This window comes from Paramisgurnus dabryanus, chromosome 13 (genome assembly GCF_030506205.2).
Source record: "Paramisgurnus dabryanus chromosome 13, PD_genome_1.1, whole genome shotgun sequence".
NCBI classification, from domain to species: Eukaryota; Metazoa; Chordata; class Actinopteri; order Cypriniformes; family Cobitidae; genus Paramisgurnus; species Paramisgurnus dabryanus.
The window spans coordinates 14,626,355-14,698,443 of record NC_133349.1 but is presented as its reverse complement, the minus strand read 5'-3'; the positions used below and the strand labels follow the sequence as shown (position 1 = coordinate 14,698,443).

The window sequence follows — 72,089 nt, the reverse complement described above, 5'->3', positions numbered from 1 at the left end:
ACAACACACACAACCTTCAGGCGGATGGGCTACAACAGCAGAAGACCATCTCCACTACAAATAGGAAAAAGAGGCTACAATTTGCACGAGCCCACCAAATTAAATATGGACAATATTAAATATTGGACAATTGAAGACTGGAAAAAGGTTGCCTGGTCTGATGAGTCTCGATTTCTGTTGAGACATTCAGACGGTAGAGTCAGAATTGGCGTACACAAAATGGGAACATGGATCCATCATGCCTTCTTACCACTGTGAAGGCTGGTGGTGTAATGGTGTGGGGGATGTTTTCTTGGCACACTTTAGGCCCCTTTGTGCCAATTGGGCATCGATTAAATGCCACGGCCTACCTGAGCATTGTTTCTGACCATGTCCATCTCTTTATGACCACCATGAACCCATCCTCTGATGTCTACTTCCAGCAGGACAATGCACCATGTCACAAAGCTCGAATCATTTCAAATTGGTTTGTTTGAACATGACAATGAGTTCACTGTACTAAAATAGCCCCCACAGTCACCAGGTCTCAACCCAATAGATCATCTTTGGGATGTGGTGGAATGGGAGCTTAATGCCCTGGATGTGCAACCCACAAATCTCCATCAACTGCAAGATGCTATCCTATCAATATGGGCCAACATTTCTAAAGAATCTTGCTTGAAAGCACCTTGTTGAATCAATGCCACGTAGTATTAAGGCAGTTCTGAAGGCGAAAGAGGGTCCAACACAGTATTAGTATGGTGTTCCTAATAATCCTTTAGGTGAGTGTATATTAAACATCAAGTATATCTAGGTATCGTGCCTGGTAATGACACTACATAACCTTTCTAACTTAATCATAATAAGAGCCAGGTAGTTCCTGTGCCTTAGTGGTAGAGCATTGCATTGGCAGTGCAAAAGATTGTGGGTTCGATCTTAGGGAATGCACATAATGATAAAATGCATACCTTGTAAAGTCACTTCGGATAAAGGTGCCTGCCACATACCATACGTAAATGTAATAATAAAAACCTACTGTATAATAACTTCAGGGAGAATGCTAAAAACACAACAGCACTGCTTTAAAGAATCTCTACATTTCTTGCACATCAATCGTTTCCCTCCACGGTTCTCTCTAGCTTAGAGAGAGAGAGAGAGAGAGAGATAAAAACAAAAGCAAAAATCTCATTATCCTCTAAGTGGGTGATGGAGACTATAAGTGCAGTGAGCTAGACATCAGATGGAGAAGAATGCGGCAGCTGAGCTCTCCTCCACAGATAACCCCACTCAGAGATTGATAGCAGGACAGACTTGATGCTTTATTGGTGTGGACTGGCTTCGTGATGTTTATCTCGAGGGAGAAAATCATCACGTCAGGGTTAACACAAAATGAACACTTTATGGGCAGTAAAGACAAACCCTGAGTTCAGCTGCAGGTGTGAGGGAGCTCTGCATGTCCATGTGTGGGGATTACAGGCAAAGACTCCTAAGACCTTGGTGTTAGACACTGCGGGTTTGATGGTGACAGATCTGAAATCAATCCTTGCCCTAAGCAACTCTGTCACAATGGCCACCTTGTGTTTTCACTTAACTTGTTGAGCTCTAGGACACAACAAGCAGCTAGAACTAATCTATATGAGAATGACTTTCACATAATATGATGCCCAACATGCACAGATACTCATGTGTATATAAAATGTAGTCTGAGTTAATTACAGTATGCATCTTCTATGAATAAGAGTCTAGTGCTCCTTGTCATGACGAATTGACATCAGAATTTGTCATAAATCTGTCATAAACATGACATAGCAAAATAATGATCAAACTGAACAGTCTGCGTGTCTATGAGTCTTCTTATTCACCTCAAATAAGGTGCGATGGCAACAGTAATGTTGTTCACCACCAGCTGTTCATTCACCCAGAATAAATGCAAAAAGGTTAAAAAAGTTCATTTTTTTTAAAGGTTCAACAGGCAGCACAAAGAAAAAAATCAGCTGTAGTTACAGTCTTCGGCAAAGGTCAAAATAATGAAAACCACTGTTAATAAATGAGGCAATTAGACAGGATTACATCACAAAGCACATAAAACATGCAAGACCTCTGGAGGAACTAGACCCACCCGAACCATACTTATGCAAATCAGTATCACACAGATTTCTGTCACAGTGCGGCAAAACACGTTTATGTACATGTGAGGCCGTTCTGAACTAGGAAAAAAGCTTGTAATTTTGCGGGTACAAAGTGTGCCCCACTTTCTGACTGTGAGATTGTTGTGCTGTGGCAAGTCACTGCCCTCGCTGTCATAAACATTTAAGATTTGGACTAGGATAGCATGTGGAGTTTATCACTCTGTGATTCGCTTGATAAATGATCGGCTTGATTAAAGGAGGACTATGATGAACAAACAGCAGCGCTGTTTACGTGCACACTGCGAATCTGGATGGTGAAATCAGTCAAGATAATGAACAGAAAAACATTGGACTGATAATTAAATGCTGTGACAAACTCAACGCAGCCACATTTTTGCCTCGCACTTATTTAATACACTCGGTGTCTTTCTGTATCTCCCAGTCAGGGTATTGTCAGTGAAACCTTTATCAGAACGAAATAGATTTTGAAGCAGATTAAATATGAATTAGTTTCGGCAATTAATCGCAATTATAAACATCTGTGTACATCTTATGAACCCATTTAACCTTGATAAGGTTTTAAAAAGTGTGTTATAATTAGATGCGCTGCGTGTTATTACGCAGTGTAAAAGTTTGCCCTTATCAGCAGAGCGAATGATTAAATGAGTTTTTGAAAGATCATACCTTCTGTCTTTCAGGCCGTGCCTATCAAACAGCTACCAGTATGCCTGCGCACACCTTTATTCCAGATGGTTCAGATGAAGCACACAGAGCTGTTCGTTCCATTCGCTGTGCACAATTCAATAAAGAGAGATAATTTTGGAGCTTTGACAGATGTTAAGTAATTATTACAAATGGACATTCGGAATGAATTTCATAACACGATGATGCCTTCTCAAATACAAAACAACATCTTATCCAAAGACTCGAAAGCCCCCATAAAGTTTTCTTTCTTGTGTTTCCAATGGAAACCATTGGTTTGGGTTTATCGGAGGTATCAAAGGGCTTGGTCCTTTTATTAAAACACCTGACAGGCTTTAGTTTTTGCTACTTGCTTAGAAGAATCAGAAAAATCAGAGCAGTGCAAAATGAGTCATCAATATGGCCTATTTCGCAGGAAGACAAAGACTCATTGTGTATATCTAAAGTGAATGGTGATTATTTAAGAGTACATTATCATATAGATACCCAAAAGTTCAAACACATTCCCTAAAAGCCAGTCAGCAGTCATCTTTAAAGTGCCAAAGTGCCTTGGGGTAGCTATTTTTCAATCATGCAAATATTGCTCCTATCTGTTTGAATTGGGAAGACCAAAATCTCAAAAACGTTTTTTTAATGGTATATTTCAAAATAGAAATAAACGTTGACACAAATGAAATCAAAAGCTTTGGTTGTAGATTAAATCACGGGAACTATATTTTTGATTGGCACTTGGAAGGCGGGACTTTCTTCCATTTCTTTCATTCCCATTCAATCCCATTGTAATACAAGTAGCCAAAACTACTTACAAATCTCAGCATTTTATTAAAACTTTCACTTTTACACTGACTGATGCAGATAAAATTCAGACTTGTTTGTCATGGACTGCACTATACTTCCAGATGAAAACAATCCTGGCTATCCTTCCCAAGAGGGATACGGTAAAGAAAAGAAGATCAAAAGCTGGTTAAAGTCAATGAGACGTCACCATAGGTGGTTGCAAGCCTCCTGTGTCATCTCAGCTTCTAAATAGAGTTACATTAACGGCACCGATTAACATAAGTGTCAGAAGAACTCTGCAAAAGAGCACCCTAATGATTTTTAAATGGATCCGTGGAGAGAGCAGAAGCTCTGGTGATAAAGATCAGCTGGAGGGCATGAAGACTTTTACTTTGAAGATCTATTACCAAAACATTAAGTAAATAAAGGACAGGTGATATGAAGAATATACACTCGAAAAATGCTGGGTCGTTTCAACCCATAGTTGGGTCAAATATGGAAAAACCCAACAACACAACAGAAGAAGAACCAAGAAAATTATGTAAATTGTATACTTGAAGATGTCTAAGGTAACTTTGTATACTCATTTGAATTCTTCTCACAGCATAAAAATTGACAATGAAAAGAAAATGTATTGGGGCTGTGATAATAAGGATGCTACAGAAAGGAAAATAGGTTCTTACCATCACTTGGTTGTGCCCTCTTATTATGTGGCCTGAGTATGTCATTGTAAACTCCTCTTTGCCTCAATGGCTTCAGTGAATATACAGTCCACAAGTAGTGACTGTAATTTTAACGCACTTCAATGGGTGCCTGCTGTCTTTCTTCTTATTCTCAATTCACCACAAAAAGACTGACTGTGAAGAACCACTTTACTTCCAGAAACTACTTTACCAACCCGTCTCAATGCAAACATTACACTTCACAATCTTATTTTGTTTTTCTAACAGGTGGAAAAGTTCAAATGGCAGGTGGATGGCTTTAAAAAAGGAATTTCTTAAAATCTTTTAAAAATATTCTAATTTGCACATACATGTATCAGCAAAGGCTGAGATAAGTCTAAAGTCAGATATATGTTTTTAAATTTATTCAATGTGAAATCAGTTTCAATTTAAGCAACTTCCACCAAGTGTTAAATGGATCACTAACAGTAAACACAACTTTTATTTTCTTCCTGGAAAAGCAGTATGTCAAGTGAACACGATGCCAGATTTCTCAGTATTCATGATACAGCAGGAAAACAATCCCTGGATGCCATTGCGCTTCTGCTGAGATTCTGATGTGAGCAACCAGTTGACACTTTACTATCCCATAAGGCCATGAGAGATAAGACTTTCTAAAGAAAAAGAAATGGTAGAGAACTGTGAGCAGATGACTCTTTTCAAGTCTTAATGCTACGGTTACCACGAAAGCTGGTTAAACTGTACTCAAGCAAATTATGTTCAAAGTCAAACAAGACACACACTCTTAGAAAGGATGTGTAAATTTTTTACACATCTTTGTGCATCAATCAGGAAATTATGTACCTACAGTATAGTCACATAAATTTGTGAGTCTTTTGCGTGACAAACGGTTTTCTGCCTTTTTGCGTGAACATGTCACGCATTTCTGTTTACGTGTCACTGTCACGTATTTGTTACCCAACTGTTTTGTCCAATTTTCAAACCATTGTCGCCTGACATTAGGGTTAGAGTTGGGTTTGGGTAAGGATGTCATTTTATGTAAAAATCTAACCTAAACCAAAGCGAAAATGGTAAGAAAATAGGACAAAACAGGTGAGTAACAAATACGCGACAGTGACACGTAAACAGAAATGTGTGACATGTTCACACAGAAAGGCGGAAAACCGTGTCAATGTCACGCAAAAGACTCACAATTTACTTGACTATAGGTACATAATTTTGTGATACTGGGTTGTGTGCATAAAGCTTTTAACACATTATGTGTAATTTGTGTGTCATTTTGGATTCAACACTAATGTGTTTTTTTAACACATTCATTCTAAGAGTGCATATCACAGATGAACAACATCAAGGTGGATGTACTGTAGTATGTCTACAGAGTCTTTATGCTACGGTTGTCAGGACTCTGCCTTGAAGTCTTGTTATATTTGTATTTTGTCATGGTGGCAGAGTTCTGGCAGTCCCTGGCCTTGTGTGGAGGTTCATGCCTTGTTTTTGTGTTTGGCATGTGCCCCCGGTGTCTTGTCCTGTGACCCCGCCCCCCTCGTTCTCCTGCTTATTAGTAATCAATTGTTTTCTCCCATCACCTGTTCCCGCTCGTTATCTTGTTTGCTTTCTTCTATTTAATGTCAGTGTATCTTTAGTTCTGTGCAGGATCATTGTGTTGTGACATCGTGTACGTTCGAGTCTTGCTATCGAGTCAAGTCATCTAGTCAAGTCTTAGTGTTATCTGTCAGTTCCATGTCTTCATGTTGTGTACCCCCTCGTGGGTTTTTGTTTTTGTAAAAAATAAAGAGTTTTCTGTTTTTCCCCGACACCGTCTGCATTTGGGTTCATCTGTCCTGCTAATCCTCACAACAGTCTTTAATAAAATAGTTTAAATATCCTATATAACATATAAAAGTCCTGTAAAAAATATATCATATCAACATATTATTTTATATAACATTAGCTTAACAAATTAACTTGAAATTAAACTTAAAATTAGGGATGCACCGATAGGATTTTTTGGACCGTTACCGATACCGATTTAAACAGACAACTTCTGGCCGATACCGATATTAAACACTTGTATACAATACTAAACAGTTGGTCTATTAGCTAGTTTATTTCTGCATCAAATTATTTTTACTAAACATGGATTGGATCTAATTCAACTGACCAACATAATAAGAGAGGCACAAATTAAGCTAAAACAAATGTAATAAGACAGCATGACAACCTTCAAAGGTGGTTTTTGCTATTCAGCATTTATTTTATAAAAAACATATACTCATTTTTTTTTTTTTACATATAATGGATTTCTTTAAACAATCGGTATCTGCCTTTCTCATGCTATTGCCGATATGCCAATGGTTTCAAATTCATCAAAAATCGGCCAATAAATATCGGCGGGCGATACATCGGTGCATCACTACTAAAAATAGTAGGTTGAATTGACTTGCATAACCAAGTTGCTTAAATTTTAGGCTGCATTATTCTGTTACAGTGCTGTAGTCAATCATTTTATCACTTAAAACTCATCTTTGAGGATCAAACCAGGATATGTAAAAGTTTTCACAGTAATTTCTTCATGTTTTAAAACAGCTTGAATGTAACTCTACACCCTTGCCTCATTTAGTATTCACAGATCTATGAATATGCCTTGCAACTACTCAACCGCACAGCTATGACTATATATGTGAATTAGTTTCCGCTTTAGATCACCTTGGACCATAGATATATACCGTAGATGCTACATTCGTTTCACTAAAACAAAGTTTCAGACACACAACTGCTCAGTTCAGTTTAACACAATGCATACATTAGTTTTTTTTTTAGCACTGATGTTAACAGGTTACAGCACTCACCCTGCATGTGTGAGCATCACAAAAGTAGAGCTAAAGCAGCTCTAATGCAAACGTTTCAGCACCGAGTCTATCCAGCATCCATACAGAATATCTATGGGTCTACCAAGTATAATAATCCACTCGTTCAACTGTGTTGATTTAATTGGTTACATGTTTATGATATAGGAAACCAAGGCGATTTAAAAGCACAAAACACCAATTTTAATTTAATTTACTTTAAATACTTAAAATTTCCACAAGGCTTGTCTTAAAGCATATTAAAAACATGACATAGATATATAAACAACACCACAGATAGACTTTAAAGTCCATAAATTCAGATGCAGCCAATACCAGCAGCATAGAATCATAAGTCACCTTGCTTAGTTTTGCATTGACTACAGGTGGCTTGATCGGTAAGGTAGAAAGTAATCATCAGGATTCCAGTCACACTGATGCATCTGCAGATATCTTAAAAAACTGAGCAGCACTGAACATTTTAATGCAATGTACATCCGGTCTGCGCCACAGCGGGGTGACAGGGTCGCAGCGTGCAGATTTCACTTGATTATGCAAAGCTTAGTGAGGTGATATGGATTAAGACTAGATTACTTAAGCCTGGATATCTCAAGGAGGCTGGGGATAGGGCATTTTAGTAAGCAAAGCTGAAAAGCAGATTTGATTGTGTATTTGATAGTATGGCAGATATGATGATACTGTTAATTACTCTGCTCTGGAACAAAATAAATATATGATACACGGCCAAGATATTCTCAATTTCTGATTTTAACACTTTTTTCTGTTTTAAATCCATAGAAGGACAGAAATGTATATTTTTATCCAATGACTTTAAGCAGGGAAAAATCAGTTTGTATGAGCCAGATCAACATTAATTTATCTTTATAACCCATTTACTTCTTTTATGTCCTGTACAGTGAATACATTCATGTAAAGATGATCTAGCATGGTGAAGTGCTTTAATGCGCACTCTTTCTCAATGTTTTACAATGTTGAACAGGATTGAAGTTTTATCTTGTCTTCTATACAGCAGTGTCATCCAGTGACTTCTTTTTTTGAGGCCGTACGATGCGAAGTTTGTCACAAGATGTATGTGGTTCATAATTTCAAAATATGAGTTCTGCGTTCTCGAGTGATCTTATGTGCATCACGTGTCTTGTCAAAATAAGTTCCTGCTGCAGACGCGTCTAAAGGGTTTATGATAAAAGAGACGCTCACGTTTGCCAGATACTCGCATAATCTCATGCACTGTAAAAAAATTCCGTAGAAATTGCAGCTGGGTTGCCGGTAATTTACCGTAGATTTAAATGTATGTTTTTTACTGGCAATATTTTGTTCAAAGTTAAATTAACATTAAACATTTACAAGTCTTTGTCTTTACAGAGTAAAACAAAAAAAAGCATCAAGCAAAACATTCTGGGAAACAAAATCTGAAGCAAAAAACAGAAAAAGGTTGATGATGATTTCTGGTTCCCAAAATGCTTTGCATGAGGCTGTTATTGTATAGTTTTATTCTGTAAAGATAAAGACTTGTTAATATTAAAAATTTATTTAACTTTGAACAAACTCTTGCCAGTAAATAACATAAATGTAAATCTACGGTAAATTACCGGCAACCCAGCTGCAATAACATTGTAATTTCTACGGATTTTTTTTACAGTGTGGGTAATCAGAGTTTACTGTTAAGGGAGTGTCTTGCGTGTATTTTCTGAACATGAGCGTCTCTTTTATCATAAACGGTTTTGACGCATGTACAGCAGGCACTTATTTTGACAAAACACATGATGCACATGGTTCACATGACGCAACGAACACATATTTTGAAAACACGAGCAACACACGACACTCCGAACACATATTTTGAATTTGCGCCCCTCGGAAGAGCAGTCACAAGCCGCCACTGCTATACAGAACCTTTACATTTATTTATGCCCTTAGCAGACAATGTACTTAGTGTCAGGCTGTCTGACCTACTGCCTGTATACTGTACAGTATAACCTAAATATGTCACATTATATTGTGCAAAGTAGAATACTGCATTGACAACAGGCATGCTTTACAAGATCAGTTTCAAAAGCCTTGTCTTTCCCACAACAGCACAGTTATCTATCTACAAATTCGGTTTGCGGGATGAAATATTCAAGGTGTGAGTCAATTACAGCGTACTGTTATTTCCTAATGTGATTGCTGAGAGTTGTTGCGATTGTATTATATTCAAATTTAATATGTTTTTGACCCAGTTTGCAACTTGCTATTGTTAGCCTGTTTATTTTTATTTTGTACGATTCTATGTACTGTATACATTGTTATTCATTATGGCAGTAAAAAGCAACCTTATGTCTGTTGTCAACTACACATATTTAAGCACAAAAAGGCCTGACTGCATAAACATTTACAATTAACGTAAGTGTACAGTATATGCTCAAACGGAACATTTTAATTGAAGTAAAATACTGGCTCAATTTCAGTAAAGTACTAATACGAGCAATCCATAACAATATGCAGCCCAAACAAAAGAGGCTTTTATTGTCTATATTTGGAAGCTGTTTTGGGGCTTTGTGCATTTAAGCACATTTACGTTTTGGCTGAGCTTAAAATAGTTGGGAATAATATTCTTGTATATATGCAGACCATGACGCATTGCAGCATTAAAATTTGGTTGTTTAACATTTTAATAAGTTATATAAATGTATAATAGTTCACCAGACTGGAGGTTTCTTTAATTAGTTAGCAGCGGGTTATGCATTTACAGTACATTCTTACAGATGATATATTTTACAGTAGTTGAGTAATTATTTTATGCACATGTGTTTAAGAGATGCTTTTCCTTGACTCACAGCCCTAATTAAAAAAGTGAAGGAGCTGGACATATCTAGGAAATTCAATAAGCTTTAGGTTTGCTGTTTTGAATGTCTTTGTTGTGATTGTGGCCCAGTGGCTTCAGTGCGTTTATTGGATAAAAAGTGATTTCTGAGACTCAGCCAGAGAGGGTTATTTCCACAGCGTAGCCCAACAAGTTCTAGGTCACCATCTGGAGTGTACCTACAGCCCTTCATCCAGCCAAGGAGATTGCTCTTTATCTGCCTGTCTCTTTTCTCCCCATCGGCTCTCCTTCCATCCTCCATTCCTTTTTTTGCCCGCCTTACGGTTGCTTGACAACCTGCCAGGATAAAGGAGATGTGTAATGGGGGAAGAAAGGAGGAGAAGATGAGAGAAGAGCCGAATCTCACCCACGTCTCCCCGGACCAACCTGCTCCTTGAGGAGAGTCCAATATCATCACACCGTTTCGGTTGCGGGATTGATTTCAGCCGTTGGTCAGAAGCCCAAAACTTCCCATGGGAGGGGATTTTCATCTGATTTAATAAAGAGGAAAAGAATGCCAAAATCATAAAATAATGGATTGCCTTCAGCAGAACTCATCTAATATTATCCACTGGTTCTATTTTCTGTAACAGGAGTAATTTTAAGCAAAGGCATCAAGCTGAACCATAAACCAGTTGGAAAATAAAAAAGGGGGGGGAATTGTACTTTACAAAACCACAAAGCTATTGCAGAAAGGCCGTTAAAAATAGCAATTTCTAAAATCCATTGCGCAAAATATGTCTCCAAGTGCACTATTTACCAGCCCAACTATTCCTCTGGGAGTTTTTATTAAAGATAAACACCTCTGCTCCATAACCGCACATAAACCCACACTTGCATTCTCACAGTATTTAAAAATACAGACTATATTGCAGATAAAAGTTAAACATTTCTCTCGTAGGCTGTGAGTGTGTGTACAGGTAGGTGTGTTAGGGTTGTTTGCGTCAGAGAGGAGGGAAGACGTCTGCTTTCCTTGATACAGGCTACTTGCTGCTGTTGACTGATTTTTGCCCTGCTTATCTCCTTCTACATGGGCTAGAGGTTTTAAGAGACTTTCAATATATACAGTATGCCCTGCTTTCCAAATGTAACTTTGTTTATTAAAATGGAAGAAATGGAAATTTAGAAAAACAGATGTCGCAAATGATATCAGACACCAGATTTGCTCTCTACCCACTATTGTGTCTCACCCTCCCCCCCAAAATATTATGCAGACGGGACTCATGAATATGCATGATTATTTTGGGATGCATAAATTCATAATGTTTGAGTTTTTTTTTCCACAAATAATTCAGCACTTGCAACTCTTTGAAATTCAAAGCGTTCACAGCGTGCTCATGCAATTGATTCGGAATAAAAAATCTTTTAGGGTAACAAAAATAACGTAGTGATAAAAACAGATAAAAATAATTCAAGAACTAGGAGCCGGTGCTGGTACTCATCATTTTACAGTTCTGTAATTTTATATTTATTGTGAACCCTGTAGGAAGGATGCTGACTCTGCCACTTCTCACAATAATAACCTTGTCCCTTATCTTTTCATTTAGTCAGTTTTTTTGCCACCGCACCTCATTATTTCCTCTCCCCTCTGCTTACACTTCCCTGAAAAGCTCCCAAATAACCCTGAAGTGCCTATTCACCATCTTAATGTTGTGCTTGTGCAACAAAGGAGAGTGGGGCAAAGGAAGGTGGGAGTATGAGAAGGGGGGCTTATATATGCTCGGCGACAAAAGAGCCTGGCAGGTTTGAAACCAGTCTGGACCACCACGGACAAAAAAAGCAGGCGGCTTTACGAACACATCATTTCGCTTCTAACGTGCCGTTATGGCCAATACAAACAAAACCAAAGCATATGATTGCACTGAATCACTCTGGCTGAGAATTGGTGGAAAACATTAAAGTTTGTGGGCAATAACAGGGACAATTATGCGCACCATACGGAAATATATTTCGGTGAATTATCTATTTAATAAGCTAACGGTACAAAACAAACAGAGGTCTGACATGGTCTGATAAGAGCTCAGTCCGCAGCTAGGCCTGATTGGAGTGCATCCTAAAACACACGCACACCTTACCCAGGCATAAATGGTGCATGCATTCATTGCTATACACTACATGCAATGACAAATTTTGTGGTTTATATTAATACACAGGTGGCCATCCAAAACAAGCATGCCACACTAGAAGCCAGACAAAAGACATGGTCCAAATCTATGTATGTGTGTCTGTGTGTGTGAAAGAGGAAGCACATGCCAGGGGAGCAAAAGCAAGTGATCTAACAATGCAACTGAATAATAAACATGCATGCAAACAAACAAAGGAGGTGTCTACTGTATAAGACGAGCGTCTTATCAGTCAATTCAATACTGATTTTGCAAAGAGCTGATAGGACAGAGCATCAAGGATTCGGTGCTCATTATCAGTGGCTTTGCGTGTATGTGTGTGTGTGTGTGTCTGTAGAGGCTAATATATTCTGGCAGCCATGTGCTAAGCTGTGTGTGTACCCTAATGTATTCATACAGCCATGCGGAGGGTTGGAGCACTTAGCATGCGCTACAGGTTTCCTTTGTCCCTTGAGACAGTGATGAACGAGTCGTTCTCTCACATAAAGACCTGGGAGTTACACCCAACAAGCACAAACGCAAACACTTGCGCGCACACACTCTGCAAGTGAAGTGACACACTCCAATGAGCTATAATTAAAATAGCCCTGAAATAAACATATTCAAGTGACAAACAGACTAGGACGTTTCCTGTAGATGCATGCGAGGAAGAGAAGCAAACATAGGACTACGTGCTACATGCGGTTTCTCACACATATGTATGATAATGTGTAAGGCCTACAAGATAAGCTGCACCTGTATAATGTACAGTAAATAAATTATCATTCAATATTACAACATACAAAACACATGTATGGGGTAATGTAGTTACAGAGAGGCTAAATAAGGGAAACAAATACGGCTTTTAGCATAAGCGAATGAGTCAATAATGTTAAAATCTGTATTTTGAGACAGATGAAACATTATAAATGTGTATCACGCACCTGTTGGCAGAACCTACATTACCTTAAATAATAGAAGACATTAAAGAATCTTTAGACTTCGATGTAAAAGTCTTGCTTGCCAAATTGAGTTTAAGGCTCATCCCATATATTAATGCCATTTAAAGTGTGCTATTTCAAGCCTTAATCAAATTCAAACTTTAATTTAACTTTGCAATCTATCTCTCTATGTGATGAAAAATGTGGAAATGTGTGTTTTTATAATTAGTCTCTGTTGTGGACATTATTTTAGAGCCCTGGGATGTTTTAGCGCCTGAGGCGCAGCATCACACACTTAGGTCTGTTAATAAGCTGTCCACAAGCACAACATCTGGACCATTCTGCTTTCTCTAACAGTCTGTCTCCCTTTTCTCAACAGTAAAACTTTGATATCTCACTTTCTCTGTGAAAATACAGCACACAGTGTACTTGTAATGACATCAAAATGAGTTTTGATAAAATTCTAAATCTTCTAGGTGAGTCAGCCATTTCTTTAACTACCCATGTCAGTGCACTGAAACAATGCATTGTGGGAATGTCTAGGGAGCCACCGCGCACTGAATCATATACACAAAAATGCTGCAATGTTACTCCAGTCCTTTGAGTCTTTTGAAATGGAAGACGAATGGCACAACATTTCCAACATATTTAACAACAAGTGAGTATGTTATGAAATTATTAATATTTTTTACTAGCATACTTTACAGGCGCACTATACTTTACGACAGCAATGACAAAGATAGGCATCAAGCAAACTACTGTAGAGCAGAAAGATAACAGGAATACAAGGTCTTAAAAACCAGTGTTGCTGATAAATACTGTACATCTATGGACATGATTTATGTAAAATCTCATATTCATGTCACAGGTAATTAAATCATCAGTATCTCAGTGATAAGTATTGAGGACCTTGCTAGTGCCTGAATTTACATGCATGATAATGATTCACATTACAGAGAGTAAAAAAACACACAGTCCCAATGTGAATATTGAATCGAAGAAGGCCTTTGCTAGAGCTCAGCATAGAAAAGGAGCAGAGAAAATGAGCAGTTCGAAAAAAGCGAGAGAAAGATAAGGTTAAAGATGCCCACAGTCAGGTCACCTTTGTTTGTAGGATCAGTGATTCATCTATGATGGCACGTCTCAGTCACAGACCACAGCGAGTATCCATGAACAATGGCTCAGTTGAGGGGTGAGCTGAAAAGCAAACCATGTAACACAGTAAATACATCAAATACAACAAAACTGTAGTTCTTCTTTTTGGTTTTAGCCATTTTTTAAATAGCTTTGGTATGATTTACCATATATTTACCAAAGTGTTTTGTGTAATGAGCTTTTTTGAATATTTTTGATCATTTCAAAATGATACATTTTTACATACACTAAACAAGTGTAATATGAGTTTAAGTGTGATACGTGTAATCCATCATGCATCATGTTCAGGAACTCATCATGAGCTTCAGTGTAAGATAAATGTAATTGGACATTACATACATGCACTATAATAAAGTGTTAAATATTTTACTGCTGCAAATGTGTCTTCACGCCTACTTGAACATTTGGTGAACAAGTGTACACATGGGCTAGTGTGGCGATTTGGAATAGCTTTGCCTTTATGCTTAAGTTACACTAGCCTTTTTCACACAGTAATTTCGGTAAATTACAATGAATTAACCAGAATTAATTTACCAATAAATAAAAAAATGTGCTGTTCACACACGCAGTGACGTTTTGTCTTTTTTACCAGAAAGATATCATTCATACATCAGTATCAAAATACCGGTAAACTCAGCGAGAAAGCGGAAGTTACCTGTGGCGCGCGGACCTCGGTGTTGTATTTGTAAACAATGACGGGTTATGACTTCATATCCACGGTCCGTATTTTGTTGTTTTTACATCTGTGGCAAACGCTGACTGTCGCGAAGTTTCTCTTCGTGACCAAACAACATTGCATTAGGCGACGTCAAACGAAACCTGTGTCTTAAACAGTAGCCTACTGTTTGCACATTAGGCTTCACGGAGGATGTACTAAGGACGTCGGCAATTCGGCAAATAGATGGTAAGCGGTTTTAAACAACTTTGTGAAGAAATGTGGACGTTCGTTCACTTCTGATGGGCTCGACTGCAGTGTGAGTGGCAACGTGCGGGCGTAAACGCGCCATCTGTATCAAAACGTTATGATTGGCCCGAAGCTGTCAGCGCGGTCTGACGTCATCGGTTCTAAAAGCTACTAATCTTGTTCACACATAGCGCTTATCGGTAAATTACTGTTAATCTTACAACCTCTATTACTGGTATATTGGCAGTACTGATTTAGCAGTTTTAGCACCATTAGACTATCCTCATCAAAACCTCATTGCACTGCAAAAAATTATTTTCAAGAAAACATTTTCTTAGTTTTTTTGTCTTGTTTTCAGTAAAAAGATCTAAAAATTCTTAAATTAAGATGCTTTTTCTCGATTAGCAAAACGACCCAAGAAAATATGTCTAGTTTTTAGACCAAAATTATCAACTTTAAATGATTTTCTGCATAAAACAAGCAAAAAAAAAAAAAAAATCTGCCAATGGGGTAAGCAAATTTTTCTTGACATTTTCTTGAATTTAGTGTTTAAGAAAAATGTTCAAGATTTTTTGCTTACCCCATTGGCAGATTTTTTACGTGTTTTACCACAAATTCACTTAAATTTGATATTTTTGGTTTAAAAACATAGACTAGTTTTCTTGGGTCGTTTTGCTCATCAAGAAAAAGCATCTTAATTTAAATTTTTTTATATATTTTTACTGATAACAAGACAAAAATACTAAGACCTTTTTTTCTTGGAAATGATTTTTTGCAGTGTGGGTTTACTGCACTATAGTCTATATGATCTGAGGTGACATAACCATAAAGTATTTGTGTGTTCCGCAATCTTCTCTCCCTCCTTTCTCCTTAGGGCATCCTAGACTCATTTTATCCTAAAGCATTCCAGGCAATTATTCCAATTCACTTCAGAGCAAAGTTCCTAAGCATATGCACAGATCACTGAGGGATAATTTCACCAGGTGTTTTCTCCCTTTAGCTTCCTCTGGGCCTGCTACACCATTTAGAGGGGAAAAGAGAAACAGAATGTGAAATTTCTTCGTCCTGCTCGTGTCAGACTCTATCGTTTGTCTCTCTGGGACAGCAGATGCTCACTCGGTAATTATTTTCAGTGTGGAAGCTGGCGGCTGACAGAATAGATGTGCATCACTCTAAATTGGCTGGGAGTGACCCCTGGCCATCCAGTAGCATGCAGGTCCAGCGGAGGTGGAGGGGAAGCAAAGGAAGACAGAGGTTCTGGCGTACTAACAAGCAGCCAACTCAGGACACGGAAGGCCGCGAGCATCAGTCTGACCTGCACCCTGCAACTTTATTTCTCTTTGTATATGCTTTTTTTCAGACTCTTATGCTTTCGCGATTGTTCTGTCATCTTCTGTCTAACAAGCAGTCAAATGTGTATGTGGAATCATTGGCGAGACACGGCATCCCTCAGAAGTCCGACCAACATCCTAATGAGGATGCATTAGATAACTTGTAACAGTGTTACACTGACCCGGCCACACGCGATCACACTGAGAGGAATTCAATAAGAATGTAGGCTAGTCCATGTGACAGCGCTGTTAATTTCCACATGCTGTCTCTGTCGCTTTGAAAGGAATTATACAAACAGCAACAAGTTGCATCCCATAATCAGCCTAATTTAGATATGAGGCATGTTTGCGCTAAATAGAATAACAACTTAATTTAAATAATGTACTGTATGGTTAGGGTGGCCATTCGTGCCAGTTCCGCCGGACACGTCCCGAACATGTTTTCGGGTTCGTTCTCCGGAAGTCGCGTTGGTCGACCGCATACGTCATCAAGGTTTAATATTTCGGGTTTACTTTCAGAAAAGCAACCGTTACATTTCAAGGTAAGAATGAAACTACAATTATTGTATGTCTTAAAAGAAATAAATCTTAATTTTCTAATGTATTTTAACTGAAATGTGAGAACCTCGATGACGTATGTGGTCGAGCAACGCGACTTCCGGAGGACGAACCCGAAAACATGTCCGGGACGTGTCCGGCGGAACTGGCACGAATGGCCACCCTATGTATGGTACATTTTGCACCTACTGTATGCTCTTAAAAATAAAGCTGCTAAATGATTCTTACAGAAATGCCATACGCTTCTAAAAATAAAGGTTTTAAAGGGGTGCTTTGCTATTGTAGAACAATTTTTTGGTTCCTTGAGAAACCTTTTAGGTCAAAGGTTCTTAAAAGAATGATTTCTTTATCTTTAGTCTGTACACTGTAAAACCGTTATCCTTTACAAAAAAAACTTTATATGAACAATAAAGCCAGACAAATATCAGTATATCAGCCAGTTTTTGTATACAGTAAAAATGTATGAAAAATAACTCAATTTTTTTTTTTTATTAAGCAAAGTGTCCTGCATGTTAATCCAACACCAAATTTAAACAAATTATTTTAAAACATTAATAAAAACTACCAGAACACAAAAAAATAGCAGATTGTATCTGTCCCTGCTCTCTATCTCTATACTTTACCTTTAAATATAAAGCAAACAATTCTTTATACATCTTTAATTTTTGCATTTTTGTATGGGTCCATATCACATCTTTGCTTTAAATATTTTTTACCATTGAAAAAGTCATTATATTAGATAAAGGCACATTTTAGTCATGTCCCCAGAATTTCACTCAGTCCATGTTCCCCCCTCTGGAAATGTAGGAATATCCCGCAAGTCACATTTTCAATAGGAAGTGACATCATTTAGATCTTCTGAAGGTCATATGAAGATCAAAATTCTCTTTTCTCATTTTCTTTTCTGTATATTTTATGATATTGATGCTATGACTGTGAATGTGAACCTTAAAGGTGCTCTAAGCGAATTGACGCGTTTTAGACCATAAAACATTTTTTGTTACATACAGCAAACATCTCCTCACTATCTGCTTGCTGCCTGTCCGCTGATCAAACTGTAAAAAAAGCGATCTCTGTAGACAGCCCAGGCTTCACAAACGGCAATAACAAAACAGTGGCCAAACCTACAAACAGAAACCATAACAAAGTATTCCAGCCAATAAACGACAAGAAGGATTTGGGGGTGGGGGTTGGGCGCGTTCATGAAAGCACGGAAGGGAGGGGGAGGAGTTAGCTACGCTCCGTCTGTTTGAAAACAATTCAAACGTCAACAATAACTAACATCTCGCAGATTCGCTTAGAACGCCTTTAATGTACAGTCCTGTTACCTATATTATTTCTTTGATGTTATCAGATTGTTTTAAAATAAAACATTTTGGTAAATTACTAGAATTTTTTTTTTGCTAGCACATATTTACTGCAGCCATATTTAATGTATTTGCTAAATCTATGCTAAAAACTCAGTCCTGTTACTTTCAGTCCTGTTATCAAAATGAAGAAACCATTAAAAAAATAAATAAACTAGTTACCTGTTAAACGTGTATATTAAATTTAGTGTTAAAAAAGAAAAATATCAACTTGATATGAGTTATAACATGCAAATGACCCTTTTGGTTCTCCAAAGAAACTTTCATTCAAAGATTCTTAAAGGTGCAGTGTGTAAATTTTAGTGCATTTAGTGGTGGGGTTGCAAACTGCAACCAACGTTTCAGTCCACCGTTCACCGAAATGCATAGAGAAGCTACGGTAGCCGCCACCGGACAACACTGTCATCGTTAGAGACAACTTAGTAAAAAAGTTTGTCCGTTAAGGGCTTCTGTAGAAACATGGCGGCACAAAATGGTGACTTCCATGTAAGGGAACCCCCAGTGTATGTAGATAAAAACGTCTCATTTTAAGGTAATTATGAAAGGTCTTTATACACCACTGATAATATAGTTATGTATTTTATATTGCATTTCTGTCAAGAGATCCTTCTAAAAGTTACACACTGCACCTTTAAGAGAACCATTTCATTCTTACTTTTACAAGGTCTGTACACTGTCAGAAAAAAAATTGTCCCAAGCTTTCACCGGGGCAACACCCTTTAAAAAGGGTCCTTATACTGTATGTACCATATAGGTACAGATATTTATACATTTGGTACGAGTATTTACATTTGAGGTAATAATATGCACTCTTTGATACCAATATTCAAGCATCAAAAATGGTGAGGCATGAAAAAGATGTGAGGAATGTATTCTTAACCAGGTAGAGAGAGGATCCTTGGTGATCAGAGTCATTTTTTGCACTTACAGTATGAACTGCTTCCCTCTGGCAGAAGATAGGGAACTACTTTCAGACGCTGCATAATATCATTGCACATGCTGAACCAATTTTTAAGAGTGTAGTGTAAATAAAAGCGACATGCTTTTAAACTGAAATTATATAAGTAATGCCAGTTAATTTCCCACATTTTATTTTTCATAAGAATCTTTTAGGTCTCCCTGTCCCTCAAATCTCTCTGACCTCAGCTGCAATAGCATGCAAATCCTTAATCTCTCCCTAAACGTCACTCTGAATGCCTCCGTGATTCAGTATGTCCTCCCAAAGTGTGTCTTACAGCACTGCGTGATCCCGGTTCAGACTTAAAAAGAACATTGTGACATCACAACTGCATACAGTTATCACCTCCAAGTCCTAGAAGTCTCTAAACTCAACACGGATTTCTGAAGCATTATGAGTCATTTTAACATGTCTGAAGTTCAGACATCAGATGATCTTGACATCATTAGCATAATATTAGACAACGGTGCGGAGCTGTGATGAGTTTAACCATCAGAGAATTGAATTCATTAATTGACAGTTATTAACACGCAAAGGTATAGCTTGTCCTCTAACAAAACGACACTTTAAATTGATTCTGAGTGCCTCGACCAGACATTTAATTTGGAGAGGCAGAGTAATTCTCTCAACGTCCTCTTGACAAAATAATTCTCCTCTCTCCCTGAAGGACGTTTGTCCTCTTCAACCACTGAAAACCATTTAAGAGTCCTTCTGATGAAATGGATCAAATGCTGTATAATTAGTTTAAAGAACTCTGGTTAATTATGACTCTATTAAATTTCATATTATTAACCAAAGAATGCCCAGTAAAGACGAATTAGATTTATTAAAATGCCTCGACTAGATCAAGTCATTAGAAAATAAAGCACTAAGCGCACTTTTTAGGGGGGTTATCGCTTTAGCAAAATAATAAGCACCATGTATTGTTATTGATTCTTTTTTGGCAAGGTCCCACTCAGAAGCAATGGCCAATGCAGCAATACATAAAGAATACGTTCCACAAGGCCACAATCTATTTTGCCTGGTCCACTGAAATATAATACCCTCAAAAGTCTGGAAAGATTTTTTCCCATTGCATCACAGGGTATGAATTGATGGGCACTATCACATGTGAGCCAAGCAATCGAGTCTTAGATTAGATCCATATGTTCTCAGAGAGCCAGGTCAACTACAGATACGCACTCTGTCTCTCTCGTCTCCACTGACACGGGGGAATGAATGAGTGTAATTTCAGAGAAAGGGTGAGGGATAGAGAGAGAGAGAGCGAAGGATGGATAGAGAGAGAGTGTGAACAGGAGAGATAGAAACTTTCCGTTCAGTAATGTACATCATTACGGTGCAGGAATCCGAGCGTTTATATGGAACAACAAATCTGAGAAAATAATACAGAAACCTAAACAGAGCTGATAAAATCAATACGAGTGAATAAACAGCATGTACGGTATATAGAAAGACTACTTATGAGTTATCAGATTATTCTTATTTATATATAAGACTCTGAACTATATATATATATATATAAATGATATTGTTAAATATTGTATACTGTGCGGCTTAAAGCAGCGTTATTCAGGTATAAACTGTGAGGATACAGGACAGCGTGAGCTGATTATATCAGCTGAACAGCAGAACTTGGCTGCTCTCGCAGATTTAAATGAAGCCTTGAGGAGCTTTTTGATGTTTCAGCTTGTTTTTAATGCAGAAGGCCCTGTCATAAAATTGCTATCGTGATGAAAGGAACTGAATTAACTTCAGAAGAGAGTTATTCACCACCTCACGCTCTTAAACCTGAATATTTGTCAGTTTGGCAGGGACGTCGGAGGACATTTAAAATGATGGAGCCTTGTCCACCTCTCTTACTGTCTTTCTCTCCATCACGCGCACACTCGCTTTTTACCCCATTTTTAAATTTGAGAGGTGAGCACAATGAAACATTAGCAAACGGCAAACAAATGAGGCCTAATCTTGTGCTATACGGCGGAAAGGGTGGAGACTGAGAGTCAATAGACGTGAGCTGAAAGGCAAGATCTGCATGATTAGGGAGAAGAACGGCCAAGCGCAGCCAACAGAGAAAATTACCCTCAGGTGCGCCACGTGTCCATAGTCTCGTGTAGTACCACCTCTAATCTTTCAAACGCCTTCATTAGGATTAAAACGCCTTTCTGTTTGCCTGCAAATTTAATGTGAATTTGAAAATAAGAATCTAATCAAGGTAACGCTGGCCTTTTGGTCCCATATAATTATCGCTGGATGAGCAATCTCATTCACTTTAGTTTGGTCATTCATGTTGTTAGTCAGCTTCAAATGCTAATATTTTTAAGCGTCAAGGGGCTTTTTTAATATACATTGTGGCGCCCCCTTGTGGTGAGCTGTAGAACAAAGACAATAGCATATTGGCCTTACAAATAGTACAGTGGAGGTCCCACAGAAGTTAATAGTTTGGTATGGTGCTGAATAATTGGCTTAAGCCATGGTATTTACATTGTGTGGTATTTCAGAGAATATCATGGTAGATGTCTAACACAACAATGCTTTTTTGCAGCGGTTCTCAAACTGGGGGCCGCGAGATGGTGCCAGGGGGCCCAGTTTTATGACATTTTATAAAATATATTTGTTTTTCATAAATTCTGTGTAATTAAACCTAAAAAAAATAAGGCTACTTACCAACAGCACTACTTTGTATAATTTTTGTATAATTAAAATGTTATGTTTTAGAACAAAATTATCATACATTTTCTTTAGGGGGGCCGCAAAGGAATGCACTGTACACAAGGGGGAACGCATGCTGAAAAAATTTGAAACCCCACTGACTTAAAGAAGTAGTTCACCCAAAAGCTGTGAGTATTTACTCATGCCGTTTGATCCCCCTGATGTCTTTCTGTGTTTTCCAGAACCCAAATACAGATTTTAAAAGTGTTTCTGGGTTTTCTGATTACAATGGGAGTGGATGGTGACCACCTTTCCAAGCTTCGAAAGGACCCACAGGTGTTAAACAAATAACTCCTCTCAACACATGCTGTATATTTGCAGTGGCCTGAAGGCAAACAAACAATTTGGTTAAAACCAAACTATAATTTATTATCTGATCAAAGTCTTGACATGTGTTGTTTAGGCAGTTTTAGGATGTTATTATACTTTTCAATTTGTAACAACAGGACACTTAAAATATATGAGGGTTTTGGGTCCTTTGAAGCTTGAAGGGTTTTCTGGTTACAGATAAAGACCACCTCAGTCACCATTCACTTCCATAGTAACCAGAAAACCAAATACACTTATTGAAAAATCTCACAGAAAGACACTGGGGGTCCAAGTGACATGAGGGTGAGTAAACAATGACAGCGTTTTTGTTTTTGGGTGAATTATCCCTTTAAAGGCGGGGTGCATGATCTCTTTGAAATAACCTAAACCTAAACAAACACGCCCCTACCCCAACAGAATCTGGACCTTCTTTTGATAGACCCACACCACACATATGCAACCCAGGCAACAATGTCGATTAGTAGACACGCCCCTTACTGCTGATTGGCTACAAGTGTGTTTTGGTATTCGGCCCGACTCCCTTTTCCAAAGTTTTTTTTTTTATCGTGCACCCCGCCTTTAATCTTTTGAGTGCTGTCTGAACCTTCCTATAGTATTTAATATTTACACTACTGCCTTTAAACATTACAGTACATTACAATCACAATCTTAATATGAATAAAAACGGCAACATGAAATAAAAAGAATGGAAGTTCTGTAAAAATGAGTACTTGAGGTTCCCTCATACAGATCGTATGCTTGTATCTTTTTACACTGTGTTATGCCAACTATTGTTTAACTGCACCTGTTAAAAATAGCCAGTAAACCTGTTGAACTGAACATTTGTGTGAAAATGCCAGGTTGGAGAGATGTAATTTCTCCATATCTCATCCGCGCACATTGCAAATGCAGTTATGTAACTAACTGCATTTCCATGATGGCCAAACGTCAAGCTGATGAATTCTAACCATAACCACAGATTCTTCTCCTCACTGCATACATATCACACACAGCTTCACGTCGAATCTTCACAGCAGCATCTTTGGAGTGATTGCTTTATCCTCAATGTCATTATGTAAAGAGGGTCAATAGAGATTGAAAATTACCCAAATCACCATATGACCTCATTGGCCATTCTCTGAAATCCAACAGCACCTTGAGTCTCAAACAAACCCACAGAAGAGTCACGCTGAAGGAATGGCATTGACATGCAAGGAAGATGTTAAAGAAGGACAATTGGCTTGGACTATGGCACTTAACATTCATTCCTGACGCTTACAGCATCACTAAGGGGAACAAAGGGATTAAAGGTGAGATCACAGTGTAAACCTGCCTTTATATTCCTGGTAAGATACTTGTATCATATCTGATTAGAATGTTTCATTGGATGCTTATTAGATTAAACTTGTAGCCCTTGAAATTAGACTTCCGACTATTTAGTCCAGAACTTAAAGGGGACATATCATGAAAAATCCATGTTAAAGTGCTATATTTGGGTCCCCAGTGCTTGTATCAACCTAGAAAATGTGAAAAAGATCAACCCATCAACTAAGTTTTGATAAACTAATCTCTGCAAGCATGTGAAAAAATAGCTAATTGAAATTTGGCTCCCCTTGTGAAGTCAGAAGGGGATAATACAGCCCCTTAATCTGCACTATCCAACCACGACACTGCCATTTAATGCAGAGTTCAGCTCATTTGCATTAAAAGGACCCAAAAATGGCACATTTTTGCTCACACGTACAAAGTGGCAATTTTAACATGTTATAATAAATTATATAGTATTTTGAGCTAAAACTTCACATACGTACTCTGTGGACACCAAAAATTTATTTGACATCTTAAAAAGGTCTTGTGAAATGTCCCCTTTAAAAGTTATTAGCCATTGAAGTCTAGTTTTTTGTCAATGTAGTAGTAGTATTTTATTTATATAGCACTATATTACACGGGATGTAATTTTATTATTCAGAAGCAATATAATTTTTAATCAGACAGCTGCAAAACAGACAAAACTTGTTAAGGTAGATGACTTTGTTATTGTAAAAAGCGTGTTATTCTCATTATATAGTGTTCATGGCTAAATCAATTTAAATCAAATCAATCAACGTGATGGTTCCATATGCCATATTATAATAACTTTAATGATTCAGTCGTACATACTCTCAAGATCATCTGATCCTGATGAGATTGTCTGATGATACAAAACAGTTCAGGCTAAAAGAAAACAGCAGACATATTCAAATATCAACAAATCAATGGGAAGATGTAAATGTAACAGCATGCTCGGCAGCAGACCTGTGAAACATGCTGTGGCAGTTTGGTTGCTCAGAAATCCATCCAAGACGCAAAAACAATATCAGTCAGCCTGACTGTGTGCCAGAAATTAATTCCAATGTCATTACAGCTTTGGCTGAATGAAATAAGCACCTCTAAATGCTAAACTTTGGATAAAGCATTCAGATTACATCAAAGTTTTGCGTTCACAGTAAGCACTTTTCAATTGACTTGTGCTTATACATATTCAACACATCGAGGTAGAAAGGAATTGAGCTTCTTCCTCATAGTGCCAAACTGGAACAGAGCATTCATAGATATAAGTTATACTTAGACTTATTTTTATACCAACTTATCTTTTAGATACTGATTAAGTACTGAAATGAGCTAAGGGAATTCATGAATGCCAAAATTCAGCCAATCAGAATAAAGCATTCAACAATATTATTTGTACGTTTGTGTGTTTATTTAGGGGTTGTTCACCCCAAAATAAAAAATTCTGTCATCATTTAGTCAACCTTATGTTGTTCTAAACATTTATAAGTTTCTTCTGTTGAACAATAAGTAAGGTATTTTAATAATTGATGGTATCAGTTGACGGTACCCATTGACTTCCATAGTAAGAAAAACAATGAAAGTAGTATGAAAGTCAATGGGTACCGTCAACTGTGTGCTTACAGTACCATCTTTGATTTTTTGGCACCATTTTGATCTTCCTTTCCCATCCTTTCCCACGCGGGTGTGCATTATTTTCAAATAATTCAAAGGACCGGAGTCAGTTAGTCCTTTTATACCATGGTTACCACAAACTTTGCTCTATTTTTAAGACATTTGACAGGTCAGATGTGTGGTTTACAGGAAAATATTATAACACGAATGGAACATTTCTCAGCCAATCAGAATAAAGCATTCAACAGACCCGTGGTATAATATTAGAGTCATTTAGTGCTGAAGGTTTATGGTCTAGGTGGTCAATATGACTTAAATGTCTGCATCTCTATAACATCTTTATAGGATTCAAATCTAAACCTTTGAAATCTGCTCTGAGCAAAAAAAGATTTTAGGTTTAAGTATATTGATCTATACTATATACATTTTTTAAACTTCAGGTTTTGGTATGCACACTTAAGGAATGGCCAAGCAAGCTTATGGTATCATCAATTCTATAAATGTACATGGTTAAAAACAGAATATTCTGCAAATGTACCATTTAATGGGCCAGCAGGTATAAAGTTACATAGCCAAATGTATTTGATCACCCAAATTCCATGCTTACATGTGCTTGTTGAATATTTAATTTCATAAACGACATTAACAGGAAGTTGATCCTGTTATAACTGCTATAACATGTTTTACTCAACTACTAGGCTTTCTACTAGAAAGTGTCTGGTTTAAAGGTGCTGTGTGTAGATTTAAGCAGCATCTAGAGGTGAGAACGTGAATTGCAACCAACAGCTCCGTCCACAGCTCACCTCACCCTTTTAAAATGCAATGAGAAGCTACGATAGTCATCACATGACAAACACATCATCGTCTGAGACAACGCGAGCCCTCTTTAGAGCAGTTTGTGCATTTACGGCTACTGTAAAAACATGTAAGGAGACCCGCGATGTATGTATATGAAAATGGCTCATTCTAAGGTAATAAAAACAAAACGGTTTATTATATAAGGTCTTTATACGCAACATAGTTGTGTGCATTATATTGCACTTATGCCAAGAGATCCTCCTAAAATGTACACACTGCACCTTTAAATCTTGACTAAACAACTGTTTAGTTAAAGAAACTGCAAAAAAAGTCAGGACATTCTGTACGTGTCTGATTATACTGTAGGTAAAACAGCAAACTCTTTAATTAGAATGGGTGTGTCCATATGTGACCAAGTCTGTAAAATCCCAGCTAAAGTTACATTTTTAAATTGAGCCTACCTGTTACAAAGAACATTCAGTAAAAACATAACCTTGATATCTTTAACAGTGACTTTCACAGGCATGGTCATATATATTAGCTATGTAGTGTACAACAATGCATCAAAACACATGTGCTTAAAAGTGCTGTAAGGTCAATATATGTATTCTACTTTTTATTTTTCTCTTTTCTTACAGAACTAGTGCACAGTCTTTGGTCCATATTTAAAACCGTTAAAGGTCTATTATAGAACAACAATTCAAGGCGGTCTCCTTAATCAAAGCAACTTAAAATGAAAGACTAATCTGATGAGCAGAAATGACATCAGTGAAAATGACCCATGGCCTCAGCGGCTTTAACCCGCACAAGAGGATCTGGATCCTGCAGCAATATCACCAAACCTAAAAGAGAGATAGAGAGACACACAGAGATATGCAGTGAGAGAGAGAAGAGGGATACATAATAAGACAAAAAAAGAGCCAGCTTAATTAGCCTATTAATAAAATAAAACTGACTGTTTTGGGAAATGTAAGTTAGCTAAAATTGATAAAACATAAAACACAGACGACAACTTCACCAATACATTTTACAATGCCCTTTGCCAGAAAAATCTCTATTAAAATGGTGGAACAAAGTAATTGATGAAACAGCAAATTTTGCACAACAACAAGGATGTTATTTCTAAGATATCGCTACATTACAAATTTTACTGTTGGACTGTGGTACCCACCTTTAGTCACTGATCCCATATTCATGTGAGAAAAGTGTTCATCCGGAAGGTTCCCGAGCAAAAAACCTACAAATCCACAAAATACTGTTAAAAACGTTTAAGTTAAACAGTAAACAATATGGTTTCAAAAATACTTTTTTTTTCAAAATAATGCTCATTTTCCAACTCCCCGAAAGTTAAACATTTGATTTTTACAGTTTTTGAATCCATTTAGCCGATTTCCAGGTCTGGCGGTACCACTTTTAGCATATCTTAGCATAATCCATTGAATTAGACCATTAGCATTGTGCTAAAAAAAAATAACCAAAGAGTTTCAATATTTTTCCTATTTAAAACTTGACTCTTCTGTAGTTACATCGTGTACTAAGACCAACGGAAAAGTAGAAGTTATGCTTTTCTAGGCATATATGGTTAGGACTATACTCTTATTCTGGCGTAATAATCAAGGACTTGGCTTTTGTAACATGGCTGCAGTAGGCGTAGTGATATTATGCACTGCCCGAAAATAGTCCCCTTGGTTACTTTCAATAGCAGGGGACTATTTTCAGGCGCTACATAATAGCATTGCACCTGCTGCAGCCATGTTACGGCCGAAAAGTTTTAAATAGGAAAAATACTCTTTGGTTATTTTTTAGCGCAATGCTAATGGTCTAATCAGATTCAATGGATTATGCTAAGCTATGCTAAAAATGGTACCACCAGACCCGGAGATCAGCTGAATGGATTCCAAAATGGTAAAAATCAAATGTTTAACTCTAGGGGAGCTGGAAAATGAGTATATATTTTATTTTAAAGTGGAGTGTCCCTTTAACTCTTTCACCGCCAGCATTTTTCATGATTTTCACAAAAGTTTAATGCCTTCCAGAAAATGCTCCTTTTAAAATATATAAACATAAAATATATGAAAATAAAAAAAACAGACCCTCTGCTTTCAAAAAAAAAAATCTGTTTCATCTTACCTTCATGTGTTCTGTTTTTATCACCTCTCAAATATGTGTAGGTTTCATCAAAAACACCAAATTTTGAGCAAAAAGCTGAGATAATTCCATTTTTGTGAAGGACTTTTGATAGAGATCAGATGCAGAGCGATCTTTAAAACATACACGGACATACAGCTGTTTGCCCTAGGGCAATACTTCCGGTTTTTATAAGTTGCGGAAGATCGCCACCTGGTAGCGGTATTGCAGATTGACAAGATATCTCGTCAATGGCGGGGAAAGAGTTAACTAACTGAGCTTTTTTGACTAAAAAATTCACAAATAATCACAATATTTAAACTTAGAATAACGCTATTATTACCAATAAACATGGCAGCACTTGCTCTTATCTCAGACCAGTTACTTTTGAAAAACTGAATCACTGTGATGTGGTAGAAGTTCAGCATGCCTGGAAAATCCTGGATCTTTAGAAAAAAAAACATATTATGCTTATTTAAAAATGAGTTTAATAAAACTGATCCATATATTACAACACCATATGCATGTGTAAGATAATAATCTCTTCTATAATAAGAGATCAAGATGTACCGTGCAGTTATTAATATAAAGCTTTGGCTCTTGCCATACCAGGTATTTAGTGAGGTCATTAATGAACTCTCCATAATGCAGACCCTTGTCCTCATGAAGATGATTCAGGAACATGGTGGAGATCTGCTCCGATCCTACAACCGGAGCACACACGCGCATGGCATACTTGCATGCCTGATGGAAAAAGAGAGGCATACACTAACACATATTTGGTATGGAAACACAAACACACTTCATCTTTTGATCTAAACAGTAAATATTGCACAAGATTTGAATAAAATGTAATGGGAACACTGTAACAAAATAAGAGGATTATTAAAAAACAAACCAAACAACAGACCCGTAAGAGCGTTATGCTTATTGCATCATTTTTGCAACTAGAAACCAATTTGAAGAATGGCAGTACAATGTTTCCAATATTTACAGCCAGGATACAAAATTAACACTTGATATTTACAAGCACATAAGTAGGAGTATAAGTCACTTGCCGGTTACAGTAATTTTATTAAGAAATGCAACATGCAAGCAATCCCTTTTAAAATGTATGTAGCCTAAAAACTCACCTTCACCACCTGAGGGTTCGGATCACTGAGGTGCAACAGCAAGCTGACCAGAACATTGTGGATCTGGTCCCTAAAAACAGGCTCACCCAAGCCAAACTTGGAGAGGTTCCCCAGGAGCATGATGGAAGCACATCGGATCTCATTGTTCTCCTGACAGAACACAGATAAGTACATTTACATTCTCATCATCTTAACACAACTTAACTATTCAGCGTCTTCACACTCACATTCTCCAGAAAGGGTTTGATCTTCATGAATATGTAAACCACAAGCAGGTGGACATTCTTCTGGTCCAGGTAAAGCAGTATCTTAGACATGCCTGACATGGCTTCCAGTGTGATTTGTTTTCCTGGATCATCGTTTTCCTCCATACCTGAACTCATGGCTGCTAGAAGCTCCTTCGCATATTTATTCACCTGACCGAGAACAAACAGAAGCAACGAAATTAGTGCATAACAACGTATAATTACATAACAGACTGCTTTTGTTTGTAATGACGTGAATCTTCATACGCCTTTAAATAGAAGACATAAATGCAAGAGCAGAAGTAGTACAGAAAGTTATGGAGAACAACATTGGGAAACTTTTGAGAGCTGTTGCTAGGTAAGATATGTACGGACGTCAGGGTGAAATGGTTCTGTACATCAGAAAAATTAATGACAGACTCTAGAAAAAAACAATCGGATGGACTCTACAGTCAAGTTATGCTTGTTTTAAAATCTCAAAAATGCAAGAGTCTCTGTACCTTTTCAGGTGAACCCACAGCAATGTTCCCCAGGCCCCGGATCGCCAGCATACGGACGGTACTGCAAGAGTCGGTTATTCTCTCCATCATGTTGTTCATTAACATGTCCAAAATCATCAGTTCGGTCGCAACATGGTGATTCAGCAGCTTGAAGAAATCAACAAATAAATTCACACTGACAGTTTGTCTTTACAATATTTCACACAGCATTGTTAAGATCCCTTTTCTATATATTGCAACAAATATCAAAACTTTACAGAAACTGTCAATAAGTTTTGCTTATTCCTTTTGTTATATTTGGTGTAAAAACAACACTATGTTTTTTAGGATATGACAATATTTTGCCAAAATAAAACTGCTTGAAAATCTGGAAACTGAGGGTGCCAAAACAAATCAATAGCAACAATACACTCACCTTAAGGATTATTAGGAACACCATACTAATACTGTGTTGGACCCCCTTTCGCCTTCAGAACTGTCTTAATTTTATATGGCATTGAATCAACAAGGTGCTAAAAGCATTTTTTTTAAATGTTGGCCCATATTGATAGGATAGCATCTTGCAGTTGATGGAGATTTGTGGGATGAACATCCAGGGCACGAAGCTCCCGTTCCACCACATCCCAAAGATGCTCCATTGGGTTGAGATCTGGTGACTGTGGGGGCTATTTTAGTACAGTGAACATGTTGTCATGTTCAAGATACCAATTTGAAATGATTCCCAGCTTTGTGACATGATGCATTATCCTGCTGGAAGTAGACATCAGAGGATGGGTACATGGTGGTCATAAAGGGATGGACATGGTCAGAAACAATGCTCAGGTAGGCCATGGCATTTAAATGATGCCTAATTGGCACTAAGGGGCTTAAAGTGTGCCAAGAAAACATCCCCCACACCATTACTCCACCACCACCAGCCTGCACAGTGGTAACAAGGCATGATGGATCCATGTTCTCATTCTGTTTACGCCAAATTCTGACTCAACCATCTGAATGTCTCAACAGAAATCGAGACTCATCAGACCAGGCGACATTTATCCAGTCTTTAACTGTCCAATTTTGGTGAGCTTGTGCAAATTGTAGCCTCTTTTTCCTATTTGTAGTGGAAATGAGTGGTACCCGGTAGGGTCCGCCTCAAGGTTGTGGATGTTGTGGCTTCACAAATGCTTTACTGCATACTCGGTTGTAATGAGTGGTTATTTCAGTCAAAGTTGCTCTTCTATCAGCTTGAATCAGTCGGCCTATTCTCCTCTGACCTCTAGCATCAACAAGGCATTTTCTCCCACAGGACTGCCACATACTGGATGTTTTTCCCTTTTCACACCACTCTTTGTAAACCCTAGAAATGGTTGTGCGTGAAAATCCCAGTAACGGAGCAGATTGTGAAATATACTGACATTCAGTTTGGAGTTCAGGAGATTGTCTTGCCAAGGAACTGCCCCTAAATGCATTGAAGCAACTGCCATGATTGGTTGATTAGATAATTGCATTAATGAGAAATTGAACAGGTGTTCCTAATAATCCTTTAGGTGAGTGTATATTACTAACGATAAATACATTTTTTATAAATTATTATGGTAGGACATTTACAAATTATGTTCATGATCTTTACAAACTATCCTTATGATTTTTGGCATAAAAAAATGAAAATTTTGACACATGCATTTGGCTATTGCTACAAATATACCCATGCTACTTAAAGGCGGGGGCATGACTTTTGAAAAACACTTTTGGAAAAGGGAGTCTGAGCGAGTACCAAAACATACTTGTAGGCAATCACCAGTAAGGGACGTGTCTACTAACCAACATCGTTGGGTTGTGTATGTTTATGTGTGGTGCGGGTCTATCAAAAGAGGATACAAATTTTATTGGCCTAGGGGTGTGTTTGTTTAGGTGATTTCAAATGTCAACATTGGTTTTCAGAGCTCATGCACCACGCCTTTAAGACACATTTGTGGTCCAGGGTCACATACTGTATAATGTTTTGTCAGATAAACAATTATCCACCATAACTTACTGTTTTAACTGTGACTAAAAGTTTATTGTGATACCTCAGAGAAGAAGGCTGTGACTGTGATCCTCTGACATTCATAGATATTATTGAGAGATGGACAAATACTCTCCACAATGGCTGGAAGACGAGGACCAGCATGCTTTGCCATTGCTCTGATACAAAGAAAAAAGCACCTTTATTTTTCAAATACACTTTAAATTGCATTGCAAAGATTAAAGGGGAAATTTGATGAAAATCTGACATTTTTTCCATGTTTAAGTGCTATAATTGGGTCCCCAGTGCTTTTATCAACGTAGAAAATGTGAAAAAGATCAACCCAGTAACTTAGTTTTGGAAAATCATTCTCTGCAAGCATGTGAAAAAATAGCTAACATGTACTCTGGGAACACCAAATATTTATTTGACAGCTTAAAAAAAGTCTTGTGAACTGTCCCTTTAAATAGTTATCTGTAAAACGAAGCATAATAAGCTGTTATTTCTTCCTAAAATAGATACACAATATTTTGTGCTTTAAAGTGTTTTAACAAAACATTTACTGAGTCTTAATGAAGTAATTTTACAATAAATTTCCACACAATTGAGTGGAAAATATTTACTCAATATTATATTTAATTTCATTACTGATTTAAAAAAATATTGGCCAATTTGTATGTCAAATCTTAATTATACAGTAGGTATCAACGAAACACCCCAAAACCTATCTACTCCAAACATATTGTAATTAAAAACACCTTGTGTGTCTTCAAGGACAACTCTACCTTCAAACACATCTCACGTCACACTGTTTTCTCCGTCTCCCTTCATAACCGTGACTACAGAAGATAATGAGAGATGTTTGGTTTGTCTGAGTGGAGTTATGCGAGGACAGGTGGGTGTACCTGGAGAGTAGCGTGACACCTGTCGTGTGCTGCTGTGGGTCCTTCAGTTTGTCCCAAGCTCCCTCCTGATCTAATAGTTTCATGACAGCGTCCAGCTGAGCCCGAGCCAACAGGATCCGCAGAGCCTCTACCGCCACTCTGAACACCACAGAGAAGAAAACACAGATGTCCTATTAGCTCCGTTCCAAAACCTGAGCGTCTCCCTGACTACATGCACGGTTATGTCCTAATTCAGCAACATAACCAGAATAAATTGATTTGAAAATGTCTTCATAGACAACAACTCAACAGTGCACAAGAGAGTGATTAAACAGGACTTGGGGCAAAAAATGTCATTGATCATTAAAATCTGCCCCCATAGCAACCAATACTTCATTTTTATCCGTCATCTAACATTTTATATAACCTGAAATCAGCTTGTGTGAGCTTACAACGTGAGCTGTGATGGACAGAAAACTGTATAATCTAAAATGTGTCTTGCCAATTATGTAAAATGTATTCTGGGGGGGGTCTCATGCATTATTTACAGCTACTTTTGTATTCTAGATAAATAGACAACACACTGTTTTGTTAAATGATTAGAAAAAATGTGCTCACATAAAAAATGACTCTAAAAAAATCAATTCCAGTTGGCAAATATTGACTGTTAGAAGGGTTTATGTTCAGATTGGAAAATGTATAATAGAAAATCTATTTGTAAGCAGATTTCAGCTTCAACGCTTTTTGTCTTTGCTGCATAAATAATTTGTACACGATTCATCTTTTAATCAAACCAATTGCAAACATGCAATCGTAATCAAACCGCATGGTTATGGTGCTCACCCACAGACGTCAAAGCTGGCCATGTTGATTTTGCTGGGGGTTTTACGGTCTGAGATGATGCTGTTACTGTTGAGGTCTTTGGGCAGCTGAACTCCCACGCTTGAGCCCAGACGCACCAGCAGCGTGCTGAAGAGTTGTGGAAAGAGAGAGGCCACCGCATCTGCTGACTGACCATTCAACATCATCTCACGCAGGCCACACGTCATCTGGACAACATCGTAATATACACAGATGGAGAACAGGTACATTTGTGTGCAAAAATAGCAAATATAAAATTGTGTGCAAGTCACCACCAGCTTTGTTGCTTTAAAATTAGTTTAATATATATATTTCCTACGTTTTTATAAGATCCAAACCGAAAATATATACACAAAATGTAAAAAAAAACTATTTCTAGAACAAAACAGCTTCATCAGGCAAAAGTCAGTATTTCGTGTGAGCAGTCTTTGCACTAAGCACATCTCAAAGTCATAAGAATAGAAAGAAGAGTTTGATTTAATTTAGGTTAAAGAGTAACTAAACCCTAAACCAACTTTTTTTAGTTAATGATCTGTAAGAATGGGGCTTTATAAGTACAATATATGGTCTAAAAAAGTCTGAGTGCTGCCCTCTTCAGGTTGAACGCTGGCTACTGCAGTTGAATTTTCCTGTTGGATGTTGCGGTACTGCGTGATGTAAGTGAGTCGACCCTATGTAAGCAGGTTCAAGCTTACCACGCCCTTGTCACGATCTCACCACACCCTTGGTACGAGCTCAGTTCGTCCCCTCCATCTCGGTTGGAGTCTGCCCACTTTTCTTGCATTTTTCAAATATTGCCAGTGGGTGGAGTCAGGCTCTGACCAGGGGTTTAGTTACTCTTTAAGACCAAACTTAAGTTAAAAAATGATATTTAGTTATAAAATGAACTATATTTGCCGAATTTTCGTCACCCGACATGCTTGTGATCAAGCAGTGACAGACAACGCACGTGCAGATAACTGTCATAGGTCGCACATGCGCGCACAGGAGAATGTAGTAATGCATTGCATTTTGTCGCAATGCGGATGTGTCGAATGTCTGTGTACACGTACGTGTCAAATAAACTATACATTGCAAGGCTGTGCGTTTGACCGTGCCCATACGTTCCGCATACACGTAAAAAAAAAAGACTATAGAGGGTATGCAATGACGTCACTTTTCCATGTGACCCCGCCGGAGCTGTTGAGTGGCAAAATGTTCAACAAAATGGCTGGTTTTCATAGCAGCTGCTGCAAAAACACCAGTAAAACTGACTATTATCAGCTTAAATTGAATGTAGTTGGCCTAAACAGTGACCATAACAACTTGCCAAACAACCAGTTGTCTGTGGACATTGGCATATGGGCAGACATAGCTTTTCCTGACATATGACATAACACTTTTAAACCATCCCACCTTTGTAAAACACAAGGCTCATCATAATGGGTGTTTTTTTAATGAAGGCTCACTGACAAAACTTTGCAATTACACAGAATAAAAGTATTCATTGCGTATTTTTATAAGATTTTTTATCCCAAAATTTTACATACCTGACATATGGCTACTGCTACTGATTTACTTCTCCCCTTTGAGTGTTTTTTGCAGTCTGAAAAAAGGCACAGTTGATCACACAACTACCTTCCCATTTTAGATGCGTTTTTCACGCTATGCTAAGACTTTTTGCCACTCAGTGGGCTTAACCGCAGTCACTTTCGCCAAAGGTGACATCACGTGCACATCCTCTATACTCTGGGCTTAAAGGGCCCCTAACCTACGTGTTTTCAACAATATTAAAATAGTCTCTGGTATCCCCAGAATGTATCTGTAAAGTTTCAGCTCAAAATACACCGGAGATCTTTCATTATATGATGTTGAATATGCCCATTTGTGGATGCAATGAAAAACGCGCTGTTTTTGTGTGTGTCTCTTTAAATGCAAAGAAAGCTTCTGTTCCCCTCCCCATATGCAAAGCTTACACATGTGCTTTGGACTACATCAAAACATGTGTCTCTGGCAGAAGGTTGAACTACGTGCTCATAAGGCAGAGTCTGTGAGCGGTTATGGTTGCGGGGGTAATCAATGTGACATCCCATTGATAGGGGATCCCCAACAGCCTGTTGCGGTTTAAAGGAGAATACACAAAGAAGAATAGATGGATTTGGCAACTCATTTTTTGATAGACACACATTTAAAAGGGACTTTAAGGGGAAGCTACAGTAAATACTTAATACTTTATTCGGTTTTCAATACTGCATACAAATTTACTGTTATTTTTGGTTGTATTCTAATAAAGAGACTGAGAAATGATTATATATGGTCACTATATCATTGCAAAAAACAATAAATCTAATGGATCAGACTTTAGCACAAGACATAGTACTTTTACTTTCATTACGATTGAAATAACACATTAAAATCCAATATCCAAAGATGCAACCGTAACTGGTGTTGTATTTACTTGCCAAAGTCAAGGTTTATTTTTATCTGGAGTCTGGTGAGTGTTAATTTTGGACCCCAGGTTTACCACAGTGATTTCACTTATCATGACGCAATAAAGCATCCAGTGATAAATCACATCTCCAACATGCTAATGAGCTTTTGTTCTTACCAGCTGTGACAGTCAACAGTGTCAAGATATTGTGGCATACACTTGCGGTCTATTTTTGGTGCACTGATATAGGGCGCCTTGCCTACAGTTAAATCTCATTGGTCCTTAATTATAAACATCAATTATGTTCTAACTCATTTTTTGACACAATCTTGTCACTCGACAGCCAAACCTAATGTGTTTTTACACCCCTCTCCCCACCCCAAGTTAAGTTGTTTTATTAAACCACGACTAACACAGCTGCATTCAGACTCACAGCTAGCGGCTGGCTGGTGGCAACTTTGGTCAAGCCCGGCCTCAGCATGGACTCCTTCTTATCTACGTAGGGTACCATGACGTTCAGCTTCTCAATAATCATTTCCATGATTTGCAGGGCCAAAGTGCTGTCTGCTCCAAGAGCCATCCACATCTCACAGCTCCAGCTGGACAAAACACATACAGGTATCAATACAATAAACACACGTATTGGAGCGTATAACAGACCATGAGTGCCGTGAACATAATCACCTGTCGTAAGGCAGCGGGTAGGCGACAAGCGTGTTCACAAGAATTTGAAGATGCTGTGTGGCGAGGATGAGGATAGACTGACCGACGGCAACCCTCACTTGCTCTTCACCGATCAGCTGCAGCCGATTGTGTAACACTTCTAACATCTCTGGCACCTGACAAAGAGTAAACATTACCAACAAGCTACTGCTGCATCTAAATATACAAATATCTGATGACGCTATAAAGAGTTTTATTCCCCAGAACCTGATGAAAGGATCATGTACCAGATCTTGCAGTCCAGCACCTCTGTTCTTTAGCAAAGTATTGATGATCACACTGGAGGCTCTGGAGCAGTTGGACTGAGAGTCCACCAAACCCTCGAACAACATAAACAGGAGGGGGCTCAACTGATGTTGTGGCAGACGCTTACTGATGATCTGATGAACACATAAAAGACAAAAGAAAGTGTTTGCTTAGTACAACCAACCAGCCAGTTAACGTTTCACACTCTTTTAAAGTATTTAAAGTTTATTGTGGAGAACACAGCAATAGGGTGATTCTCGCAAAATTAGACTTAGGGGCTGTGTACACCAAAACTTTTACGCCCGCGGCCAGCGCATGTTTTCAATTGTTTCCAATGGCAGCTCGGCGTTTTTCAAATAAGCCAGCAGCTAGCGGGTTTTTTCCGCGCTGAAAACCGGCGCTCGGCGGTTTTTCCGCGCTCGGAGCTGAGCGTCAAAAGTTGAAAGAGATTCAACTTTGGGAGAAAAGCTCCGCTCGTCAATGTCAGTTCTCACACGGCCGCCCAATCACAGTGGAGGAGGGGCGGGACATTACCACAGCAACCAACCGGCTCGCAGCTGAAGTATCACAGCTATCAAAGCGCTCAGCTGAAGAAAGCTGGCACTCAGCTGAAAAACAGCTGGCATTCGGCGTCCTCAAGGCGTTTTCAGCCGCGTTTAAAAGTTTTGGTGTACACAACCCCTTATGAGGTGTCATGAACCATTTTGATAAAAAAAGTAAATGCTGTCAAAATAAGAAGCATACAGTTACAAACATCTCTTCATGTACTATTTTGCACATGATTTCAAATGACATCATACAAACCAATTTTTTTTCCACATTTAAGGGGAACATTTTCATTACCGCAACGTGTCCATGACTTAATTTGGGTTCTTTGACATGAAAATATTTATAATTAAAAAATCTAAAAAATAAAAAGCTTCAGTGCATGTTATACTATAAACATTTACAATAAAGAAACATGTGGTATTTGGTGATCATTGGTAAATATAGAGACCATAATAAGGAATATAAATGTGTCCAAGACCAATTTTCTCATCTTCCGCAACAATTTTCAATCATTGTTTAAGCCCTCAAGGAACTAACATTAAAAAAAAAATAGTTGGAAGGGACATAATTGACTGTGACACTCAAGATGACTACCAGGTAAGCAGTTCTTATTTTTTGTCTCCAGATAAAATTTTATTTGTCATAGTACCTAGACAACCTTGTAGTTCTCATTACCAAAACATGAGTTTGTAAATGCATATATTTAATGTAATATCATGTTGCGGTAATAATAATTTTTGATAATGATAAGCTAAAAAAATGTAAATAATTTTATAGGAAATATTTTTAAATCCTCTAAAAAATAATGGTTATAGTAAGTTCAGACCTTAATCTTATATGTGCAAAAAAATTGCCTTCAAGGGCTTTTTAAAAATTCTGATGCTGGACACCTTCTAAATCTGGATTTCGTGAGAATCACCCAATAGCAAATCTTACCTTGGTCAGGTCAGAGCAAGTTTTGTACAAGACAGAATGGTCAGGATTGTTTAGATTCTCACGGATGTCTAGCATGCTCTCAATTGAGTCATCCTTGTGGTCCAATGAGAAGCCTGTTAGAAACAGAGATAAAGAAACAGGAATTAACTAGTGAAACTGCATTCATGTGTACACCACTATAAATTTACATATTAACTTTATGCAGCAAGGCATTATTATATAGGAATCAGGCACACTTTGCATTTAACCGTCCGAAATGTGTATACATTTACACTTTGGCATCCAAAGTGATTGACATCAAAGAGGAAACCATAAAGCTATTCATCTTAGTATACATCCACCTTTCTACTGTTTTCTATAGACGGTTTCATTGGACGCACGTGCAGTGACGCGATACTCGTCTGGTCCGAACTTTACTTCTGGTTTCAGTTTTTTTTTAAAGGTGACATAGAATGATTGAACGGGGTATTTATCCTTGTTCTGTGATCTGACAGGTAGACAAAAAATTTTGTTTGGGTCTGTAATGCCTTAGAAGCTTCCTAAAAACCTCTCTCAGATAGCTCTATTAGGGTGGGGGATTTTAAACAAGTGGTTTTTCACCTATTTGGCTCCCCCTACTGGCTTAACTTGCAATCTCATTACTGATTGGCTGACTTTGCTGCCACTCTAAAAATGTAGCCAATTATTTTAAAGTGGAGGGGCAGTGAGATGCCTGTGATGTCATAAGCATCAGTTTTTCAGATTGGCCTGTTTTCTGGCTGACATTTCTAAAAGAGGAATTTCTATGAGACTGAGATGTTTAGCATGTCTAGCACTTGTTGTATGTTTGTGAATGTGGGTAGACTACCATCATTCAACAAAGACAAGGTAAAAATGATTTTTCATTCTCTGTCCCCTTTTGGTGGTCTGAGTAATTGATAAACTGAACTCTTGAACAATACCATCTATGTGTTGTTTATTTGGCTTGTTATATAAATAAAATACGTTTAAAGTACTTTATTGTTATTTATTCTTAGCCGAGTTTACCAGAAGTTACACGTTGACCACGACAGCCGCTTGTTTATGTTGTTACTACTGAAACCGTCTATACCAGTGGTACTCAAACTTATGTAGGGTGCATCCCTTCACCAAAATTCATGACATAAAACAATCTTAAAAATTTTTAAGTTTTAATTACACAGAATTTATGATAAATTAATTTTTTTTTATAAATGTCATAAAACTTGGGCCCCCTTGCACCATCTCATAATCCACCATCTTTAAACATCCCACCCCCCAGTTTGAGAAGAACCACTGTTCTATACCAACAAATGCAATAGCAATATTTCTGTTTAAGGTAAATAAGGTTGTGCTAGAAAAAACAGGGCAGTACCTTCATAGCGCAGCTCAATGTACAGCAGGCTGTAGACACAGTCTATGGCTGCCCTGCGGACCTCAGGGTGTGGGTCTGTGCATCGTGGGGCCAGACGTCCCAAAAGAGCTCCCAGATTATGGAATGTCACCAAGTTCTAAGGAAAGAGAGAAAAAGAGCGAGGCATCAACACAGAGAATGAGATCTAATGAGATTTTACCTACATTCTTCTCCAAACGCACATGTCTCATTAGTCAATGCCTGAAGGAAACCAAAGAGGGTTTTAGAAAAAGAAAATAAACGATCCCACTTAAAGTTTAAGCATGGGCAGAATCAAACTAATAGGTGTTTAAAGTAAATGTTTTATATCCACAGTTATAAAACACCCAGTGGACATTAAAGAAAGTGAGAGATTTGTCAAGGTCTTAAATGGAGCAATTCAACAACTCAAAGACTATTACTGCAGATAGAAATTTGTAAACCAATACAATGCCATTTTAAAAAAATACTTATATGCCAATAATACGCATACATTTAAATATAATAACATTCATATTTGTATAATATTATTAAACATTATGGGGCAGTTTCCCAGAGAGGGTTTAGGACATTTAAGTAGTTTTTTTAAGTAGAAATCGCCCCTATGATTTGGGTCACTACCTTAGCATAACTAAAGTAAAAAGAATCGTGAAATACTAAATTAAGGCATTGCGTACTTAATAATGTTCTTTACCTTTACATTGAGACTGTCCAAATAAAACTTTAGTATCTCAGCGGTGGTGTTCACTGCCCTCTCCCGCTCATAATCTTGCCCTGAGCACAACCAGCTCTCTATATGCTGAAAAGATAAAAAAGCACTTAATAAATGGGTTTCAAATAGAAACTCTCAAACAAGAGTAACATCAAAGCTTCTTTACCTTGAACACAGCCTGAAGACCATCAGGACTCAAGTCTCTGCGTAACACATTTTTCAGCAATTCATGAAGAGCATTAAAGGTGTCTGAATATAAAACCTGAGAGAAACAGAACATTACACACTGTATAACACTATCTCTACTAGGGTTGTCACTTTTGAGAAAAATCAAATTCGAACGGATTTCGAATATCATGCAATGTATCCGAATATATTCGAATATCTGGGCAACTTTAAAAATAAAAAGCATTTTTAGGTTCAATTTCTTACAAAAGTGAAAACTGTGGTTTTCAAAATATCCCAATCAACCCAACACAGTCAAATTGGCTTAACCAATAGTATGATATGTTTCTCCAACCAATAGAGATAGAGCAGGAACAATCCAACCGTCTTTATTGACTTTGTATTGCGAGAGGCCGCCTCCTTGTCATATCTGGCTTACAACAAAAACCGAATAATGCCTAAAAGCTGTTGTGTGACAAGATGTACAGCTAACAAACCAAAAAACCCAAAAAAAGTTTTTCTAAGCTGTCGAGCCGTAAAACCCAGCCTTTAAAGAGAAAAAAGTGGATCGCCGACTACGTTTCCCTCTAGTGGGCGCAGTTCTACTAATAGAAGTACTATGAAAAGTTGCCTGTTTCCACTGTTGTGTCTTTAAACATTCGTTGTTTTGGGTCAACAGCTTATAAAACTTATTTACAGATAAAACTTAAAAACAGAATAATGCCTAAAAGCTGCTGTGTGAAAAGGTGTACAGCTAACAAGCCAAAAACGTGCTGCGCTCGGTCTCTATGGTTGATTAAGGGAATGTTTGTGAAACTTGTCAGTGATTTGGTTTGGTGATGCTAGTGGCACAGGAACTACACACTTCAGCTTAAAAGCGTACAGTGGAAACTGAGACATTTGCAGGGATTTGAACATATAATACATTTTACACTGACCTTTCTCTGCTGTGGATCCATTGCTTCTTCATCTTTACCTTTATCTGGCGTGTCTGAAGTAGGAAGCCCATAAACTCCATTTACACACGTTTTTAGCAACTCAAAGTTTTCGTTTTCTGTTAACGGAGGGTCTAAATTTCTGAAGGTTTGAGTCAAGTTTTGTTAAAAATTACAATCCTGATCTTAAACATGGCATACAACAGTCACTTATGCATTTTCATTGACAGATGAAATATAAAATAACATGGCAGGATACATGAGATTGGCACATGTGGTCAAAACTAGATAGCGAACAGGGGTCCGCATGACATCTGCTGGTTCGGCTTTGATAAAATCCTGCAGTAAAACACGAGACAAGTCAAAGATGTTCATTTTCTATGTGATCCAACAGTCTTAACAGCAGTGAAAATATGCCTTGTTTGCCGTTTTTAATAACAATTAAAATTATAAGCATAAAAATTAAGCAAATCATTTAATTGTATGTTTTCCTTAAGCTTTAATTTACATAGGTTTCTGCGAAACTTGATGGTCCATGTTATATTTCTTATTCTCTTACATTGTAACCCTACTGCGTTAACAAATACGTTTAAGTGCTTTGTCAATAGATACAGATAGATATAACATTTGATGCATTTAAATGTCATTTAATGACTCCAAGATGATCACAGAATAGTGCTAATTTATAATAACATCAGCACTCAGGTCATCTTTTAAACTTTGGCCAATGAAACTGCAAACTTCAAGGTAGAGCAATGTACATTATAAGCCTGTAAAACGCTAGTAGATTTAAATGAAGTTTCCTACCGTCATAACACCCATCAGCTCATGTTTGCGGGAGAACTGGAAACCCTGTTTACGGACAGAATTGCTGATCGCCTTTGCAATGAGTCCAACACTGTGGATAAGACTGAGTTTCATAGTAAGGTCCTATAAAGTGCCAACAAAACAGACAAAAATAAAGAGACAGACACACACAAACAGAACAGGGCAAATATCAATCAAATAACACAAGCAAATTGAATCAAACTTAGAGTTTCCCAGAACCAGCCAGCCACCCTTGGTCAGTATTACAACCTAACCAGGATTTGTTATCCTGGTCATAGTTGCTACACAGCATGCTCATTACAAAATCGTTTTTATGTTAATCATCTTAAAAATCTCAACCTTAGTAGTATAAACACTGCTATTAAGATTATAAAATCACAATTTGCAACTATGTAATTGTGAATCAGTGGAAAAAGTGGTTGAAGAAACTTGCTGGTGTAAATCAGAATAGGTGAATTAAAGCCACCTAAGATCCAGAAAACCAAGAATATAAGATTGTTTAGTAAGACAAAAGTTATCAAGTTATCAAGCAAGCATTTTTTGACCTTCTCAAAATTCAACTTTAGTTAAAAGGCTATCATTTTATAAAATACTGTTGAAATCAGACCTTATAAAACACTGTATACAAATCTTGGCATCTATAGCAAGAGTTGTATACATAAACTTGCTAATATCAGTGTCATGATACATTCTCAGTATCATATATGGTTTTCTGAGAAGCTCAAAAGGTTATTTGAAGCTCAATAAAGTTTGTGATTGCAGAAGCAAGACTGAAGAGAAAGAAGTGAGGAAAAATGTAAAGGTCAGAGAAGGTCCTTATGAAGCTTCCCTTCACGGTACCTTGGTCTCTACTTTAATTCCCAGAACCTGTACGACAATAAATGTAATGATCCAGTTTAATTCACAAACATGATCCATTTAAAAAAAATAAACAATCAATACCTCTTTTATGATAATGGTGTACATTAAGATTTATTTTGAAATGGCTTTGTTCTTTAAACATAGCCCTTTGTATACTGTAAATTGTAATAAAATGACCAACATGGTTCTGTAACAAGTAAAATGATTTTCAAATAGCAATATGTAGTATGAATTACATCAAGATACAGCATGAATCAGCACTTAAAAGAAAATTAATGATCCTTGGCATTAAAATCACTTGGATCGAACTGTCGAATAACTGCTGACTTCAAAGCAACCGAGTGTGAATGTATCAGGACGTTCCGAGGACATATTTAGCAAAAAAATTGACACAAACTGCATATTTTAGCTGTTTTTCAATGTCATCAAACTAAAAAGAAATGATTAATGTATTAATTTTAGATTGGAGACTATCAATTAAAGATTTACCTGACACAACAGAATAACAAACACGTAAACATTTCAATACACTAAAAATGATTACACAAAATATTAAAATCATATCTTAAGCAATATAACCAGGGTCAAGTTTAATTTTTGGTCTCCAAACTCTCCAAACTAGTTGTCTGAAGAATTTAACTTGTCTTTTTTACTTGAATGCGACCCCATGTTTTTACCTTGGTGTTAAAGTGCTTGGAGATGTTATGGAGAATGTCACAATCAAGGCGAGGGAGGAGTTGATCTTCTGGTGCATTTAGTGCGATGTATCCATAACATAAAATCAGTGTGCTTTTAATTTTCTCCACATCAACATCATTTTTATCCTGGAAAACAAGATAATATGCGAATATGGTAACACAATTGGAGGTTACAATATTAGGGAGACATTTATCCATTTGGCTGACACTTTTACCCAAAACAAGCCTACAAGCTCTTGTTTTATAATGCCTAAAAAAATAAACCCATGATTTTGCAGTTCCTGTAGCTCACGTGGTACAGCACTGAGCTTGCAACACCCGTGTTGTGTGTTTGATTCTTGAAAACACATGAACTGACACAATGTACATCTGGCAAAAGCATACATGTAAATGTAATGCTCCATGAGTTGAGCTGCAGGAAAAAAATAGACATTTTGGATTTGCACTTTGGGAGAAGCATAACAAATCTCGACCTACTTTGAGAAGACTAAATATCCCTGAGGCTTTCCTGAAAGTGTCAGATTTCCCAAACTCTTCCAAGTTTTTGAGAGTGCCATCAAGATGGCTGCTAGCACACAGCCCAATTCCCATTGCAACACCCTGTAAAAACAATTATTGTCGGTTACTCCCATTATGGTAAATTGGAGACTTTTAGATGACTGCTAAAGCTTCACATTTTTAAACAGTGGATTGGTACCATAGATTTACTATTAAAAATCAGAAGATCTGTATTTTCAGTCATAATAACTGTGTGAATATTGACCAATATACATTATAGTACAGTAGAAGAATCACCTTACTTTTAATTAAAGATGGCACAGAATTGTTGACTAGTATTCCACATACAGATTGTTAATGTCAGCTTGTTTATTTACATGCTTTTACCAAATTTTGTTATATGAGAATGAACTTAAATTGTTCCATTAAAGAAAGATCAACTTTTAAAAACAGTCTATAGGGGTTTAGAGGGACACTTCACTTTTTTTTTTTAAAATATCCTAATTTTCCAGCACCTCTAGAGTTAAACATTTGAGTTTTACCGTTTGGAATCCATTTAGCCAATCTCCGGGTCTGGTGGTACCACTTTTAGCATAGCTTAGCACAATCCACAGAATCTGATTAGACCATTAGCATAGCGCTCAAAAATAACCAAAGAGTTATTCGAAGAGTTCCGATTCATTGGATTATGCTAAGCTATGCTAAAAGTGGTAACGCCAGACCCGGAGATCAGCTGAATGGATTTCAAAACGGTAAGAATCAAATGTTTAACTTTAGAGGGAGCTGGAAAATGACCAATTAGTCAACTAGTCTTTGAGACAACCCAACAACTAGTCAATTTAAAAACTTAAAGACAAACACACCGTTCTTTCGATTGTATCATTGTGGCGAGCGTTGATCAGGATCTCCTGTATCTGTTTTCTGACCAGTTCTTTATTACAGCACTGCTGAAGAATCGTACCAATACACCTGTACAAAAAACTCTAAACACAAGAGATTCACAAGCTGAATGTGATTCTCTGACATTGTTAATGCATGATATACAACATATAAAAACAAAAGAATTATTAAAATGGTAATAATACTTATAAAAAAATAGAAACACACCTTCTCCTCCATTGAGCTGTTGTACGTAGGAAGATATCGTGTGGCTTCACCTGCAAGCTGAGCGGTCCACTTCCCGTCATCAATGACTGCCAGGGTTTTAGACAGGAGCTTCATCACAATCAGAAAGCAAGGACTTGTTAATCACCCTAAGCACAGCTTTTTCTTCTTTAATGCTAGAAGTCTTCACATTTGTGACCCAGTCTGTGAAAACCCAGCATAAGTCATTTTTTGCGATTACGGTTGGCTTTACTTGGTTAAAATTACAGTATAATGTAAAGAACATTCTGTAAAGACGTAACCTTGACATCTTTATTGACCGAGTAAGGTTATGTCAAAGATTGAAGTTAATGTGAAATTAATGATTGAAATCAAACCTTAATACTCCCAATCTCATCGTGAGGCCTGGATATCACAGACAGGGTCACATTTGTACAACTTTATTCTTAAATATCCCTTGACCATTCTTCAAAATGACAGACTCATACACAATCAAACAAACCTGTAGTAAACTTTCTTCCCAATTCTTTTGGTCCAAAGACTCTTCTGATTTTTCTGATAAAAAACAGAGCACATAAGATTTAGAGATGATGCCATACTGTACACCACACTATGGAAAAAGCAAGTAAATGTAATAAGATATCCAATATAGAAGTTTAAAGCTATCCCATTTAACTATTTTGGAAAATTTAAGAGATGCAAAATCTGATTTGATTTTCTTAGATATGATTTTGGCTAAATCTTGGACCCTAACCCTAACATCTGGTTGTCTTGTGAGATCTCCAAGAACAAGTGGTTGTGGTTTAAGAAAACACTTATCTGAAACTGAAACCTGGCAGTAAAAATCAAGAACTTTGTAACTAGAACAAGATCCACAACTTCTAGAGGGAGTCAGTCACTAACAAAAGATAGCATACTGTTTACATCACATCTTTGTTGGGTAATAACCCTAAAAATATAGTCTACTCAAAACATTTTTGTTTTACTTGTTAATTTTATTCTATTTTACTTGTTGATAAGTTTTATCATTTTTTAAAATGTTAACATACATAAAAGAAGCCAAGCTAATATAGAAAATATGTAATAAACTTTTATATTAAAATTTAAGCTATTAATAGAATGTGCTGTGGTGGGCAACTCACAGACTCCATGAAAAGACTACTGCTTTAGAGAAATGATGGGGAAATTATTTATTTATTTCTAGGCATTTTATCACCCAGCTTCTTAAAGCTTGTTTATAATGCTTTATAATCAGTATTGAATGAGTTTTCATCTATTCTAGCCTCTTATTGTCTGCTTTCTCTTAATTATTTTTTTTTAAGTATAAGTTTTGTTTTGTAATAAAAGAAATTAATATGCTATGCATATACAAGTCAATATGTACATGCATAACATTACAAATAAAAATAAATGTATTGATCTCCACAAGCTACTTCAGATAAATGCTTTTTAATAAAAAGGGTTTTCAAGATCAAGAAAAAATATCATTCAAATGACCCTAAACTTTTTAACTGTATTGTGCATCATGTACCATTGCACCTGTTGCTATTGTGTGGATGTGATATTTGTAGTTCTCCATAGGATTTTGTACCATTACTGATGAATTGATCAACACATTTAATAATAATAATAATAATAATAATAATAATAATTATTATTATTATTATTATAAATAATGTTTAAGGTCTGTTAAAGTGTGTTTGAATAATTATAAATTAATAACAAATAATATCAAATAATTAATAACATTTCTTGGAAAGTACATCCCTATAGAGCAGTGGTTTTCAATCTTGTCCTAGGGGACCCACTGCCCTGCACTTTTTGCATGTCTCCCTTATCTAACACACCTGATTCAGATCATCAGCTCATTAAGGGAGCAATCCATGAACAGAACTGGGTGTGTCAGTTAAGGGAGACATACAAAATATGCAGAGCTGTGGGTCCCCTTGGACAAGATTGATAACCAATGCTATAGAGAACACTGTAACCAACCTTCAAGGTAATCGAGTAACTTTGGAATTAGGTCATCCCATAGTAGTTTGACTTTAGGGTGAATGTTAGGGCTTATTGCATTGAGAAGACTCAGAGAGGGAACACCATGCCCTCTACACCGAAATGGGAACGAGGCATTAACCTAAGAAACACAACATACATTCATTTCTATTGGTACAAAATTAATCAGATAAGAACGAATCAAAGCCAAAAAGTAGATATATCAAAAATTTTTATAAAAACATGTACCATATACAGTAAAGCTGTTGTGTTGTATTCACTTTTACACTAAAGCACATTATTTTGTATGACTTCAGATAACAGGAATATTTAGCTTAATATTAAATATCTGTTTTATTAGGTCTATTCACACAGCTACAGTATAAGAAAACATGGGCTTCATTGGACACTTCCTAGCAATACAACTTTAGCTATATCATGTGTTTAACTATTGTGAAAAAAAGTCATGCAGTAAAAGTCACTTTAAATTCAATACTTACCAAGAGCCTTATCATCAGAATATACTGTGAGGGAAGATTGGAGCCTGGAGAAAGAAACAAAGAGAGAGAGACAGTGATAGAAAGACAGAAAGAGGGCAGACCAGGGTAACCCATTAGTGCAGCGCATGATCCAAAAGCATTACAAATAACGAATAAATAATCACTGAGCCTGGGACTTATTTATCCTGCTAGAGTTCAATTTAATCTTTGTCAGCGTAAGAAACAATTACCCTCTGCCCCACAAACTTAATTCAGATAATAAATACCACTTTTCATTTAACTAATTAGAACCAGATACCAGCTAAGCAAACGACCTACAATGAAAACAAAACGTCTGTAAGTGAAATCTAGTTTAAAGCCTATGTTTAATCACTGCTGCTGGCTTTGCCGCAGTGCTGAAGAGACATACAGTGTGATTTCTGAGTTCCTTTGGGTCCGACGGTGGAAACCTCTGTCTTTAATAACCGAGTGCCTGCGACTAAGAGCATCGATGACATCATGATCATGTGTGTGTGTATGTGTGCACGCACCTTGTGCATTGAAGTCGATGATAAAGCTGGGCTCTTGTGCTGCATGTTTTTTATTGGCCAGCAGAATTAAACTCTTGCACAGGGGGGTTGTGGCATTGGAATACTGGTTTGGGGTCAGGTAGCAAAGCAGCATCGGCCACAGAACCTACACAAAGATAAACAATAACTCATTTGAGAGGAAGAAGAAATACTGCAAATCAAAAGAGAATCAGGAAGCAGTGATCAAATCTAGTGTAATTGTTTTGAACATCACATCATGTAGGGGAGGGGGGAGACGTGCCACCTTTTCATTCCAAACCATCATACATAATCAGTCTCCTGACACTTTCCTGGTTATCATTCAAATGTGTTTGGAGGAGAACGGAGAAAGTCTCATCGGCACATAAACTGCCTTCCACTGTCTATTGTGGAGAGATGCATGTCAACTGCTTGCTGTTGATGTTGGGAAGCCCACAGGAAAGAAAGATCTAATGTCTCTCTAGATACTCAAGCTTACAAGCTACAGTGCAGAGATGGGCCTGCTGACTTTGGCTGTTAGGATGATGTACTGTTAAAAGACTGTAAAGCTCATCTCTCAAAGTATGACAGAGATTTTCATTCAGTTGCCTTTAGGAGAAATGCCTTGCAGGAGTGGATGTGTGTAAATGTAGTGGGACTGACACAAGCATGAATGGCAGGTGATAGGATCAATTTCTATGGCTGATTGTTGAAGTACATTTATGCCTTTGGCAAGTGCTTTTGCCTGAAGTGACTGAATTTAAGTACATTTAATGAGTGCATGAATTAAACCCATGACCTTGGTGTTGCCAGTGCCATACTTTATCAGTTGAGCTACAAGAAAGCTACCAAGTTAAAGTCGCAATGAAATTGAAATGAAAAACTATATATGTATTTTTAATAGTGTGGTATTATTAACAAATGACTTATCTGTGAGCTTCATTATTTTTTAAAAATTCGTGTGTGCTCATAATCTTTAATCAAAAATGCAAATCTCCTCCCCTCCTCAAAACGATCTCTCTTCACTTCCGGTCAAAAGTATGGCAGGTGGGCGGGGTCCGGGAGAAGATCGCAGTGATTAGCAATTAGCAACACGACCCAACTTCAAACGATCCAATCAGATCTCGATGGACAAATTCAAATCCAGCCCTGCCTTATTTCATCTCAAAAGCCGTTTCATTCGGATATACGTCACCACGGGGAAAATAAGGCAATCGCTACTTCCGTTTCATGGCGACTTTAATACCCTACAGTATGCAGATCTTCACAAGACATCAAACCTAACACAACTGTTCAAATAAACAGGAGTAGCTTACTCTGTTTGGTTTATAAATGTCTTTATTTTAACAGATAAGTCTTGGTAAACAGGTTAATATCAGTTTACCAATCTATGCGCATAAGTACTTCTTTCTGGTGATGTGTGAAACACCTCCTCCCTCCCTAATCCTGAATCTAGAGGTTATTTCCCCTGAATGGCAGCTCTCTTCACTGCATTACAAAATGACAGCTGGACATTTATCAAGGTCAAGGGATATAAAAAATTGACAAATGACATACAATATCAGTCAATCATAACGTTGCCTTAAATGTGCCATAAGCATTTCATTGCATTGGACATCAGATCGGAAAAAACATCAAAACAAATATCGTATGCTTGGGTTTTGTGTACTCACGTCAGTAAGCTGTCCCACTGTAGTAGTGAAAAGGTGCAGCGTGTTGTCACACATGCTTCGCAGAGCTTCATTGGTCACCTCTTCTGGGTCTGGTGGTCGCTGTCCTCGCTGTATAAACATCAATAGAAATTATCACTCTATCAGTTTAACAAAGGCAATGCTTAAGATAACAGAAATAAAGATAACTTAAGATAACTCAAATGAAAGGTCTGGACTAAAATATAAAATGAAAAACTTGAAGCTGGTACTTTATTATCAACACATTAGAAAGCAGTACTGTAAAAGTGTTGAAGAAATTATTTTATTAAATGGCACTAAAATATCCCTTACTAGCAGCTACACATTCATGCAAGAAATTGAGAGCAGGTTTGCATTAAGACAATGAAGTGTGCTCTTTGTTAAAGTTTGTTCATACATTGCAAGTGTCTGGAAGAGCACAATGCTGGATGATAAATCGGACGAGCAGGTCTCCTCCATCCAGCTCTAAGTATCCATGATGAGCCATCGCACTGATCACCTGCACAACGCTCTTCTTTACCTGCACAGGTAAAAACTACCATTTTCATTCTTTTCACCAAAACACCTGCAAATTTATTCTCCATCTTTATACATGAAGTTAATGCTGATAAAATGCACAATAGACATATAGTAATGGTCCAAAGTGATGTCCAACTTTGAACAATTGACATATTTGCTCTTTATTAATATAAGATGCATTAAAATGTTGGTATGCATATGTTGGTTTGGTGCATTTGAACTAAAAACTAAAGCTCAGCTTTGAGAAGAATTTAAGGTGGGTTGGCCAAACATTACACACAACACACGTGCAAAGTTTATAAAGAGACAGCACAGCGCAATGAGTACAATATAATGCCACAAAGGAGAATGAACAAATACTAATAATAACAGAAAAAACTCTAGTCAATGTTCACTTTATTACCCATAAGTTTTTTTGTTTTTCTATGATTAGATTTATTTATTTGATTTAATTAAAACCCATATTCTCCAAAATGCTGCAGCTTGCCTTTTGCTAAATTATTTTGGCCAATAAATACCTTAATAGTTTATTGTTTGTCCATTTCCACACCTCATATATTGATGGTTTAACTTTAATGTAACCTGATGGGGCATCAGAAGCAAATATTGTACAAATCCCACCCCAGGGCATAACATTTGGCCACTACTTTATATCATATTAGGAGAATATAAAGTCTAAGCACACAAATAAAGATTTTTTATGAGATAAAGGGCTCAATCATAGACCTGGCGCAATGCAGCGCAATGCAAGTTTTTTTTTGCTAGTTTCGACCCGGCGCAATTTTCACGTTTAGCGCCACGTTGTTTAAATAGCAAATGCGTTTGTGCCCATGGGTGTTCTGGTCTGAAAATGAAGTGTGTTCAGGCGCATTGTTGGAGCGTTGCAATTTTGTGGCCACAAAAGTAAACTACGCCATTGACCAACAAAAACCTGGTCTAAAGTCTATGGCGCAATATTGTTTTTGTTATTTAATGAGCGCGTTAGAAATATGCGCCTATAAACTGGACTACGACGCGGGTTTGCTTATTATACTTGGATGTGCAGCAGCACAGAAACGCTTTTAAATATGAAAAATTTAATTATTTAAATGTAAAAGATTATTATTGAGTATCTTGGACATAAATGAGCACCGATTATGAGATGTTAGAAGGCGCTGCTTCACCTGCAGCCTGGTAAGTAAATAAATGCTTTGCTTTAAACATGCATCTATTTTTAAATGTTTTTTTAAATGCTATCACATGGATTTATTGTATATGATGACTTTGTACCCGAGGAAATAGTGAGATGAGAAAAATAAGTAATGCTTTTAAAATACCCATGGCGCTGTACGAGTGCTGAAACGGCTCTCCGCACATTTGTAAATTATTTGTAAATTTAGTATTTTTAGAGTACAAACCTTTTCTTGCATATTTGCAAATTATTTTATGAGATTACAATGATTATGTAAGATATCAATACATTTACAGCAATTAAAAGCCTGCTATTTTTACTTCCATGACTGAAAAACACGGCTTTTAAAGTTTTTAATCCAAAAATAATACATGTCAACACAAATAAAAACAACACATTTTTTAAAGATTAATCTTAAACTGGAGGTCTTCTTCCTCCGCTTAGTTTTTCAAATTCCGCTTTCTAAATAGGGATTAGGCACAGCGCCAGGCGCAACTGGCTTTTATTGCACGTTAGGCCCAAAACACACCCATTTCTCATTAAGAAAATAGAAACAACCCTTTTAGGCTGTGCGATTGGCACTGAACTATTTTTCCCGTAGTTAAATTAGCAAAAGTGGGTTCGGACACGCCTGTTTAGACCGTACGCCTTAGACCATGCGCTTAGATCATTAAAATAGGCCCCAAAATGTTGCTGGAAAACACGGCACAAACTCCAAGTCAGTCCATGACGGCTTATGTGAATCTTGCCATCAAAGCATAATAAAGTAACACTAAAAAATGATCCGCTGATAAACCTGATTTTTTTTACTTTGCACTTAAATTAGTAAAAAGACATCAGGACTCAACTGTAAAGGAATATATACTGTATCAACTTACCTTATTGCTGTGGTCTGCCAAAGGTTGTCTGATGCTGGCAAGAATGAGATGCTTTTTGGTTTCCATAGTGGAGGCTTAAAGGGATAGAATACAACCATAAACCTTCAGGTCTCAACATGACCGACTCAGCAAAACAGATCTTTGCAAAAATAAGCCCGACAATCTGGATGAAAGTGTCCTGTTCAGTAAGGAAGCAATAAAGCATTTGATTACATGTGTAAAACTCACTGGATGAGTTGATGAGGTGCCTGAGCACAGCCAGAGAGCCCATTCTGTTCCTCTCATTACTGTTCTCCAGCCTCTGGAGAACAAACACCATCAGACGGTCGGGGAACGTGTTTGCTTTGGGCAAAAGCAGCCAAACATAAAAGCAAAAATTAGTGCAATTCATCACATTCGCCTTGCATTACCGTCATAGACTTTGACAGGGTTCTGAGCCAGCAAATCAACCACCACAACTTATGTATACATTAGGCAATGGTGTCTGGTTTTAATGTCTGGTAAATGATCCAGTATATTAATAGCCCATAGAAACCCTTCACTGGCTGCGTTACTTAAACCAGAGGTCTTTTAATTTTTTTGGCCAGGGACCCCTTGGTGGATAAAGAAACAAAGCAGAACCCAAAAATTATATCAAACTGTCTATTCTAATGCATAGCCCTGCCTATAACAGCATACATGCAGTCCAACAATAATGTATTTATAACCTTTGTTATGAAGCTTACATTGCAAAGCCACTACAGTAACTATTATTGATGTACGGGGTCATTTACTTACTACATTCAATTTATTTTAACTCAATCCTACTTAGTTAAAATGTTATTAAGAACAATGTAAAGCGAAAAATTTTAGCTCAACTCTACTGGGGTTTAAAGTTACTTTTACAGGGTATTTCTGTTACACACACACACACAGATTATTTTGTATTAAGTTTAAGATCAAAATGTTATTGACAGACCTCCCGCAGTACTGCCATGGGCTGCCTATGAGACCCCTGTTGTATACCCCTGAGCTCAATACTCTATATAGCTGTAATGGTTACTAATAAATACCATAATTTCAAACCTCCTATGAATAAAACCAAAACAACACACTGAACATATCCTCGAGTAACCAAATATTTTTACAGCTGAAAAATACACTGTTTAATAATATAACGATTGATACAACTTCAAGGCTCCTTACATCCCATTGAAACACACTTAATAAGAAAGATTCAGCTGGTCTGTGTCACCCCAAATCTGCAGCAAACACATGACCATACCATTTCAACTCACTGATTGGATGAGACAACTAGTGTGCACTTTAACCTAATCTCTCTTTAAACACATGACCATGCTACAGCAGTCAGCTGACTGGAAATACAACCTTCTGCCAAGTTTATGTCAAAGAAAAGGTGCAACTCTCAATACTTCACAAATGATGTCTGCATGGCTAGTAACACAATGTTTTTGTTCGACAGTGTTAATCCACTATGAATGCTGTACAATTTTATGTGCCATTTAATCTCAAATGAACCAAAAACAAAAATAAAGTGTAAAGGAGACCAACCAAGAATACTGAAGCATCGCAGCACCTCATTGTGGTTTTTCACAGTTGGGGGGTTTTTAAAGTCCAAAGGTGAACATATCTGATGGAAAAAAGAGGATTTAAAGCAATATCAAAATACTTTATGAACATTTTCTTAATGTGTATCCATCATTATAGTAATCCAAATGTCTGTATAGGGTGGAATCTGGTTGGGTCTGGTTGGATTTTGATCATCTCTGTATTCACCTTAGGTACAAAAACACCTGACAATTCTTATATCATTCATTTTGAGGAACCCGTTTTTCTATCATCAGAAAGTAAAAACACACCATAATATCAAATTGCACAAGGCCAGTGCCAGGAGGCAAGGCATGAAAATTGTGACTTTAGCCAGTTTTTTTCTGTGAGGATATTTTTGTCATCACCGAAATTTTAGGAACAGCTTATCCACTTTTAGCCCAACTTCTGGCAAGATATTAGTCCTATTTTTTTTAAATGTTGAAGAAAAACATATTTTTGGGATGCTGATGCGTGATAAATTCTCATTCTAAATATATGACACGCTCAGTACTTGCAGTATGATGCACATGTTCAGACAGAGTGAAGTACAGAAGATAGCTTATAGTCTGAAAAGCTTATATGATATCAATCTCGGTGAAATTGCCTCCAAATCAGAAATCTTATAGGGGATTACTTTGTAGAGGAGGATGGTAATGATAAACAGGTCATATTCATGAATGAAATTGTGTAGATCTAACCTTGAGACACCTGTTTTCTTGTATCGTCTCAAATTTACTCCAAATTATATTTTATATATTTATTAATTTCTATATTAATGATATTTTCTGCTGCTATTTCATTTAACTAAACAAATCATTATAGGGAACTGACTTGGTTATTGTTTGCTACAGTACATTCAAGCTCTTGTGTTACCGTACATTGATTTAAATGTTTTCATGCTTTTTGGACATCATAAAAAATACCAATGAATGTAATTTATCAATAACATCTTTGACATTACACATTTAAGATATCACTGTGATATTTCATCAAATGTTCTTTACTTTATGTAGTATGATTTTATGTAAAATTACCAAAAATGACTTTATCTGGTTTTTCACAGGCATGGTCACATATAAGAAGATAACATGACATAATTTATTATAAAAATAATTGTTTTGTGTTCAACTGAAGAAAGGAATCCATATACATATGGAATGACATGGGGGGAGTAAATTATTAAGTAATTTTCAGATTTTGGTGTCCCCAAAATAGTGAGATTTTGACCATTGAAAACAATGGACTTGATAAGTGCATTTAAGCAAATGCCAGCATTTGTTTTACTAAATGGCATCTGTCCAGAAAAGCACTGTTTGTAACAAGCACAAGAAACAACAAATTAGAATTTAATAACTCTCTAAATTCTGCTTTACAGACAGTAAAAAAGTAGAAGCTATACAGCTTGAAGTAAATTCAAATCGGATTTAATATATTGACCTAATTAAAACAAAACTAATTCCAAAACAACTATAAAAACAGACATTTCAGGATTTCCTGTTAGCACCGTTAAATTGTTCTGGGCTGTTGGCTGTGTGCATTTGTGGTTGGACAACTTAAAACCTGTTTCGTCAAAATGTAAACGTAACTAAAGGAGTTGTGAAATACCTGTCATGACTCATGATTAGAAAAGGTGGAGGCACACAGAGAAAGAGAGAATGTGTAAAAGAGAAATAGACAGACCTGTTGGTGCAGGGCGAGTAAAAGACCATCAACCTGTGTTTCCAATACTCTGCTGCCCATATTCACAGAAGCCTCCAGAATCTGACACAAACTCTGAACAAACACAAACCCCATCACACCTCATTAAACACTGTACGTGTGTTTTAATCAGCCTGATCAAGCTTGTTAATCAGATCAGCATACAGTAAGTCACCATGTCAATACAGCACATTTATTCAATCTAAACTTAATTTCAAACAGTCAGGTCCAAAAGTGTCAGGCCACATTGAGTGTGTTTACATGCAGTCTTACTCAGATTATGCTTAATACACAAATAACGTGTAAGGTCATGAAAATGCGTTTTTTTTTTTATCGGTGTAAGGTTTCAAATGGCTAAAGCAAAATACAATATGTTACATAAACACCTTTACAGGCTTTCTCACACTTTTTTTCATGTGTGTACGCCGCTCATCATTTGCATAAAGTTGAACTGTTCTTAACTTTATCATGTTGCTGGACACGCCCCATCAGGTCGCCAACGCTCAATGTTGTCGCTTGTGTAGCTGGAAATCGGCATCTCTTTATTAAAATGAATGGAATTGTGTCGCTTTGTTGCTGCCTGTCACTTGTAATGTGAATTGGGCTTAAGGCCCCACCTCAAACCCCAAGTTACTGGGGCGAAGCAAATCACACAAATGCCGTCATAGCTAGATAATGAAAAAGTACAAACTGCCATGCCAGATTGTGTTGAATTATTTTTATTTGAAAATTAAAGGAAATTAAAGGAAAACACTAGTTTTTCAATATTTTACTATGTTCTTACCTCAGCTTAGATGAATTTATACATATCTATCTTTTTTCAATGCATGCACCTTTAATCTTTGTACGGTGCTTCGTGAATGTGTTAGCATTTAGCCTAGCCCCATTCATTCCTATGGCTCCAAACAAAAGTTTTATTTTGTGCCACCATACTTACTCGTGTAACTACTCATGTAACAGTCGTTAAATAGGGAAAACATGGAAGTCTTTGGTGGCTTATAAATTCATCAATGTTTGGATCCTAAGGAATAAAAGGGGTTAGGCTAAATGCTAACACATTCATGATGCACATGTACAAAGTGCATGCATTAAATAAAAAAAGGTATGTATTATATTGTCTAAGTTGAGGTAAGAACATAGTAAAATATTGAAAAACGGTGGGTTGTTCTTTAACTCTTTCACCGCCATTGACGAGATATCTCGTCAATTAAGAGAAAACGCTTCCCCGCCAATGACGAGATTTTCCGTCTTTCCGCAATACCGCTATTATCCACCAGGTGGCGCCCTTCAGCAACTTTTTAAACCCGGAAGTATTGCCCTTTGGCAAGCGGCTGCATGACCGTGTCTGTTTTAAAGATCGCTCTGAATGGGATCTCTATGAAAAGTCCGTCACAAAAATTGAATTATCTCTGCTTTTTGCTCAAAATGTGGTGTTTTTGCAGAAACCTACCCATATTCAAAAGCTGATTACAAAAGAACTACTGAAGGTAGGATGAAACGTTTTTTTTTTTTTTTGAAAGCAGAGGGTCTGTTCTTTCATTTGGTATTTTGTATGTTTATATATTTAAAGAAGAACATTTTCTGGAAGGCATTAAACTTTGGTGAAAATCATGAAAAACGCTGGCGCTGGCTGGCAACTTTTTTTAAAAAACGCTGGCGGTGAAAGAGTTAAGCTTTTCACTTTAATTGTTGGTAACTTAATTTGTAAAGAAAGCAAAGCATTTTCACAAGTGGTCTCAAACGTTTAGACCCCAAAGCTTTGAGGTTTCAGATGGAACAGTATGAAAGCTTTTACCTTGCTAATGATGTAGTGTTCTGCATTCTTTTTGTAGAGTCCCAGTATGGTGGGAAGAAGTTTGGGAAGCTGCTCTTCCAGTTTATCATGAGCCATCAGGTGACTCATTGACCCGACGGCCTCTGCTACAGTCAGACGCAGCTGTGATACGATACACAATCACATCACAATCACAAACTCTAACACAGAGATTGTCAACTGGCTCGCTTTTTAACTTCTTTAACTCTGGGACCCTGTACCGGGTCCAGAATTATCTTATTTTGACTTAATATAAAATATTCCTGTAATTTGTAATGGTCTATCATGGACCCAGTAACACATATGAGATACTGTTTGAAAGCTTAGAGTCTCTACTTTCTGCAGATATGCATCACTTTGAGATATCTTTTACTGTAAGAAAGTTATTAACACTTAATTTACACTATCACCCCCCCACAATTTTTTATATGATTTTAATATTCACGTATTTCATATTTTTCAAGTATGACCAACATAGGCAAGTCTTATATCAAATGAAAGCTCTCATTCTCAGGAATAAGGCTACATCGTTATTTTTGTTCTATTATTATCACATATTCAACAATCCTCGAATGAATAATGAGGTAAAATATGGTCTTTTGTAAACATAGGTGAAACTTGAGTGTGGACTGCCTCAGATAGCACAGATAGCCACAAATGATACACCATCTTTTATCTTAGGTCCTACTCTAAAGAATGAGTCCATTCACAGCATTTTCTTTGGTTGTGTTCATTAATAATCCCTTGCTATTTATTATATGTGCAAAACAAAAAATTAATATTTATATGAAAAATGTATTTTCACACCCTTCAGTAAAATGAGAATAACTTTTGAATGCGACATGCTAAAGAGATCATTCTTTTTTTGGGTGTTTACTGTCTGCTGCTGGTAACAACCAGAACTGTCTGCAGTCTGCTAGAGCATCCAGAACCAGAGTTATACACTATCAAAGACAGTATTTACAACATAAAAAAAGAAAATTTGGTGTTTCATCATATGAAAAACAACATAAATAACAATACTTGTCACAAACAGCAGCTTTTTATGTAACTTCAAAGGGTTTTCTTTAAAATTATATAAAGATATTGCATTTATTCCACTGTATGTGGTTATGGGAGCACTTCAAAGATTTTTAGGCAGAAATTTAATACAAAAAGGGTATTATTCCTCCCTTCAGTTGGAGTAAAATAACTTTTGGATTTATTATGATAGAGAAAAAATTCCTTTTTCCTCTGTAAGCTGGCAATTGCTGGAATCAAACAAAACTGTCTGTAGGTTTCGTTACCACTCAGGGCCAGAGTTATACACTTTTAAATACAGACTTTAGAAAAAAAAACATCAAAAAGCGCCTAATTATTTTTGTGTTTATTAGAGGACTGACAACACATACAACCATGTTGAGCACTTTTAACAGTGTTTTATGTAATTTCAAAGGGTTTCCTGTAAAATGATACCAAACTTTTGTATGTGCACCACTGCATGTGGGTATGGGAAGCTTTTGAAATTGGGTAGGCCAAATCCAGGCGGAAATCCCCAAAATAGCCTCAGAGTGTAAGAAGTTAAATTTACACCAAATGGATGCATTACTGTCTGTCAACAGCATAGAAAACAATGCTAAATGCAAAGTATTTAGCATGCATCTGCTAGTTGACATCCTTTTTAAACTGATTAACCCATTTACTTTCTTATTTAACACTTAGTTCAATTGCAATGCTCTTCCCTGTGTTTTTCCTCTATTTTGAGTCTCATGATTGTCTAAAGACAGGCTGTCTTTATCAGCTTTTTCTACTTGTGTTACAAACAACTAAAATGAACCCAGTGGGAACATGTTTATGTCCTCTGTTCAAATAACAGGCTCTCTCTTCAGACTAAGTAAGTTAGCTGTAATTGGATGTGTGCTCTGTCTCATTGAGTGTACCTTGGAATCTCTGCTTTGGATCCAGTTGCTGAATAAGATGTCGTAAGCTGAGAAGATCTCACTGGAGAAGGTGTCTTTTCGCACAGTGGGGTCAGGTGCCTTATCCAAATTTGCCAGATACTCTAGTATGCTCTCGCTGAAGCGGCAGAGAGCTAAGAAACATTAACAGTATGCACACTTAATAGTAATTGACAGCCTGATCTCAGAAGAATTTTTACTTATTTTATGAATTAGTATAAAGTTAATCATGCAAAAACATACGATTATCATAAAAAAGCAACAATAACGAAACCTCAAATTGTACAAAAATATGAATGTGGTTGTACAAAATAAATTAAAACAAATTAGCCACCTCTTAGATAGCGTGTTGCATTTAAGAGACAATTTATTTGTGTTAAAATAACCCACATTCACACCACCAGTGATACAGGAACTAACAATAAAATCAAAAACTTTACCAGAAGAAAAGACCCATTTCATGTTGTCCTGTTTGGCCATGCCCAGCATGGGCAACATAGTCCCCATTATAGCATTGAGAAAAGGCACCATGCCATATACTGTGGGCAGAAACAATCCAACAAACAGTCAGCTGAACCTACTGAAGCCTTAAACAAAAGGTCTACACATACAGTACAGTATAATATGGAGCTACTGTTACCATATTTTATCATTAATATTATTTCTATAAAAATCAGATCATACATAGATGGAGTTTAACCTGCATGTTTTTAGTATGACAGCTAAACAAATAACAAGATTTAAGATAACATTTACAAAATGTAAAAAGCTCTTCATTGCAAAAAAGTGGAAAAAAATGAGGAACACACCTATATAAACACATGTGAAGTTATGCATAACAAACAAGGTTTTCTTAAAAGAGGAACTGAAACAACCATCAAGTGACAAACACACACAAAGCATGATCCAACATCATCTGAAGACATTTGAGGTTGAAGATTCAAACGTCTTATTTGTGCTTTTTAAATGCAGGGTTTTGTGCTTTACTAAATAGACATTTAGGAGTTTTGAATAAAGATAATACAGATAAATACGCACCATTCGATTCTGACAGATTGGCTAGTGTTTGGACCACAAAAAAGTGCGGCAAAACTCCCGGCTGAAACTTGCTGAGAATCTCCTCCATAATGTCATTGATATATTTGTTGCCCACAGCAACCAAAATATTACTAGCTGCTTGCTGCCATTCTGGGACAACGTCCTATGGAGATGAGAAAAATGTTTAGATGTATAAACATCAATCACAAACTTCTATATATTAAATGTGAAAACAATCATACTTTCTGACAAAAATACTTGTCAGGATTAGCCACATAAGACTTTTTCTAAACATAACCATAAGGTACTACAGTATTTACAAAAATGTAAAACAGCTGTTTTAGTGAAGATCACCTTTGATTTGGTCATCTCGTCTGACGCCAGATGTATAACACTTTTAATCTTGGGGTAACTGATGTTATCAATCCTGCTCTCCACCACCAACTCAATGGTTTGCAAGATCACCACTCTGTGGCTGACCACAAGCTACACAAATGACAAAAAGATCTCATTCTTAAAGATCTGACAAAATCTCATCTATGTTAGTTAAGTAAACAGAAAGCATTACTACAGTGACACACAAAAATACAATATTCAGTACACAGAAAAAAATACTTATGGTTGCTTGGAATAATAACATTGGAAAAGCTCAGATGCAAAACTGTCTAAGCAAACCGGTATTTTTGAATGGCCTGAGACCAGGACTAAGCGGATTTGAAGCGAAAGTAGTTAATGAATGTATATGTGCCGAGAGCATTCGGTCTATACCTTTATCTGATTTTAGACGGAGGTGGCGTTTAGAAGTTTTTGCATCTGAGCTCCTCATGAAAAAAGATCATTACATGTAAGATATAGCGACAGGCCTAAGGACTTATAAAGGCAAATTACACTTGCATTAACTAATGTGAAACTTTCTCACGCTGGCCCCAGGCACGCACAACTGGCTCATATAATTTTTACTATTTTACAAGTAATATATTTTAAACAGGCCAAACTCCATAAATATGTATATTATATTGTTTTTATATTTAGATTAGCCAGTCACATAGTTATGTATGAATCACAATGTTAGAAAATAAACCGTGCAAACAGAGGAACCACATGATTACATAAAATGAAAACCAGGCATGAGACTAAATAATGTGACACATTGAACTGCAATGCAAACATCGGTCACATCATCAGATGTATCATGTGCATGAGGATATCAGCATGAACTGATGACACAACTACTTTCTGTCAGCAGCATAGTTGAAATTACTTCAATTGTGACCTTGTCATTGTTACATATGCAACACAAAAATCTACTCAAGATGTTTTAAAAATGTAACCTTATAATATAAAGTAAAATAAATGTGAACTAAATTTGAAAATACACATTTTTCTCTATTCACCATTTTGACAACATACCACATCACTCCTATTAAAGGGGACAGAGAATGAAAAACCATTTTTACCTTGTCTTTGTTGAATAATGGTAGTCTACCCACATTCACAAACATACAAAAAGTGCTAAACATGCTAAACATCTCAGTCTCATAGAAATTCCTCTTTTAGAAATGTCAGCCAGAAAACGGCCCAATCTGAAAAACTGATGCTTATGACATCACAGGCATCTAACTGTCCCTCCACTTTAAAATAATTGGCTACATTTTTTGAGTGGAAGCAAAGTCAGCCAATCAGTAATGAGATTGCAAGTTAAGCCAGTAGGGGGAGCCAAATAGGTGCAAAACCACTTGTTTAAAATCTCCCACCCTAATTGTGCTATCTGAGAGAGGTTTTTAGGAAGCTTCTAAGGCATTACAGACCCAAACAAAAACATTTTTGTCTACATGTCACATCACAGAACAAGGATAAATACTCTGTTCAATCATTCTATGTCACCTTTAAGTGTCCACACTACATTAAAACGTTTTTAGTCTATTACAAAGTAAGAAACTAAGATATCAGTAAACATACAGCGTTAAAACACCATCACATTCTTCTCATAGAAGAGCACAAGAGACACAAACACAAATGCACACAAATAAAAACACACAGTTAAAAGCCAGTAACTCAATTAGTTAGTCAATTAAATTCTTAGTAGATTTTCATTCGTACTGTATATCTATTTTGATGCTTAACACAACATTTCATTTCAAAACGTCCTCAGAATGAGTTCAGGTGACATAAGACGACTCTTTGGCTGACCTTTGGGTGTTTCACCAGGTAGTCCTGGCACATTGACAAGACTTTATCAGGCTGCTGGTTCCCCACTGTCAAGATTGACTTCCTGACCTGCTCCTGCACCACAGGATCCCTGTCATTGGCAGCATCCAAAAGAGCCAGGGTCACCTCTGATTGGACGAAACATACACATAAATATATATGATTTCCGATATACGTGTTAATACACAATAGCATACCTACCCGTTCTCACCAAGATGCGTACAAATGACACGCAGTGTGATTATCGTGCAATAGATACGCCAAATTCCGATTTTGCGTGCATATGATACGCCAGTCCTTCCCATTCACTTATATGGCGAATCGTTTCGTGACGTTTTATTTATTGTTTTCTCATTTGTTTTCTGTTTTTTAAACCATTTTCGCTTGGGTTTAGGGTTTAAGGTTATTTAATATACAGGTTTCTCTAAGTTTTTGTCTATATTTAAGCCATGGTCGCTTGGAGTTGGGGTTAGAGTTGGGGTTTGGGTTAGGATGTCATTTTTATATAACAAAAAGTTGTTCTAACCCTAAACCCAAGCGAAAATGGTAAAAAAACAGAAAACAAATGAGAAAACAATAAATAAAACGTCACGAAACGATTCGCCATATAAGTGAATGGGAAGGACTGGCGTATCATATGCACGCAAAATCGGAATTTGGCGTATCTATTGCACGATAATCACACTGCGTGTCATTTGTACGCTTTTTGGTGAGAATGGGTTGAGCATACATATATGTACACACAACACAAAATAACATGTTTCAAAAGCAAACCTTTTTGTTTATCTCACAATTTATCGATGAGCATTTTTTACAATTTGGGAAATTCAGGCATGGCACTCCTGAACAAAGTGTAATTTCATCAACACCAAACATAAATTTCTCTTACCAGCTTAAACTCGTTTTTTTTTAAGGGCAGTAAGCTTAAGTAAGTATGTGATCAATTCATCTTGAAATTAGTGTTATTGTTAACTGTCTGAGATAAGCACTGGTACATCAAGATCCCTCTTGCTCACAAAACAGAGAGACCACACGGCATAGGAAGCTCTGCAATGCAGAACATCTTAAAAACAGACATCTGAACATCTGGCCACTTTACCTCCCTGTGTTTTAAATACTCCATATATGAGCTTATCTGATCATTCTACCTACCTACCTACCTAAACATACTCATGCACTGATCAAATAGGGGAAGAGTTAACTGCACAGTGCATACACCATAAGAGAAGCTCATGACTCAGTGTGACTTTATGTATTTTGTCCTTTAAATTTCCCTCAGGGATGGACAACATGCATAAACCCTGGAGCTGTATGTATAACTTTATTAATCTACCCTCTCTTTGTTTTGCTTGCCTGTTTTGGTTAGTAGCCATATACACTACAATAACCAGACTGTTCCTTTATTAAATTAAACATCTAAGAAAAAAAATCGAAACATGAAATAGCTAAAGCATATCATATCACCATGCTCAATGTAACAGGATAGTGCTCTCGTGTGTTTATACCAACATTAGATCTATTGAAGTATATATGGAGCAAAGGGAATAAGACTGTTACTCACGCTCCACATCACTCTCCTCTATAATGCCCATAACGAGGCTGGCAGCAGATTTAGGTACCGGTATGCATCTGTTAGTCCAGTATCCCTGCAAATATAAACCAACAAAATATTTGTGTCAAAAGCCAGCAAGCTGCCTAACTAGACAACAGTTCGTCAGCATTGTAGTAGGTCACCTGCGTTTAGGAGGTATGCGCACCCAATGCCCAAATATAAGGTGTTCGACATAAAAGTACCGCGAGAGCGATTCAGAAGCTGTAATATCGAATCGCTCTCGCGGTACTTTGATGTCATACGGCAATCAGTCTGCGCAGGACTCCAAGAAGCATATCTTTTAAGTAAGGTACTGACTATGATTTGAGACGCAGACAAAAACCCGTTCCATGTGATTAGGCAATGCGTAATAAAAAATTAAAAACGAGGCAATACGCTTTAAGACTATATAAACAAATCTACACGCAATATAAAGATCTAGACCCGTATATTATACATCAACACTGATGATGAGCACTTCCACATGTCGTTATTTCACTGCTAACTTCCTCAAAGCCACGACACACTGAACTATTATGACAGCTTTTGCATTACATTATTCCGTTAAGGGCTTTGCCCCGAAAACAACTGCAATACGAATACAAACGTTTTGTATGCTTTAACAACAACGTAAATGTTTCATTAAAGATGTAGGCTACATTGTGTCAATCTTGTGTTACCTCGCTCGTGCTCGTTTGGCCGCAGACTACACACTCAGATCTGCTTCTCTCGGATGCGGATGCATTGAGCAGTTATTAACGAAAAAATAAACGGAGAATCAGAATTAAATCCAGAAAATAGTTGTGACTCTGAACCCGATTGTGCTTTTTCACATTGGTTGAGGTTGGTAAACACGGACTGGTGGTCTTGCTACATTGTAGGTAAACACGCCTAATCACGTGCTTGTAACGCAACCGAGTGGGCGGGGCCTGCGCGCTGTCATCCAAACACCAACGAAGAAGAGACCTACTTAATTATTAATATGCACCATGTCAGGGGAAATGTAACGTTTGGAAAAATTCATTAATATTAAAAGAGGCTAAAATGTACTTTTTCTGATCTGTATTAGTATCCTGGTAGTTACTTGTGCGAATCAGTCTTGGTTTATTATACTATTTCGCTATTTTACCTCCTTAAAATATATATATAATAACAATTACATGTGCTGGAAATGTAATTACCTTTTTACTTTACAAAATAGCCTACAAACATTAAGTATATTGTGATATAAGTATATATTTTTGCCAGTAATGATCAAAATTACTATGCACAACACATAGTAGACCTCTTTTAATTAATGTTTTATTTCAGGTATTTATTTCTATATTCTTGATTCATGAAAGGCAGATTACATTTGGTAATAGCAGCATGTTTTCATTAATATTATTGTAAAATACTTAATATGCTAGACTGTGTTTGTGTGCAATTAAAAGGTAGATTTGCCAAAAAATTCTAAAGACTTTTGCAATGATAGTAAACGTGCCAAAAAAGATTTTAGTTGTAATTCTCACAAAGAGCACTAGAGGGAGCTGGTGAACTCTCTGCACTCTGGCACCCTACACCGTTTCTCAATCCGAAGGCTGCAGCCTCTGGAGGGCGCGTTTCTAGGTATTATTTTAAAATATTAACAGTTATAAAGTTTACTATTATTCTTAGTTAATCGTAAAGTGTTGTAAAATGCGTATGCTTGCGAATTTAATGCTCAGTTAACCTAAATAAACCAGGCTTGATGACTTATGCAGCCTGCATGTGCGACCTCCGCAGGCTGCAGCCTTTGGATTAAGAAACGGCCCTAGGGTGACATTAAACAGTGCATCTTGGGAAGTTGCAGTTATAGAGGCCTCCACTATTATTGCATTGCAAATAACCTGCAAACCTGAATTCTGTATTGTTCACTTTGCAGATACAAACCTGCAACATAGAGGAAGTGTCCAAATCTAGCAAGTTCGAGCATTATAGATGCCTCCTGCATTTTGAGGGGTCAAATGTGCACACAGTGCAAAAAAATGTATGTGTCCAACTTAATATGACACTACGATGCATATCATTAAAGCACCACGACAAGCAGCTTACTTAAGACTCAGCTATTTTTCACCTGATTAAATAAACCCATTTAAACAAAATTAAATATTTGTTTTTATTTTCTATACTTTATGGCGCTAATATTCAAATACCATTTCAACAGTGCCTTGACTCTATGATATATTGCATACGTTGATTTGTGCTGCCTGCTGTATAGGTACTGCTGTAATTACACAGCTTTTATTTGCACGGCCATATTTTTTATTCTTTATTTTCTTGGCCTTGTCAGAAAGTGAGATGAAAGCTTTACTGCAACTGACGAGACACATCAGGGATTTCTCGTTTCACTTTGCAAAATCCATGAGACAATGTGACCCTTTTCTTATTTTAATTACAAAAATACAATTTTCTCCTTTTTAATGCACTGAGAGGATTGGCAGCCATTAAAGTCAATCCATTTTTTTCCCAGTTGGGATTCCAGGTCTGAGACAGAATTACAGAGCGAGTCTAATAAACAGTTTGGTATGGATCGCTAACAAGAACCTGCTGCTTTACTGAGAGGCACCTAATGTGTGACAGACACGTGTGTGCACACGTAGCCAAACAAGCAGATGAAATATTTTCAGCTCTGAAAAATGTGACATCTTAGTATTGTTTTAAATACGTTTCGTAATATATGTTTGCTTAGACTGCCTGTTAGAAGTGAAAATGAATCTTTTCAGTCTTCATGTGGAAATGATATTTGGATGGCTGTGCTGGCATTCAAATAGGCAAAACTGCCATGATTTGCTTTAATGTAGATCAATAATTCATTTAACATTTACACACTTAATAAATTCAGAGTACACCTGACAATTAGATTCATACACCCATTTAGTTTTATATCAGCATGCACAAAGAATTTTTAAGTTTGAAAAGTACATAAATAATAGTGGGTAACAAAATCCCCTCTCTCTGCATGAATACTGTAAGGGTAATGCACTGAGTCCCTTAAAGGGCATGACAAATTTTAGAGCTTGTACAGCTCTGTCATTACCCCTAAAATGAATATTTTCATATTTAGTGAAACCAAAGGTAAATCGCAATAATAGAAAGGTTAGGCACACGCCAAAGCTCCAAATCGACTATTTACGCTTGGCTTAAAGAGAGAGAAATCAGGACCACATGTGGGGGGAAAAATTACAAACAGCAGCCGTAAGTCAGGGTCAGTTTTGTTGTTAGCACAGAGTGGTGTGGATCAGTACAGACAGGAGGGTAATCTGATCTGAGACCAGATCTCTGACGTGATGTTTAAGAAAAGTTCAGGATTGTGTATTCGGTGCAATACGTGGGCATTACAAACACACAACTTTATGCATTTTTACAATAAAAAATAACTACCATATGGGAGATCTCGCCCAAGTTTGTCAGGTTTTGCTCACTTTTTGGTATATATATATAAAAGTTCAAATAGTACAAGCAACTAAACACTAAATATACCTACTTTGATTTTTTATTTTAAGGCAGCATTGTAACTTAATATTTTTACTTTGACATTTTAACAGTGACTTTATGCATGTCATCTATGCATCTTGCCAAACAGGTTAGATCAGGGGTTTTCAAACTTTTTGTGTGTGTGGACCACTATTTGTAATCAAGAATTTTCGCGGACCACCTCATAATACTCATTATAAAATATGTCTACACAAAGTCCTGAATTAATCTGCACATCTAAATAGTCTTACTAGCACTAAAACTATAACTGGTCATCACATCAGTACAACAGGTTTCTTAACCTTATATCATAATTATTTATATACATATTCTTAGTGTTGGGAAAGTTCACTTTCTACATGAACTAGTTTAGTTCACAGATCACAAATTTTAAAATGAACTATTTCAGTTCATAGTTCATATTTGAAAATGTTAAACTAGGTCACAGTTCCAAAACTGAACTAATTTATAGTTATTTTTTCCCATATTATTTTTTTTAAATGATTGCCATTATAGCCCATATAGAACCACCAAACAGCAATTATTTGATCAGTTTTAACACTGAAGCTAAATGCGTCAGATTTCATCTTCATGTCCAACTTTAAATCCTTATTCAACCAGCGTTTACATTAGCATTGACTGTCTTTTAATTTTTGTATTTGCTTACACTTACCTTGAAAGGCTAGCCGGGTGGGAGTCGCACCCCGGGGGCGAGAAGCGCTGCGAGGCATTGCGTGTTTGACAACTCGCAGGTATTGCACTCCACACGTGCACGTTAAATAGCGTGAGCTTAGTCAAAGTCTATTTCAAGATCCGGAATATGCGTTAGCAGCCTATGTTAATCGTTAACGTTTTGGACAAATATGATGTTATTTAATGTTAAACTATTTGAGTTTCGCGGCAGGAATTTCAGCAGCGTCTAACTGTGTTGTTGTGATGACGCATGCAACGTGACTGGTGAACACCGAGTGGTGGCGGTGTTGCCAGATTGGGTGTTTTTCCCGCTACACATTAAGGCCTGTTTACAGTGTGTTTTAGTCGGGTTTTCGCCTGGAAGAATATACAAATCTGGCACCCTATTGAACGACGTTAAACTGAGAGAGCGTGCCGTTCACAGGCACCAGAATGAATTAGTTCACAGTAAAGTTTATTAGGCAGCAGTAGACGTTCGCCCAAAATATGAGTTTGTATATTAAAATATACATATTCTTATTTTGCCTTTTCACGGACCACCTGCAGTACCCTCGCGGACCACTAGTGGTCCGCGGACCACAGTTTGGGAATGGCCGGGTTAGATCATACATTTTTAGTAGATTTAGCGGATTTTGATAAATGTGGATTTTGTGTTTAAAAACTATAGTTGCAGTAGTAAAACTGCAGAATACTGTAATAATTTCAGCTGATGAATTTGTTGACAGTTGGTTTCAAAAACATCATTTTAATGATTTTTATACTAGACAGACCAGACGTAGTTATTCCAGTTATAAAGAATATATTGGCCCAGAGGTCTGATATCTAGAGTTGAATGTAATGTTTTTGTTCAACAGAGTCAAATATCTACAGCTGGGGATTACTCGTGATGAGGTAATTTGGTTATTAACACGCTTACTGTAGGCAATGGAACTTAGAGGAAACGATCTTATTAATGGGTTTATGTTGGTTCTCATTGATCGGGTTTTAAGGTTTGTATTGTGTTCTGCCTTATTTGGCACATATTTGGTGTTGTTGGCTGGTAAAGCAATCCATATGATGAGAGCCCTGTGGCATAAGAAAACCGATATGGCATACCTGTCAAACCATTGGCGGATCAAAGATTTTTAAAGACAGGGGCCACAGTGGGGCCACAATTACAAAAAGGGGCAAGTATGATGCGCAATTCTTTTTTCATTATTCATACTATTCTCAAGCAGATTAGCACGACACACTGGAGATGGAGTTTAAAAAATTATGCATGTTTATTGTTGATATAGACAAAAAAATGTTATTCAGGTTGATTTTTAATCGATGAACCGATGCAGCCAATAGAGTGCTTTGATGTAAATCAGCGATGAATAACAGGACAGGGGCACTTCAGGGGCCAATCGGATTTCAACTGGGGCCCCTCTGCCCCCACCCCAGATCAGCCAGTGTGTCAAACATCTGCCAACAAATGTATCTTGGAAAAAACAGGACACCATGCAAATAAGACATAAACATAATGTATAATTCAATGTTTGCAGGGTGCATATTTGTCTGCTGGGCATTTTGAATGGTTTTAACCACCCCTGACCTTCTTTTTTTTTTGCAGTTTATGCTTCTTTATCTAAAAGATCCTGGCTGGCTGAAACATTTTGTTCCACAGATCAGATTTATCACATCAACAACCTGTCCCAAACAACACTCACTCCAATTGTGTTGTCATTGTCATTTATTTAAAATATTGGGGGGTTATTATTTATCACAATATGAAATTTTAAATTGGAATTTGCTCCAAAGGAAACAGTCAAATCATTATAATGAGGTCATATTATTGACCTGTGGGATCTCTTTTCTTCCTTTTTCTCTTTTATGTTCCTGCATTGTGCACTTACTGTGCTTATGAACTCAGTTTCAAAATTCGTATTGATAAAATCATTTATTTGGATCATTTGGAGTCAGTTTAAGATCACACGGGGGGGGGGACCCTTTTAAAAAGTACACATTTGAACCTAAAGAGTGCATATTAGTATATCAAATGTACATTTTGTTACCTTAGAAGTATGCATTGGTAAGACCAAGACAACCTCTGGCATACCAAGCATCTATTTAACAAATGTAGCATTATGCACCAGCATGAACCACCAGCAACATTCAGTGTACATTTCAGTAGTCAAAGAATGTATTGCATTAGGTATCAGTATATAAAGTCATTGATAAAATGAATTACATCTTATCCTATCTAGCTTCCTATCTTTTGCTGACGGCAGAAGGTCTGTCTTATCAGATTTAATGAACAAAGTGTAGCATTAGGATCTTTGCCACTCTTCGTGTAAATACCATTTTAATGCATGTATTTTACAGCCCTTGTGACCTTTTCTTATTAAGCATGCTGAAATAGCTGTGTGTTTGAACAGCTGTGAACTACAATTTCACTTCTCCTGAGGACACTCAACACTTGCAAAAATATGAGTTCACCCCTCTTCTGTCTTTCGTCCTGGACACTGACACCAGCTTGTAAATCGGTAAATCTCTGTGAATAAAGTTTTATTCTGGGCTTTGAGTGATTGGCCACCTCAGTTTAGTTTTTGCATACCAGTGCTGAGCTCATTTGTGTGTGTATGTGTGCTTTTGGGCCATATAAGAAGCGAGTTAGATGATATTTGATCATGTTTGAATAGCCAATCCCCTAATTGCTGGTCAAATCAATAAGAAAGGTAAGTTACACCTGCTGACCCATGACAAATAACAGCTTTTCAACGACTCAACGACTGTGGTGCGATGTAGGCAGTGGAAGTTTAACCTGGAATTTGAAGCAAGCCTATTTAGAGGTTTATTAAATGTGTTTTTATTTGAAATGTAAATTGTGTTAACTAAAAGAACTGCAAAACTAGTGAATATTCAAAAAAATAGCTGGTTT

The 72,089-nt window shown here is 37.0% G+C and overlaps 1 protein-coding gene across 2 annotated transcripts; it reads right to left on the bottom strand.

Moving 5' to 3' along the window:
* Positions 1–26,404: 26,404 nt before the first annotated feature.
* On the bottom strand, positions 26,405–65,903 carry mroh1 (maestro heat-like repeat family member 1). Of its 2 annotated transcripts, XM_073811570.1 has the most exons (43): positions 65,680–65,903; positions 64,970–65,054; positions 63,391–63,536; positions 61,555–61,686; positions 61,201–61,363; positions 60,603–60,701; positions 60,145–60,296; positions 58,208–58,348; positions 56,395–56,487; positions 54,676–54,754; positions 53,353–53,466; positions 53,125–53,198; positions 50,954–51,076; positions 50,539–50,646; positions 48,869–49,013; positions 48,339–48,382; positions 47,839–47,980; positions 46,349–46,401; positions 45,850–45,957; positions 45,606–45,725; positions 44,722–44,844; positions 44,224–44,370; positions 43,526–43,552; positions 42,665–42,787; positions 42,117–42,196; positions 41,861–41,999; positions 40,924–41,019; positions 40,740–40,844; positions 40,028–40,163; positions 38,656–38,768; positions 37,152–37,304; positions 36,886–37,040; positions 36,635–36,800; positions 33,774–33,979; positions 32,952–33,089; positions 32,111–32,225; positions 30,060–30,206; positions 29,542–29,730; positions 29,315–29,464; positions 28,791–28,925; positions 28,525–28,627; positions 27,226–27,291; positions 26,405–26,896 (listed from the first exon to the last, which is right to left on the bottom strand). In XM_073811570.1, the coding sequence occupies exons 2-43, from the start codon at positions 64,998–65,000 to the stop codon at positions 26,820–26,822; spliced, it is 4,956 nt and encodes a 1,651-aa protein (XP_073667671.1). In that variant the 5' UTR covers positions 65,001–65,054; positions 65,680–65,903; the 3' UTR covers positions 26,405–26,819. The 2 variants fall into 2 exon arrangements, with proteins under 2 accessions (XP_073667671.1, XP_073667672.1); XM_073811571.1 differs by lacking the exon at positions 43,526–43,552.
* Between the last annotated feature and the right edge of the window lie 6,186 nt (positions 65,904–72,089).

Bases quoted from the DNA above. Each gene is read 5' to 3' on its own strand.
- mroh1 (XM_073811570.1), bottom strand. From the start codon at position 65,000: ATGGGCATTATAGAGGAGAGTGATGTGGAGC. The intron at 53,199-53,352 runs GTGAGTTTTACA...TATCCCTTTAAG, and splicing joins GCACCTCATCAACTCATCCA to CCTCCACTATGGAAACCAAA. The intron at 27,292-28,524 runs GTAATAATAGCG...GTGGATTTGTAG, and splicing joins AAGTGCTGCCATGTTTATTG to GTTTTTTGCTCGGGAACCTT.